Consider the following 69,694-nt stretch of genomic DNA (forward strand, 5'->3'; position numbering starts at 1 on the left):
CCCCTCCACATTACTGCATTTCTAGAATAGTGGAAACTGAAACTCACACCACAGGCGTGTTCACGCACAGGTGCCTATTCTTGTCTATAGAGTAACACACCCCTGCTGGCTACAGTCTCATCTGACAAACCTCCTCTCCATTTCCAGGGCCAGTGAGCTTTAAAAGCCACCCTGGCACACTTACATCTCACAACAAGGCTTCTACCTCAGCAGTACGCTATCCTAATGCTGCAGCAACACTTCGTCACCCTTGAAGCCAGGGTGACGTCTCCTCAAACCCAGTCCTGACTTTGAAGGGGTTTGGAAATTCCCATGGTTGGTGTGAGGACCTGAGAGGTTACAGAGCTCCTAGGTGGGATATCAAGAGCCCAACAAAGACTGCGGTTGCATTCCAAGCACTGCAGGGGTTCAGTACATTGCATAGGTGTTATCTTCTAACAACCCTGGCAGAGGGTCAGTTGGGGATCCGGAGAGAGACCACTTTCAGGTTTGCCTCGTAAGCAGAACTAGAAACAAAACAAAAAAACCCCAAACAAACAAGAAAAGAAAATATAAAAACCGTGCGCCTGCACAAGGCTGCTGTGCAAAGTGGTGCATTAGCACAAGACTGGTACTGTGCCAGAAGCCTGGAGGGAAGGAATGACCATCTTGTTTTGCTACAGCAACCCTCAAACATGCTTGAACTCAGAGGATATCATTTAGATCCCCTCTGAAACAAAAGGCAGGTAGTTGCGAGTCAGTTTGGTGGAGTGAAGCTTGGCAGCACACTTGGGAGAATTCTCAAAGAGAACTGTGGGGGAAAGTTTTCCTCAGCCTACAAATCCACTCTTGACAGGGAAAGAGATGCATCAGAAGACGTCACTGAGCCCGGCTTCAACAAAGGTCTCAACACTTCATTCAACCCTGCTGATGGCACCAAAAAGGGCCCTACATCAGCACGGACACTCTGACAATGCAGCTGCTCTAACGAGGATGTCAACCACTTACTCAGCATATGGAGATACTGTGGCATAATTCGTAACTGTGCAACCAAACACGTCTTTCTGAGAAGGATCAGCACCATGCCGAAGAAGTAGTCGTATGATATTCATATCCCCAACAACAGCAGCAAGCATAAGAATGGTCCTAAAGCATCCAAGAGATGATAGGAAATACATCAGCTTCTGCAGACATTGCACTGCCATTACTTCAACCCCTCTTTGCTTCCCAAACAACTCGTTTCCCCTCTCCTAGAGCTGGAGTGAAAGCACAGCCAAACACACGGAAGCATCAGAGAATTCAGGATGCTGGGACCGCAGGAGGTCTCCAGGCCAATCACCTGCCCAGAGCAGACAGGGGAGGCTGTGCGTGTGCGTCAGTGGCACCACAGCCAACGCTTTCTTGCAGTCCTCAGTGCGGCAATCGTCCCCTGAGGTGAGAGAGCCGCCGGGTGCGGGCCTGCTTTCACAAGTCACGCAGAAGGAGCTCCTTCTGCGCAGCTCCAGGTTCTTTTGCAAAGCTCATTCCGATGCCTCCCATCAGTCCAGCCTGAACAATGCTAAGGAGTCCCGTGCGCACTTTTGACAAAGCCTTCACCTTTCATGCTTATCTTGAGCGTGCACGTCAGCTCCTTTTTGAAGAAGGAACTCAATCATCTCTTGACAGCGCCTCGTGATCGCAACAGCAAGCGGAGTGTACCCGAACTGAAAGGAGATATAATCTCCTTAGAATAACAGAGAAAAGTCAAGCAAGTGTTGAGAAGAGGAGCCTTACGCAAAATCCAAGCTTACATCATCCTTAGCATCGATATGGGCATTGTGCTCAAGTAACAACTCCACTAGCGACTTGCTAGACATGATGGTAGCCAGGTGAAGGGCAGTGTTGCCGCTGGCACCGTGGAGGTCAGGGTTGGCACCGTGCTCCAGCAGAATAGCTGCGCATTCTTTGTGCCGGTGCTCTACTGCCTGGAAACAAGACACAAAGGCAGAATAACTTCCAGCGTCTACGTTTCTCTCTGTCAGAACTCCCGCATCTTCCCAACACTGGGAAGTACGAGCGTCTGCAAAGATCAGGCAACATATGCCCCATCCCCGCTGACTACAACCTGCCTGTTTCGTAGAATCACAGGATACAATTCTATGCAGACCTATGTAAAGAGTCACGCGAGGTACGTATCGCTCAGCGCGTAATCGATAAGCCCAACGTACAACAGCATAACACATTCCACGTACCTTCATCAGGGGCGACTTCTTATAGTTGTCGCGAGGGTTTAGCTTGCACTTCTGTCCTACCAGAAAGCGAACGACATCTGCATGGCCGTTCGCACAAGCAAGGTGCAGAGGCGTCCTAGGAATTAAAGATATTCAGTTAGCTGTCACAGAGAGACAGCTGAAGACATGGTTTCAGGCTGTGGAACTCGCCACATGGGGCCACAAAGCTCAGCTGCCAAAAGGAAGCCGAAAGCAAGCTTTCTTGTTCAGAGCCGGTGGCAGCAGTTGCACACCCAAAGCCTGGGGCTGTCTAGGAGAAGTCCCCAACAGGGGACAGTTGAGTCAGGAGGCATTTCCTCAGCTGTGTCACTGAACCTGCCCGAGCAGGCTCTTGTGCCAAGGCCTCCAGCAGGACTGCCCAGCCACCCAGGCCAGCAAAAGGAGACCGCATCTTGGCAGCCTGCAGTCTACGGAGGCTGCATAAGTCTGCGGAGACTGCGCAAGGCCCTGGGTTTTCCCCGGATCAGTCCCGCGCCAGGCGTGCCCAGAGACGCAGGGGATGGGACCTGTAACAGCAAGGGGAAGCCGTGCCCTGCTCAAACAAGCCACTCAGTCTGGCGACAGGAAAGGAGCCGTCTGTGCCTGGCCGAAGGCCTGCTGAGCCGCACACAGGCACCAGGCGGGCAGGGCAGGGCAGGGCAGGGCAGGGCAGGGCAGGGCAGGGCAGGGCAGGGCGGAGCGGAGCACCCGCCGGCTCCGGTCCCAGCTTGGGCAGGCCTCCGGCAAGGCCAGCGCTGTGGAGCCGGCCCTGCTCCGAGGGCGCTTGCGACCCCGCTGGGCTTTGCCGGCTCTTGCAGCCGGGGTGGGTGGAAGCTTTGCTAGGGGCAGTGCCCGGCCTTTACTGCTTGTTGGCGTCGCGCCCGTTGATGCGGAGTCTCTTCAGCCACCAGCGCCGCTGCAGCTGGGCCAGGTCGCCGTCGGCGGCCGCGCTGTGCAGCCCGCCCCGGCCCCTCTGCCGCTGCTCGGAGGCCCCGGCGGCGCCGGGCGCGGGAGCGCTGCCGGACGGCGGCCGCTGCCGCCCCCTCCTGAAGAGTCCGCGGAGGCTCTGCATGCTGCGGCGGGGACGAGGGCGCGGGCCGGCCCGGCGTGAGCAGCCGCAGCAGGCGGCCGGCGGGCTCTGGCGAGCCCCGGGACGGGAAGGGACGGGGAGAGGGCGGAGAGAGGGCGACAAGAGCCGAGAGGGGAGCCCCGAGCGGCGGCCGCGGCTCGCAGCCCCCGACGCTGCCAGCCCGAGACGCGCTGCCGGTCCCGCCGCGGCGGCGACAGCACTGAGCGGCGGCGGCTGCCGGGGGCGGCTTTCCAGCGGCAGCGGGGGGCGTCACAGAGGGCGCGGCGGGGGCGTCACAGGGTGACAGGCTGGCTGGAGGCTCCGTAAGTGTACGCAGACTGCGGAGTCTACGCTGCCTGCGGCGTCGGGGCGCCCCCGCGGCCGGGGGCTGCGGCAGTCGCCGAAGCGGCCCTCGCCTCGCCCGCTCCGCGTTTGCCCTCAGCGCGTGGCCGCGGAGCCTGGGGCTGCGGGTCCCCAAAAGCGGAGCCGGAGGCGGCCAGCGCCTGGCTCGGGCGGGCGGGGACGTCGGGCGGTCTCTCGCCTGGCTCTCGCCCTCACTCGCAGTGACCCCCCCGTCGAGGCTGGTGTGAACGCGCACCCCGCCGGGACGAGGCGCGCGCGCTGCCGTGGCCACATGTCCTGATACCGGGAATTAACTCTCTGCTAAATATTGCTTGATGTAGGGGAGTAACTGTCTGCATATTGCTTGATTCAGGAGGCTCGCTGTCTGCTGGACAACGCCTAACGATCCTGTTTGCCTTGAAACTCGCTTAAGCTTGTCAGGGACCGGTATTTGTCCAGAAACTGGTATTTGTCGAGGACTGATACGTCCAGCAAAGGACAGGATAACGGGAGCTGCAATGTTGGTCAGAAGTCGTTAAGAAACTGCTGAAATCACCCAGTGAAAGGAGAGCGTGGGTGAATGACTGAAGTTCATCTGGAGGAAGATAAGACCCCAGAAGAAGTGAACGACCACCAGACACAGATCTGAAATGCTTACGCAAGTGTTTTTTAATAACCCCGCCTCGCTCATGCATATGTATGTCTGTATTGTGCAATCCTATGAATATGTATACCTGCACCGTATACATTTTTGGTAAAATGTGCTGTCGGTGTGTGTGCTTTTGGAGGAGCGATCCCCCACGCACCCGGCGCCGAATAAACATGCCTGCTTTATAAGGCTCTCCGAGTTGTAGAGTTTGATCCGCGCGTCAGTCCCCCGGCGTGCTCTCCTGCCAGGCGGCTCAGCTCCTGCGATCCCGAGGAAAACGTGCGTCAGCTCCTCGGCACACAGTGCCAGGTGCGTGTAGCACGTGAGCCCTGCCCAGGCTCATTTGCTTCGTGTTGGCCATGGGCAAAGGCACCTTCTTTACACTGACACCAACACCCGAATTAGCCCGGCTGGGAAATTTCAAGTCGGGACGGTACAAAGCTCTGCAGATGACACCACAGGCGTTCCTGTTCACGGTTTCAGGGAAGGCTCCGACAAGCTTCCTGAGGCAGAGGCTGGCAGCTCTTTCTGAAGGGCTTCAATGGTCTTGGCTTGTTGCCGGACTGTGGCTTCCAGCCTGGCCTTTCCAACTTGGAGCCTGAAAAAGAAGTAGAGGCCTTCTCCCAGAAGTCCACCAGAGCACAAATCTCAGAAGAAGAGTGTGAAAGGACCTCATCTAAGCCAAAAGCATCTTTGAAAATTGTGTAGCATTGTCTCGCTGGGGCGCAAGAAGAGAGTCCTGTTGTTTTCACACAATGGCAGAAAGCGAAGCCTTGCTCCACTGTGTTGGTTCCTTATCGTTGCCTGCGTTCTTCCAGCTCTTGGACACCCGCAGTTCCACAAGGCGAGGTCAGAAGGCCCTGCATGTTCCTGAAAGCAGTTAGCTCCCTCTCCTTATTCTTTGTGGCGTCCTTCAGGGACTCGGCATAACCTGCGCTCCGGATGCGCCCGAGTGCTGAGCTGGAGGCAGCAGTGCCATGTGTGTAGGACAGACAGAACTGGCAGCAGCTGTGGGGGTTGTCAGGATAGCAAGAAAAGAAAATGTTCCCTTGCACTTGATTCCTGTGCTCTGTTCAGCTGTTGCTGCAGAACACAGAGGGTGGCTGGGGCAGTGCTATGCCAAGAAAGTCTCCTGCGTGGAGAAAAGACTCTTGCGCTTCCACCGGCTGCTTCTGGCACTGACACTCGCTCTCTGGGGAGAACCAGTGCCAGACATGCAAACCAAAAATATTGGCGTTTGTTTGGATGTATTGTTCCCTTGTGCCACCTGCTACCAGCTAGAGAAGAGATCCTGAGTCAGACCTTTTGAACTGCTTGTGTGGGAGTTCGGAAGCTACCTAATGCCTAGCAGCTACCTGATGGTGGAGAGGAGGAGGAGCGAGGGCCAGAGCCAGTCTGGTCCTGCCTCATGCTGTCTTGTCACTGGAGCTGTCTCCCCCTGCCCCGCAGCAAAATCAGGGCAAGTGCTGCGCTCAGGAGTCTTTGAGTGGACTGCTGAGCAGCCAGATTTCTTCCGCTTACACATGACCACGGAGCTCGCTGCTGCCTTGGGAATCATAGAATAGTTAGGGTTAGAAGGGACCTGTAAAGGTCCCTTTCTTGGGACTTTGCAGCAGTGTTCCTTGGCAGAGCTCTCCTTCTCAAGTATGCGAAGAATGGGTGCGGTTTACTGTTTGAAGACACCTTTGGTGTCCTCCAAAGGCCGTTTTGGTTTTAGAGCCAGGACATCTGTTAACTCACGAGTGTGAAGGGTGTTTGCCTGGAGAGGAGGTGGAGCATTATGTCAGTCTGGTTTTGCCAAGTGCACTTTGTGTATTTGTGAAAGAGTGTCTTGTCAAAGTTGCAATGCCTAGCTAGCTACCTGCTTGTGTTTGCAGAGGTGGGGTCTGGGCCACGTGGACCTCCATAGCTGTCAGCTTCCACTGCAGCCCAGCCAGACCTGAAGCATGATGGTTCTTCTCCACTTGCAGGTCTCAAACTGCGCTGTGGGAAACAGAAGTCCCAAAAGTATAAAAATGCATCTGAATGTCAGCTTGGCAAGCTCTTAGCGGAAAGCCCAATGAGAGACTAGAACAACTCTGGCGAGTTGACCCTGCAGAGCTATGATACAGCTGGTGTTGCCTGGTGAGCAACCAGTGTCACAGGGGTCCTCTCGCTCTGCCTGAGGCTATGGCATAATTGTTGTCAGTGGTTTACGAAGCTGTCCCTCTTAGTTGCTTGTGGCTTCCCTCATGCTGCCTTCTGCATTGCACTGACAAAAGCATTTCTGCAGCAGCAAAGGGAACTACCTAGGGAAACTGTTTCAGCTGAGGGAGAGAGGGAGACTCATTTCTTTCTGCTGTAGCCCTCATTTCCAGAGTGGTGGCACTGCATGGCTTGGCCCAGCCACCCAGAGGGTGGCACACCAATGCCTCTAGGGCACTTTCTCAGCAGCTTTCCTGAAGGTGTGCAGAAGAGATGAGGACCTGCTGGCTGGGGAGTTCGAGAAGTCCCCAAAGGCTCTTTCCTCATGACCTGGGCTTGGAAATCAAGATTTGCCTGGCTAACTCTATGGCCATTCTTCACTGGCGGCAACACACATCACAAGATGACTTGGTGTCCGAGAAGGCTGTTGCCATCCTTGTGCCTGGAGACGCTGGATACAGTCTGCAGTTGTTTTGTCTGTTGCATGTAGCCCAAGGAAGACTACGGTTACAGCTCAGGTCAGACACGCGCATTAGAGCGGGCAGGACGTCTAGCCCAATAAAACAGTGCCTGCAGCGTGAAACTTCCGTGTCACTGGAGATATTTGGGCCTTGAAAGCACAGCATCCTTGAGGCTGGAAGGGACCTCATCTCATCCATCTAGTCTGTCCACGCCCTGCTCCAAGCAGAGTCAGCCAGGGCAGGTGGTGCAGGGCCACGTCCAGTTTGGAGCATCTCCAGGCATGGAGACTCCACAACCTCTCTGTGGCACAAATAAGCCACCAGCAGGCTGAGCCAGGGTGTCCAGCCCCACCCCAGGCCCCTGGGCCTCCAGCCCATAGGCCCAAGATGCTCACTGAGGCATAGGCAGAAGCCTCCAGGCCCTGCCTGAGCTCTGTCATGGCGTCGCTGGCTCCAGCTCTGTCTCAGCTGTGCCTGTGCCTGGCCGCGGACCACGCTGGTGTGTTGGATATCTGGAGAATCAAGGACACTTAGCGAACAATCCAGACCAAAAGGAGTTGTTATGTTTGTGAGCAGCAGGCTTCAAGGACATCGCGGAGGCCGTCTGTGAGAAAGTGATGAAGCAACCTTGAAAGGAGGAGGAAAGGCTGGTGTACGTGACTGAAAGCAGAACGTGAAGCAGGATGCAGGTGGAGAGGACCGTGCGCATGAACAAAGAGACTTAACGAATCATATTTTAGCTAAGAGCGCGTGCATGATCTAGTTAGCCAATTAGTAAAGAGCTTGTGCATGATAGGGAATTAGAAGGGCTATATTAACCGGGATGTATCAACAATAAAGCGGCATTTCCTTGATCATATTGGTCGTGTGCAGTGTCCGTGACTTCCGCGTCAACACTGGTGCAGGCCCCAGCCCGCAGGCTGTCTTCCCGGCCTGCCCTTGGCCTCCCCGCGGCCTTGCTTGGCCATCACTGGGCTGTGTCTGACCCTGCTTGCCACCCGTGGGTCTGAACCCCAGCCCGGCCTGGCCTGAATTCCTGGCTTGCCCGCAGAGCTGCTGCCTCTGCAGGCACTTGTTTGTCCCTCTGGGCTGTCTGCTGCCCTGGCTGCCCGCCCTGGCCCAACCCTGCTCCCCTCTCTCGGATAGGCCGAGGCTGGGCCCTGCCCTGCTGCCATGGGAGCCCCTTTGGCTCCCCGTCCCCGAGGGAGCAGCACAGCACCCTGCTTCCTGGCACCGCTCTCCCACCACCCTCAGAAAAGAAAAGGTTTTTCCTTAGGTTGAGGAGGGATTCCGCCTGCTCCAGCTTGTGCCCACTCCTTCACACCCTTCCCCTTGGCGAGCTCCAAATCCATCGGATCTCTGTGCGATCTGCAAAGCTTCCCTGGCTACCAGAAGCTCACCCAGCACCTTCTGCCCTGAGCACCAGGAGGATTGCTCTGAAAAGGCAGCAAGAGTCTGGTAACTGATGATTACCAGTAGCTCAGTGCTAGTCCCTGCTCTGAGCACAATCATGGTTCAAGCCTCTGCAGAGGAAAAGGACACAGACGCGTGCTCCCTCTCGGAGACGTCTGCAGGACTGATTTTCATTCAGAGCGAGGGCAGAGAGGGACGTGCCAAGGGCCTGCATGGGAAGAGAGCCTGAACGAGCCTTCAAAAGCAGGACTCTCCTCATCCAAACCCGCTAGGCCTGAAGCGCTGCAATTGGGCAGCAGAACTAAGACACGTACTAGATGACACAGTTCATTAAATACCAAGCTGCAACAGAACACTTGGAATTAGATGCAGGGCAGTGGTTGCACAAGGTGGAAGGCAAAGGTTTCCAGGCTTCATTCATCTTCCCGTGAGCACTCTGTTTTCGGGCACTGGCACTTCCTCTGCTCCAGCAGCTTCTCCTCACCAACTGCATTGGAGGTTCAGCTGCGACTGGGGAAGGGCAGGAAAAGAGAAGGCTGTGTGTTAGCTTTACAGCAGGCTGGGCCAAAGGCAGCACTGGAAAGTGGATCCTGAAAGTACAGCACTAATGCACAGACCCAAATAACGAGAACCAGTCACTCATACATGTCAACAACAAAGTTCCAGCCCATGGGCAACAGACACACCTGGAAGATTGTGTTACACAGAGATACGGATCAGCTTCTTGCGGTTTTTGCCTTATTCCTTGTCCAGCTCTTTCTCCCGTATCTCTTTTAGACAGCTCTATTTGGCTGTGACCCACCATGCTAGTCTCATGCCATTGACCTTAGTAGCCCTGCTGGGACTCCTGGCCCATGTCTTTTATTCATCATGCTAACTACATCTGTGTCCATCAACATCATCATCTACTACTGCTACATCAACAGCAGGAGCATCAGGAGAAGCCAATCAATTGCAACATACAGCCAACAGATAATGAGCAACATGGAGAAAAAGTATAGGGGAAGAATCATACAGGTTCCAGCAGAGAAAAATAATCACCTCAGCTCCACCAAACAACCCAGAGCTCACCTTTCTTCTTAGTTTACCAACTTTGTTGGCCACCTCAGAACAGCTCTTTCTTCACCTCTGCCCTGGAAACTGAGCTGAGGCTCTCTCTTTCTCCCAGCATACTTCATCAGAATTGTCTGATATCTCTCCAGAAGCCTCTTCAGCCTGCATGGCAAATTAGTAAGGAAAGCATGAAGCAAAGCAAGTTGGCCTTTCTCACGTACTCTTATGTAAGCAGCACAGTCACGGCCTGCTTCATCTGTAAGGTGCTCGACAGGCCAGGAATTACTGAGAAGAGCCAGCCCTCCAGCATCACTTGGAGGGCCCAAAGTCTACCTGGATGGAGGAAGAAAAGACTCGCTTCCCTCCCAGGGGAACTGCAGGCAGTCTGCATTTGCAAGGCCTTTTGAAGCTTTTTAAAACCATAGGCTCATGCACAGGAGCACTGTGCAAGATCGAATGCGGGGCTTGAATTTGCTCACAGACCGTTACGTACGTGCTTTTACATCAGAGTTCAGTAAAGCTTGACTTCTACTCAACGTGACATTTCTTTAAAGCACTAAAAAGCCATGCCTGCTATGTTCTTCCTCCAGCACAGTGTTCCTTCTCCGCATTTCGTCCAGAAGTGCTTCTGACTGGCATTTCAACTTGACCGCCTGCTTCACTTTCTTGCTTTCACTCTGACATTTTCAAAATAGAAAAGATACATCACACGAGGAGCACAGGAACAGGATCCTTATGCAGAAGGTGCAGACAGTGTTCTCCACAAAGAAGGTAACACGACTCTCCCAAGTCCAGTCTCCTCTTGGAACTCTCAACCACAGATCTGCAACTGAAGGTACCAAATCCCTGGTACTGCATGACTGTCTGAAGTGCTGCCTGAGGTCTCAACCTCACAACTGGTCTAAAGCAGACAATACTTAAGCCGGTGCATTATTGTCAACCCCCTAACAAAGACGGCATGAAGTAGGATTTGTGATAGCATAATGGGACAACTCTCAAAGCCGGAAAGCTGGGGAATGGGCCAGCAGGACTTTCAGAGCAGCCTCTACTCAGTAGAACAGAGGAACTGACCTCTCCTAGGCTTTTCAGGAAAACCTCATCTTACAAATTCCTCACAGGATTATGGAGCTAGGCTCTGTAGCTCATGAAGAGGGAAGGCTCCGACAAGCTTCCTGAGGCAGAGGCTGGCAGCTCTTTCTGAAGGGCTTCAATGGTCTTGGCTTGTTGCCGGGCTGTGGCTTCCAGCCTGGCCTTTCCAACTTGGAGCCTGAAAAGGAAGTACAGGACTTATGACGGAAGTCCACCAGAGCACAAATCCCAAAAGAGGAATGTGAAAGGACCTCATCTAAGCCAAAAGCATCTTTGAAAATTGTGTAGTATTGTCTCGCTGGGGCGCAAGAAGAGAGTCCTGTTGTTTTCACACAATGGCAGAAAGCGAAGCCTTGCTCCACTGTGTTGGTTCCTTATCGTTGCCTGCGTTCTTCCAGCTCTTGGACACCCGCAGTTCCACAAGGCGAGGTCAGAAGGCCCTGCATGTTCCTGGAAGTGGTTAGCTCCCTCTCCTTATTCTTTGTGGTGTCCTTCAGGGACTCGGCATAACACTCAGTCCAGATACGCCGTTCTTTCAATTCCTGCCGCTGTCAGACCGCAACAAGAATCCTCAGTAGCCAGCTTAGCTTTGATAAAAAGGAGTGGACTGCTTTGACTTTCACGTCAACTGCCAAAAGCCATGTTACTTCTTGACCTTCTACACAGGGGCCCCTGTCCTACATCTACATTGATTTCCTACAGTGCTTCCTAAATGCTGCCCCAACACTCCTTGTCCTCCTCTCTCAAGGGCTCCAAACACTTTGCAGCCCCTTGTTGGCTACTCCAACCCAGTTAGAAGCTCCTTCTGCTCCTGAAGTGACTTTTCAACTCCATAACAATGATGATGTCATGAGGGAATACAAGAAAGCACCGCCACAGCACTCCAGTATGCCTACTCTTTCTCCATCAGCACACACTCTGCTTCGCCAAACCCCAGAGAAGCAAATACATGTGCTCCATGAAACTTGAGAAGCAGCTCTCTGAAAGGAATACACACACCCTTGTCCATTTAAGGACAGAGCCACTTCACGGTTAGTGGCCTTTCTAATCGTAGGCGCCGCGCTTCTAAAACAAGGCGAGTCGCTTACATGTTTCTCAAGCTACTCCTGTTGCAAAGGTGCCCAGGGTACTAAGGCCACCTTAGCGCAGCCCTCCGCTGTTGCTTCCAGCGGTGCAAACAGCCAGGCACCAAAGGCAGCGGTGCTGTTCCCTCCCAGCCCCCTCATCACAGCTAGGCGTGTGCTGAACCAGCCTGGGTTACACCAGACCCCCAGGAATGGATCAGTTCCCCACTCTGGTTTGCTCCCAGAAAGGCCGGGGCCCCTGCCAAGAGCCAAGAGACGGGCTTTGTCCATACCTTAGCTTTAGACCTGTCCAGTTGCTTCTGCAGCTGCAGTTTCTGTTCCTGCAGGTGGCTGCTGTAGCGCTTCTTAGCTTTGAGTGAAGCTTCTGCCAGGGAGTTCTTTCTGAAAGCGTTGGTAAGCTCCTGCTGCAGCTGCCTGACCCACGTCTAAAGAAATGGTATTCCCTGAGCACGGAGAGATCAGTAAGAAGATGACAACGTGAGGGATGCTTTAACTCATGGGATGATGTCACTAGATCGGTCTTCAGGGTGGCCTGGAGGCTGAGGGAGGTGGTTCTCCCCTTCTACTCTGCTGTCATGAGACCCCACCTAGAGTACTGCATCCAGCTCTGGGGTGGCCTGCAGAGCTGCTCTTCAAAAGGCATATTTGCTCCATTTTTAAAATATTCATATCGCTCCTGTGTTGGGCAAGGCTTTGGATTAAAATACAGCAGATGTGTCACCGATGTGTCACCGAAGAGTTTTCTCTCTTTATGCAGCTCTTCTGCTTCACAACGCGAACAAGAGGAGGTCCAAAATACACTTCAGGTCCAGAATCACTAAAGTCCTCCTAGCAGCACTTGAAAATGAACTCAGTACGAAGAAAAGCTCTCTGTACAGAGATCAGCCTTTAACAGTCACCTGTCTGTAGCCTCGACAATCTGCCTGAGTTGAAGCATCCTTCTTTAGCTGAAGCTCTTCTCTGCCCGGTGCAGAAATCTGAGCGAACAAGAACAGAGAAAGACCGAGAGGGAGGAAAGGAATCCCCAGCAACACGACAGCATCACAGCGCATTTCAGCACTGGGGCTACAGAAGCGTTACTTCTGCATTACCTGTGGAAGAGAAAGTAACTCATTCTCAGAAGAGGAGTCAAAATCTTCCTCTTGCAGAGCTTCTGCTTCTGGCAAGACACACAAAGAAGAGGTACGAAGCGTGCCTCTTTCACTCTGCTTTTCCCTATCGGCTTCACTCCAGAGAAGCTTACAGAAGCTTACACTTAGTCCCAATAGGAAATTACCATTGCCACATTCCTCTGCAATGGACTGCATACAGGGCTATCAGGGCCACTGTGTTAGGCGTCTCTATTGAGCAGGGCTTTCAAAATGGGCCAAGGTACACCTGCCCAAGATAGAGAGGTAGAGGAGTAGACAGATGGAGCAAAATGTCTAGGCTGTATGCCCCATGGGCAACTGCTTGACACTGACTGGATGTGGAGAAGAGACCTATGTGCTGGCCAAGGAGGCCAACAGCATCCTGGCTTGTATGAGGAATAGTCTGGGCAGCAGGGCTAGGGAAGTGATTGTCCCTTTGGACTCGGCACTTGGGAGGCCACACCTTGAACACTGGGTTTAGTTTTGGGCCCCTCACTGCAAGAGGTGGTGGCGAGGTGGGCGTCGCTCTCTTTGCCCAAGAGGGATTTGATAGCAGCACAGGAAATGGCCTCAAGTTGGGCCAGGGGAGGTTTAGCTGGGATCTTAGGAAAGCCTTCATTGCTGGAAGGCTTATGGAGCACTGGAACAGGCTGGCCAGGGAAGTGGTTGAGTCACCGTCCCCGGAGGTGTTCAGAAGATGCATAGATGTGGTACTTAGGGACACGGTTTAGGGGTGGGCATGGCAGTGTAACATTTGCGGTTGGACTCAATGATCTTCAGGGACTTTTCCCACCACAATGATTCTGGTTCTAGGATTCTACCTCAGAATCAAAAGAGGAGTCCTCATCTTCCTCTTGTTCTGCTCCCGCCGCTGGCAAGGCACCTACAAAAGAGGAAAGAAGCGCGATGCTGCTCTGAGTGCTTATTTCACTCTGCTTTTCCCTGTCCGCTTCAGTCCAGAGAAGCTTACAAAGGTAACCATTAGTCCACCAGGAAATTACCATTGCTGGGCTCCTCTGCAACTGGCTCCCAGCGGGCTCCATAGTGGACTGCATCAGGAAGCACCATGGTTGTTGGCCCAGTTTTTGGACCTTCAGCATCCGACTGTGTAGATTAAAAGACATGCGTAAAAACTGCCACAGACTCATCCCGAACCCACTTCCACTTGCAAAGCTCTTGCTTCAGCCAACACCCATAACGTTGTATCAGGTGACGGAACGAAGGAGAACGGCAAACAGAAGCAGCGTGTTAGGCATCTCTGTGGAGCAGGGCTTTCAAAAGGAACTGAAGAACACCTGCCCAAGAGACAGAGAGGAAGTAGACAGAGGGAGCAAAGCGTCTAGGCTGTATACCCCATGGGCAACCGCTTGACACGGACTGGATGTGGAGAAGAGACCTATGTGGAGGAAAAACAGCAATCCTCACAGCGCCAGCCTGGTAGGATTTCAGAGGATCATAACTGGTGGGAAGCTTTACTGCTTCAATCCTGTACTACAAGTCCAGCTCAAAGGACAGCTGGTAGGAGAGCCGAGTCATTAGCTTGACCTCCTTCATCCCAGTCCAAACTGAGGAGCTTGCCTGCAGCAGCAGCATGGCAAGGTCCCAGTTTGGAGCATGTGGCGGAGGCAGCAGTAGAGAGAAATGAGACCAAAAGCAAGGGAGGCCAGGGAGACCCCAGGGAGTCCTTCTTAGATAGGGAAGAGTGGCTGCAAAGCTGCCTGGTGGAAAGGGATGTGGGGGTGTTGTTTGACGGGTGCCTGAATATGAGGCGGCAGTGTGGCCAGCTGGCCAAGGAGGCCGACAGCATCCTGGCTTGTATGAGAAACAGTGTGGGCAGCGGGGCTAGCGAAGTGATTGTCCCTTTGGACTCGGCACTTGGGAGGCCACACCTTGAACACTGGCTTTAGTTTTGGGCCCCTCACTCGAAGAAAGACATTGCGGTGCTGTAGTTTGTGTACAGAAGTGCAAGGAAGGTGGTGAAGGGTCTGGAGGACAAGTCCTGTGAGCAGCGCTGCAGGGAAGTAGGGTTGTTTAGTCAGGAGAAAGGGAGGCCGAGGGGAGACCTTCTCGCTCTACAACTACCTGACCGGAAGTGGTAGTGAAGTTGGCATCGCTCTCTTTGCCCAAGAGGGATGTGACAGCAGCATAGGAAATGGCCTCAAGTTGGACCAGGGGAGGTTTAGCTGGGATCTTAGGAAAACTTTATTTGCTGGAAGGCTTATGGAGCACTGGAACAGGCTGGCCAGGGAAGTGGTTGAATCATCATCTCCGGAGGTGTTCAGAAGATGCGTGGATGTGGTGCTTAGGGACACGGTTTAGGGGTGGGCATGGTAGAGTAAGGTTTACGATTGGACTCGATGATCTTCAGGGACTTTTCCCACCACAGTGATTCTGGTTCTATGACTCTTCCTCGAAATCAAAAGAAGAGTCCTCATTTTCCTCTTGTTCTGCTTTCACTGCTGGCAAGGCACCTACAAAGGACGTCAGAAGCTTTTCACTCTGCTTTTCCCTGTCCACTTCAGTCTAGAGAAGGTTCTTCTAGACTTCTAGACTTAGACTTAGACACTTTCTTCGAGACTTCGACACTTCTACACTTCACTACTCTTCACTTCATTCAACAGAATACACATTCGCCGGAACACACATCCACGGAACCGACATCGAGACGGCCAACACCGGCCGGATCGTTCCCCCATCAAGCGAACTGGACTGTCAGGACGCCGCAGCTCTGTGGCGGTAGCTATTACAACTGAAACTCTTTTCCCTCTTTCCTTCCTTTCTCTCCTTTCTCTTCCATTTGCAAACTTCTTATCGGGTTAATAAAGTTACCCGGCACTTGACTCCGTTTTGAGTCTTAATTCTGTTCTCGAGAATACGAACAAAACCACGCTCCGGTGTGTGAGAGGTCGGTCCAGCCGCCCCTAGCCTCCCAGACTCGTCTGAGGTCGGCTAGAACGCAAGGGTGCCTTCCTCTCGTCCGAAATCGGAACGTGACATTATTTAATTGGCGTAGTCGGCAGGATTCTCGGAGAAACAGAAAGTGTCCAGTTGCTTTATTTGAAATTCTAGTGTGTGTGTGTGTGTGTATGACTGAGACCTACGTTGGTACAAAGCGAGTGCAAAGTCCGGATCCGCGGTTCTGTTTGTCTGCGAGGAAAAGAGCCGGAGAAGGACAGTGATAGAATTGGGCAAAAGACAAGCCCCTTTTGTGAAATTTGAAAGGTGTGTCCTCCTGAGAGTGTGGAGGGGGAATTGTGGTAAAAAAAATTGTGGTGCAGCCCTCCCAGGACGAAATAACTCCTCTTTTGTGACATAAGTGCTTTCGTGAGAAATTTGAAAGGTGTGTCCTCCTGAAAGTGTATGTTGGGGGGGAATTGTGGTAAAATTATGGTGTGGCCCCCCCCCTTTTGTGAAATTTGAAAGGTGTGCCCTCCTGGGAGTGTGTGGGGGGGGAATTGTGGTTAAAATTGTGGTGCGGCCCTCTCAGGACGAAATAACCCCTCTTTGGTGAGATGGGTGCTTGCAAATGTGCAAATGTTTGTGATGAGATCCCCGCAGAAGAATTGTGGAGAGAAAATGACTCGTGTGGAGAGGTGGAGTTGAAGTTAGAAGATAAGGGAATCAGGCAAATCTACCCTCAGGGGGACTTGCAAAAAGCAAAAGAAATTGTAGAGAACCCCCCTCACATGTATCCCCTAGTTAAAACTGAATATGTGTATGAGGGAGAAACCGATAACCATCCCCAAGTTGTTACTAAAGAGGTCCCGTTTACAGCAACTGAGTTGGCAAAATTAAGGAAGGATTTTGCAAGGACTTCAAAGGAATCGGACACAGAGGATGTCTGGAGAGTGTCGTTGTTGGGGGGGGTGGAATCTTGTTGTCAGAAAAGGAAGCGGAAGGATATTGGTGTCCAGGTGTATTTTTAACTACCGGCAATTATCGGGCCCCATGGTCTTTGACACAGAGGGCAGCATATTGGGCTGGGGGGCTGAACCCTTTGGAGAGGGGAGACCCCCTAGCCATCATGGGCACAGTGGGTCAACTGGTGGAGAGTGTGCAGAAGGCTGCTTGTTTGCAAATGATGTATGATAGAGAGCTCAAACCTAACCAGGGCTCTCCAATGATGATGCCTGTGGATCCCGAACAGATGACTCCTCTAATCTGAGGACTTCCTGATTCCCTGAAACCCATTGGGATCCAGCTACAGGGGAAGATACAAAGTACCCCTGTGGCAGACAGACTTACCGGTGCTCTGGAGGGAACAGTGACCCCTGATCATAGAAGGACAGGGAGGAAAGTGTGGACATGGGGAGAAGTAGCCCAAGAACTCATAAATTTTGGGAGGACATACGGTCCTGTTGGTGGATTCGGGCAAAAAACTGAAACCAGAGCTGCAAGAGCCACAGAAAAAGGTGAAGGCTGGCCAGCACTGGTCAAGAGAAGTCACGATTTTAAGTCGGTCTGACTTACTGATCCTGGGAGAGGGAGACCCCTCGGCCGTCAGGAATGGCAGCAACCGGGACTCCAGACAGGTATTCCCCGAGATGTAATGGATGGGCTTCCAACACAGAAATTAGAGAAACTTGTACAAACAGGATCGGGGCAAAAAGTCAATTTTGGAACAACCCCTAGTGCCCCACCATGGATAGACCTTGGGGAAGAAACTGATGCAGAAAAGAGGGTGATGGGAAACTAGTTCCTCCGTTCCCCGAAGGTGGGGGGGGAAACGGAGGGTGGATGTTTATAAAACAACTCACCTTAAATGTGAAAGGGGATTTGTTGATTACAGTGGCTGTAGGGCCACAGAAAAAAAACAGTAACCTTTTTAATTGACACAGGAGCACAAATCACCGCACTGATGCAGAGTGAGGTGGAGCAATGTGGAATTTTGACTTTGTCGAAAAAACTTCTTCCTTCTAAACAAGCAGAAACAGCCCCCCCCGCCCCCCGCCTTGTATTATACTGTGCCTAATTCAATTAATCCAAAGCGTGGTGACTCGCATGCAAGCGGCCACTGTGACTTCACCTGATGGGGTTAAACATATCAGGTTTGTACGGCAAACCAAACACGTAACTGTTAGAATCATATAACTTTGAAGGCAAACCTGGAAACCTACCTAAAACTTTTTTTTTAGGAAAATATTGGGACTCACAGGGTGGGAAAAATATTATTGATATTTAAATCTATGGTTTTGATGATTACTATAGTCATGGTTAATCTATTAATCTTTATTTGTGTTATATGTATGATTTTGAATAGGTTATTTGACATCATTGGATCTGTGAACATCATATCCACAAATTGCTATATGTGACCTGGATTAAGGTATGTTACCTTGGGGTGGTCGATATTAAAAATGAAGAAACCCCTCAACGTATCATACAACAATATAAACCCATTTTGTGGCCATACGTATATTATAAGCATAACTAAGTCCCTTCACCCCCCCTTCCCTCTTCTTTTTTTTCCCCCTTCAACCTTGGTGAGCGATGCTGAGCCACAGGGTGGTGATAGAGACTGAAAAGGTTACTTAATGTCTCAACATCGCTAGACGATGGAAAGATATGAGATTTTGTTTGGTTGGGGTTTTTTTTTGTTTGTTTTCTTTTGGTTTGTGGTTTTTTTTTTTCTTTTTGGAACCACCATGGGTCCACGGGGTGATATAAAATTGACAGCAAATTTATAGTGTCATTGTTTATTGACTGTGCTCTGAGTTGGAGGCAGGGAAATCCATTTTCCTGCTGTGTATCCAGACCCCCGTTCCGGTGGGCCAGAATTCCACAGCCACAAGCTCCACGAGGACTTGGTCGCCAGCCTCACCAAAAAGCAAAAACTGAACTGTTTTGCCAAAGAAAAGAAATGGTTGCAGAAGTGAACAAAATGCTTAACATTTTGATGGTGCTTTATCTTGAGGCATTTATGATGTTGTGCATTGCTATAGTTTTGGTGGTTTATCTTTGTTTATCTTATGATTGTCCTTGTAAACAATTACTTGCTTCTTCTGATCCCCCAGAGCCATAAGCCTCAAACTTGGCCTGGGACAAATTTTTAGTTGTAAGATAAATGTTGATATGTTAATGTTCTGGTTTTGTAATTTACTTAGATAAGATATTGTTAATTAAATCGAAGTATCTAGCATTTATATCTCTTTGTACACTAAATGATAAACAATAATGTTCAGAATTGCATATATCTTTTTTTTTTCTTTTATTCTTCTTCTCTTTTTTATTATTTTCTTTCTCCTTTCCTCTATCATTTATGCCACCATGGAACTCCGTCTCTGAGGCAACAATGTTGAGCCACGGGGTGGTGTAAAAGACTGTGTCAAACATTTGTCTCAACATTGTTGAAACAGCAAACCACCACCCGAGCAATGGCTTCCCGTTATTTCGCAAGGCAACTCCTGTTGTCTTGCAAAACGTGAATGGAGAGCTGGTTCCGAGAAATCTAGCCCTATCCCCCCAACCCACCCCCCCCCTCGTAACCCCCCTCCCACCGCCCGCATGTGTATCGCCCGGTAATGCGCATGTGTTGTTTGACGGGTGCCTGAATATAGGCAGCAGTGTGGCCAGCTGGCCAAGGAGGCCAACAGCATCCTGGCTTGTATGAGAAACAGTGTGGGCAGCGGGGCTAGGGAAGTGATTGTCCCTTTGGACTCGGCACTTGGGAGGCCACACCTTGAACACTGCGTTTAGTTTTGGGCCCCTCACTGCAAGAGGTGGTGGTGAGGTGGGCGTCGCTCTCTTTGCCCAAGAGGGATGTGATAGCAGCATAGGAAATGGCCTCAAGATGGGCCAGGGGAGGTTTAGCTGGGTTCTTAGGAAAGCTTTCATTGCTGGAAGGCTTATGGAGCACTGGAACAGGCTGGCCAGGGAAGTGGTTGAGTCACCGTCCCCGGAGGTGTTCAGAAGATGCATAGATGTGGTACTTAGGGACACGGTTTAGGGGTGGGCATGGCAGTGTAACATTTGTGGTTAGACTCAATGATCTTCAGGGACTTTTCCCACCACAATGATTCTGGGTCTAGGATTCTACCTCAGAATCAAAAGAGGAATCCTCATCTTCCTCTTGTTCTGTTCCCGCCGCTGGCAAGTCACCTACGAAAGAGGAAAGAAACGCGATGCTGCTGTGAGTGCTTATTTCACTCTGCTTTTTGCTGTCCACTTCAGTCTAGAGAAGCTTACAAAGGTAACCATTAGTCCATCAGGAAATTACCATTGCCGGGCTCCTCTGCAACTGGCTCCCAGCGGGCTCCGTGGTGGACATCCGCTGTAACCATGACAATGGTTGGCCGAATACTTGGACCTTCATCATCTGACTGTGTAAATTAAGACAGGCGTGAAAACCAGCACAGCATGGCAAGGTCCCGGTTCGGAGCGTGCGGAGGAAGCTGAAGCAGAGGGAAATGAGACCAAAAGCAAGGGAGGCCAGTGGGGCCCCACTGCCTTCCCTTCAGAGAAGGTACCTCATAATCAGAAGGGGAATCAAACTGTTCCTCCTGCTGTGCTCCTGCTGCTGGCAAGACTCCTAGAGAGGGTGTAAGAAGCACGTTGCTGCTGTTAGCTGCTATTTCAATCTGCCTTTCCACATCTCTCCACCCCTGCATTCCAGTCAGCGTTTACGCGTTCTCCTGCAGGCCACAGTGCATTGTCGTCATCACCTCCTTCATGGTGAAGGATCCTACCTGCTGTGGCCAGTGCAGGTGCGCCCAAGGGAAATTCAGCAGGCTTCCCAGAGCAAGAGCTGTCAAGTACTGCTGCGCCTTCTGTGCCTCCCGCAGAACAATCTCCCGTCCTTTTGCAGCGCCCATATTCTTCCAGTTGCTTTGCAGTGCTATATACAGAAGGGAAGGAAATGCATTCTGTAAAAACACACCCCCCCACACACTTTCATCCACGCTCTACTGAAAGAGCAACAGGCATTCGTGAGACATCCTACACATATTCCTAGCCATCTGCAGAGAGTTACACCTCCTCTCCATTTCCAGGGCCAGGAAGCTTAAAAAATCCCCCGGCAGACAGACATCTAAGAACAAGGCTTCTACCTCAGCAGGACGCTATCCTAACGCTGCAGCAACACTTCGTCACCTTTCAAGCCAGGGTGATGTCTCCTCAAACCCAGTCCTGACTTTGAACGGGTTTGGAAATTCCCATGGTTGGTGTGAGGACCTGAGAGGTTACAGACCTCCTAGGTGGGATATCAAGAGCCCAACAAAGACTGCGGTTGCATTCCAGGCACTGCAGGGGTTCAGTACATTGCATAGGTGTTATCTTCTAACAACCCTGGCAGAGGGTCAGTTGGGGATCTGGAGAGAGACCACTTTCAGGTTTGCCTCGTAAGCAGAACTACAAACAAAACAAAAAAACCCCAAACAAACAAGAAAAGAAAATTTAAAAACCGTGCGCCTGACCAAGGCTGCTGTGCAAAGTGGTGCATTAGCACAAGACTGGTACTGTGCCAGAAGCCTGGAGGGAAGGAATGACCATCTTGTTTTGCTACAGCAACCCTCAAACATGCTTGAACTCAGAGGATATCATTTAGATCCCCTCTGAAACAAAAGGCAGGTAGTTGCGAGTCAGTTTGGTGGAGTGAAGCTTGGCAGCACACTTGGGAGAATTCTCAGGGAGAACTGTGGGGGAAAGTTTTCCTCAACCTACAAATCCACTCTTGACAGGGAAAGAGATGCATCAGAAGATGTCACTGAGCCCGGCTTCAACAAAGGTCTCAACACTTCATTCAACCCTGCTGATGGCACCAAAAAGGGCCCTACATCAGCACGGACACTCTGACAATGCAGCTGCTCTAACGAGGATGTCAACCACTTACTCAGCATATGGAGATACTGTGGCATAATTCGTAACTGTGCAACCAAACACGTCTTTCTGAGAAGGATCAGCACCATGCCGAAGAAGTAGTCGTATGATATTCATATCCCCAACAACAGCAGCAAGCATGAGAATGGTCCTAAAGCATCCAAGAGATGATAGGAAATACATCAGCTTCTGCAGACATTGCACTGCCATTACTTCAACCCCTCTTTGCTTCCCAAACAACTCGTTTCCCCTCTCCTAGAGCTGGAGTGAAAGCACAGCCAAACACACGGAAGCATCAGAGAATTCAGGATGCTGGGACCGCAGGAGGTCTCCAGGCCAACCACCTGCCCAGAGCAGACAGGGGAGTCTGTGCATGTGCGTCGGCGGCACCACAGCCAACGCTTTCTTGCAGTCCTCAGTGCGGCAATCGTCCCCTGAGGTGAGAGAGCCGCCGGGTGCGGGCCTGCTTTCACAAGTCACGCAGAAGGAGCTCCTTCTGCGCAGCTCCAGGTTCTTTTGCAAAGCTCATTCCGATGCCTCCCATCAGTCCAGCCTGAACAATGCTAAGGAGTCCCGTGCGCACTTTTGACAAAGCCTTCACCTTTCATGCTTATCTTGAGCGTGCACGTCAGCTCCTTTTTGAAGAAGCAACTCAATCATCTCGTGACAGCGCCTCGTGATCGCAACAGCAAGCGGAGTGTACCCGAACTGAAAGAGATATAATCTCCTTAGAATAACAGAGAAAAGTCAAGCAAGTGTTGAGAAGAGGAGCCTTACGCAAAATCCAAGCTTACATCATCCTTAGCATCGATATGGGCATTGTGCTCAAGTAACAGCTCCACTAGCGACTTGCTAGACATGATGGTAGCCAGGTGAAGGGCAGTGTTGCCGCTGGCACAGTGGAGGTCAGGGTTGGCACCGTGCTCCAGCAGAATAGCTGCGCATTCTTTGTGCCGGTGCTCTACTGCCTGGAAACAAGACACAAAGGCAGAATAACTTCCAACGTCTACGTTTCTCTCTGTCAGAACTCCCGCATCTTCCCAACACTGGGAAGTACGAGCGTCTGCAAAGATCAGGCAACATATGCCCCATCCCCGCTGACTACAACCTGCCTGTTTCGTAGAATCACAGGATACAATTCTATGCAGACCTATGTAAAGAGTCACGCGAGGTATGTATCGCTCAGCGCGTAATCGATAAGCCCAACGTACAACAGCATAACACATTCCACGTACCTTCATCAGGGGCGACTTCTTATAGTTGTCGCGAGGGTTTAGCTTGCACTTCTGTCCTACCAGAAAGCGAACGACATCTGCATGGCCGTTCGCACAAGCAAGGTGCAGAGGCGTCCTAGGAATTAAAGATATTCAGTTAGCTGTCACAGAGAGACAGCTGAAGACATGGTTTCAGGCTGTGGAACTCGCCACATGGGGCCACAAAGCTCAGCTGCCAAAAGGAAGCCGAAAGCAAGCTTTCTTGTTCAGAGCCGGTGGCAGCAGTTGCACACCCAAAGCCTGGGGCTGTCTAGGAGAAGTCCCCAAGAGGGGACAGTTGAGTCAGGAGGCATTTCCTCAGCTGTGTCACTGAACCTGCCCAAGCAGGCTCTTGTGCCAAGGCCTCCAGCAGGACTGCCCAGCCACCCAGGCCAGCAAAAGGAGACCGCGTCTTGGCAGCCTGCAGTCTACGGAGGCTGCGTAAGTCTGCGGAGACTGCGCAAGGCCCTGGGTTTTCCCCGGATCAGTCCCGCGCCAGGCGTGCCCAGAGACGCAGGGGATGGGACTTGTAACAGCAAGGGGAAGCCGTGCCCTGCTCAAACAAGCCACTCCGTCTGGCGACAGGAAAGGAGCCGTCTGTGCCTGGCCGAAGGCCTGCTGAGCCGCACACAAGATTCACTACAGGCACCAGGCGGGCAGGGCAGGGCAGGGCAGGGCAGGGCAGGGCAGGGCAGGGCAGGGCAGGGCGGAGCGGAGCACCCGCCGGCTCCGGTCCCAGCTTGGGCAGGCCTCCGGCAAGGCCAGCGCTGTGGAGCCGGCCCTGCTCCGAGGGCGCTTGCGACCCCGCTGGGCTTTGCCGGCTCTTGCAGCCGGGGTGGGTGGAAGCTTTGCTAGGGGCAGTGCCCGGCCCTTACTGCTTGTTGGCGTCGCGCCCGTTGATGCGGAGTCTCTTCAGCCACCAGCGCCGCTGCAGCTGGGCCAGGTCGCCGTCGGCGGCCGCGCTGTGCAGCCCGCCCCGGCCCCTCTGCCGCTGCTCGGAGGCCCCGGCGGCGCCGGGCGCGGGAGCGCTGCCGGACGGCGGCCGCTGCCGCCCCCTCCTGAAGAGTCCGCGGAGGCTCTGCATGCTGCGGCGGGGACGAGGGCGCGGGCCGGCCCGGCGTGAGCAGCCGCAGCAGGCGGCCGGCGGGCTCTGGCGAGCCCCGGGACGGGAAGGGACGGGGAGAGGGCGGAGAGAGGGCGACAAGAGCCGAGAGGGGAGCCCCGAGCGGCGGCCGCGGCTCGCAGCCCCCGACGCTGCCAGCCCGAGACGCGCTGCCGGTCCCGCCGCGGCGGCGACAGCACTGAGCGGCGGCGGCTGCCGGGGGCGGCTTTCCAGCGGCAGCGGGGGGCGTCACAGAGGGCGCGGCGGGGGCGTCACAGGGTGACAGGCTGGCTGGAGGCTCCGTAAGTGTACGCAGACTGCGGAGTCTACGCTGCCTGCGGCGTCGGGGCGCCCCCGCGGCCGGGGGCTGCGGCAGTCGCCGAAGCGGCCCTCGCCTCGCCCGCTCCGCGTTTGCCCTTAGCGCGTGGCCGCGGAGCCTGGGGCTGCGGGTCCCCAAAAGCGGAGCCGGAGGCGGCCAGCGCCTGGCTCGGGCGGGCGGGGACGTCGGGCGGTCTCTCGCCTGGCTCTCGCCCTCACTCGCAGTGACCCCCCCGTCGGGGCTGGTGTGAACGCGCACCCCGCCGGGACGAGGCGCGCGCGCTGCCGTGGCCACATGTCCTGATACCGGGAATTAACTCTCTGCTAAATATTGCTTGATGTAGGGGAGTAACTGTCTGCATATTGCTTGATTCAGGAGGCTCGCTGTCTGCTGGACAACGCCTAACGATCCTGTTTGCCTTGAAACTCGCTTAAGCTTGTCAGGGACCGGTATTTGTCCAGAAACTGGTATTTGTCGAGGACTGATACGTCCAGCAAAGGACAGGATAACGGGAGCTGCAATGTTGGTCAGAAGTCGTTAAGAAACTGCTGAAATCACCCAGTGAAAGGAGAGCGTGGGTGAATGACTGAAGTTCATCTGGAGGAAGAAGTGAACGACCACCAGACACAGATCTGAAATGCTTACGCAAGTGTTTTTGAATAACCCCGCCTCGCTCATGCATATGTATGTCTGTATTGTGCAATCCTATGAATATGTATACCTGCACCGTATACATTTTTGGTAAAATGTGCTGTCGGTGTGTGTGCTTTTGGAGGAGCGATCCCCCACGCACCCGGCGCCGAATAAACATGCCTGCTTTATAAGGCTCTCCGAGTTGTAGAGTTTGATCCGCGCGTCAGTCCCCCGGCGTGCTCTCCTGCCAGGCGGCTCAGCTCCTGCGATCCCGAGGAAAACGTGCGTCAGCTCCTCGGCACACAGTGCCAGGTGCGTGTAGCACGTGAGCCCTGCCCAGGCTCATTTGCTTCGTGTTGGCCATGGGCAAAGGCACCTTCTTTACACTGACACCAACACCCGAATTAGCCCGGCTGGGAAATTTCAAGTCGGGACGGTACAAAGCTCTGCAGATGACACCACAGGCGTTCCTGTTCACGGTTTCAGGGAAGGCTCCGACAAGCTTCCTGAGGCAGAGGCTGGCAGCTCTTTCTGAAGGGCTTCAATGGTTTTGGCTTGTTGCCGGACTGTGGCTTCCAGCCTGGCCTTTCCAACTTGGAGCCTGAAAAAGAAGTAGAGGCCTTCTCCCAGAAGTCCACCAGAGCACAAATCTCAGAAGAAGAGTGTGAAAGGACCTCATCTAAGCCAAAAGCATCTTTGAAAATTGTGTAGCATTGTCTCGCTGGGGCGCAAGAAGAGAGTCCTGTTGTTTTCACACAATGGCAGAAAGCGAAGCCTTGCTCCACTGTGTTGGTTCCTTATCGTTGCCTGCGTTCTTCCAGCTCTTGGACACCCGCAGTTCCACAAGGCGAGGTCAGAAGGCCCTGCATGTTCCTGGAAGCGGTTAGCTCCCTCTCCTTATTCTTTGTGGCGTCCTTCAGGGACTCGGCATAACCCGCGCTCCGGATGCGCCCGAGTGCTGAGCTGGAGGCAGCAGTGCCATGTGTGTAGGACAGACAGAACTGGCAGCAGCTGTGGGGGTTGTCAGGATAGCAAGAAAAGAAAATGTTCCCTTGCACTTGATTCCTGTGCTCTGTTCAGCTGTTGCTGCAGAACACAGAGGGTGGCTGGGGCAGTGCTATGCCAAGAAAGTCTCCTGCGTGGAGAAAAGACTCTTGCGCTTCCACCGGCTGCTTCTGGCACTGACACTCGCTCTCTGGGGAGAACCAGTGCAAGACATGCAAACCAAAAATATTGGCGTTTGTTTGGATGTATTGTTCCCTTGTGCCACCTGCTACCAGCTAGAGAAGAGATCCTGAGTCAGACCTTTTGAACTGCTTGTGTGGGAGTTCGGAAGCTACCTAATGCCTAGCAGCTACCTGATGGTGGAGAGGAGGAGGAGCGAGGGCCAGAGCCAGTCTGGTCCTGCCTCATGCTGTCTTGTCACTGGAGCTGTCTCCCCCTGCCCCGCAGCAAAATCAGGGCAAGTGCTGCGCTCAGGAGTCTTTGAGTGGACTGCTGAGCAGCCAGATTTCTTCCGCTTACACATCACCACGGAGCTCGCTGCTGCCTTGGGAATCATAGAATAGTTAGGGTTAGAAGGGACCTGTAAAGGTCCCTTTCTTGGGACTTTGCAGCAGTGTTCCTTGGCAGAGCTCTCCTTCTCAAGTATGCGAAGAATGGGTGCGGTTTACTGTTTGAAGACACCTTTGGTGTCCTCCAAAGGCCGTTTTGGTTTTAGAGCCAGGACATCTGTTAACTCACGAGTGTGAAGGGTGTTTGCCTGGAGAGGAGGTGGAGCATTATGTCAGTCTGGTTTTGCCAAGTGCACTTTGTGTATTTGTGAAAGAGTGTCTTGTCAAAGTTGCAATGCCTAGCTAGCTACCTGCTTGTGTTTGCAGAGGTGGGGTCTGGGCCACGTGGACCTCCATAGCTGTCAGCTTCCACTGCAGCCCAGCCAGACCTGAAGCATGATGGTTCTTCTCCACTTGCAGGTCTCGAACTGCGCTGTGGGAAACAGAAGTCCCAAAAGTATAAAAATGCATCTGAATGTCAGCTTGGCAAGCTCTTAGCGGAAAGCCCAATGAGAGACTAGAACAACTCTGGCGAGTTGACCCTGCAGAGCTATGATACAGCTGGTGTTGCCTGGTGAGCAACCAGTGTCACAGGGGTCCTCTCGCTCTGCCTGAGGCTATGGCATAATTGTTGTCAGTGGTTTACGAAGCTGTCCCTCTTAGTTGCTTGTGGCTTCCCTCATGCTGCCTTCTGCATTGCACTGACAAAAGCATTTCTGCAGCAGCAAAGGGAACTACCTAGGGAAACTGTTTCAGCTGAGGGAGAGAGGGAGACTCATTTCTTTCTGCTGTAGCCCTCATTTCCAGAGTGGTGGCACTGCATGGCTTGGCCCAGCCACCCAGAGGGTGGCACACCAATGCCTCTAGGGCACTTTCTCAGCAGCTTTCCTGAAGGTGTGCAGAAGAGATGAGGACCTGCTGGCTGGGGAGTTCGAGAAGTCCCCAAAGGCTCTTTCCTCATGACCTGGGCTTGGAAATCAAGATTTGCCTGGCTAACTCTATGGCCATTCTTCACTGGCGGCAACACACATCACAAGATGACTTGGTGTCCGAGAAGGCTGTTGCCATCCTTGTGCCTGGAGACGCTGGATACAGTCTGCAGTTGTTTTGTCTGTTGCATGTAGCCCAAGGAAGACTACGGTTACAGCTCCGGTCAGACACGCGCATTAGAGCGGGCAGGACGTCTAGCCCAATAAAACAGTGCCTGCAGCGTGAAACTTCCGGGTCACTGGAGATATTTGGGCCTTGAAAGCACAGCATCCTTGAGGCTGGAAGGGACCTCATCTCATCCATCTAGTCTGTCCACGCCCTGCTCCAAGCAGAGTCAGCCAGGGCAGGTGGTGCAGGGCCACGTCCAGTTTGGAGCATCTCCAGGCATGGAGACTCCACAACCTCTCTGTGGCACAAATAAGCCACCAGCAGGCTGAGCCAGGGTGTCCAGCCCCACCCCAGGCCCCTGGGCCTCCAGCCCATAGGCCCAAGATGCTCACTGAGGCATAGGCAGAAGCCTCCAGGCCCTGCCTGAGCTCTGTCATGGCGTCGCTGGCTCCAGCTCTGTCTCAGCTGTGCCTGTGCCTGGCCGCGGACCACGCTGGTGTGTTGGATATCTGGAGAATCAAGGACACTTAGCGAACAATCCAGACCAAAAGGAGTTGTTATGTTTGTGAGCAGCAGGCTTCAAGGACATCGCGGAGGCCGTCTGTGAGAAAGTGATGAAGCAACCTTGAAAGGAGGAGGAAAGGCTGGTGTACGTGACTGAAAGCAGAACGTGAAGCAGGATGCAGGTGGAGAGGACCGTGCGCATGAACAAAGAGACTTAACGAATCATATTTTAGCTAAGAGCGCGTGCATGATCTAGTTAGCCAATTAGTAAAGAGCTTGTGCATGATAGGGAATTAGAAGGGCTATATTAACCGGGATGTATCAACAATAAAGCGGCATTTCCTTGATCATATTGGTCGCGTGCAGTGTCCGTGACTTCCGCGTCAACACTGGTGCAGGCCCCAGCCCACAGGCTGTCTTCCCGGCCTGCCCTTGGCCTCCCCGCGGCCTTGCTTGGCCATCACTGGGCTGTGTCTGACCCTGCTTGCCACCCGTGGGTCTGAACCCCAGCCTGGCCTGGCCTGAATTCCTGGCTTGCCCGCAGAGCTGCTGCCTCTGCAGGCACTTGTTTGTCCTCTGGGCTGTCTGCTGCCCTGGCTGCCCGCCCTGGCCCAACCCTGCTCCCCTCTCTCGGATAGGCCGAGGCTGGGCCCTGCCCTGCTGCCATGGGAGCCCCTTTGGCTCCCCGTCCCCGAGGGAGCAGCACAGCACCCTGCTTCCTGGCACCGCTCTCCCACCACCCTCAGAAAAGAAAAGGTTTTTCCTTAGGTTGAGGAGGGATTCCGCCTGCTCCAGCTTGTGCCCACTCCTTCACACCCTTCCCCTTGGCGAGCTCCAAATCCATCGGATCTCTGTGCGATCTGCAAAGCTTCCCTGGCTACCAGAAGCTCACCCAGCACCTTCTGCCCTGAGCACCAGGAGGATTGCTCTGAAAAGGCAGCAAGAGTCTGGTAACTGATGATTACCAGTAGCTCAGTGCTAGTCCCTGCTCTGAGCACAATCATGGTTCAAGCCTCTGCAGAGGAAAAGGACACAGACGCGTGCTCCCTCTCGGAGACGTCTGCAGGACTGATTTTCATTCAGAGCGAGGGCAGAGAGAGACGTGCCAAGGGCCTGCATGGGAAGAGAGCCTGAACGAGCCTTCAAAAGCAGGACTCTCCTCATCCAAACCCGCTAGGCCTGAAGCGCTGCAATTGGGCAGCAGAACTAAGACACGTACTAGATGACACAGTTCATTAAATACCAAGCTGCAACAGAACACTTGGAATTAGATGCAGGGCAGTGGTTGCACAAGGTGGAAGGCAAAGGTTTCCAGGCTTCATTCATCTTCCCGTGAGCACTCTGTTTTCGGGCACTGGCACTTCCTCTGCTCCAGCAGCTTCTCCTCACCAACTGCATTGGAGGTTCAGCTGCGACTGGGGAAGGGCAGGAAAAGAGAAGGCTGTGTGTTAGCTTTACAGCAGGCTGGGCCAAAGGCAGCACTGGAAAGTGGATCCTGAAAGTACAGCACTAATGCACAGACCCAAATAACGAGAACCAGTCACTCATACATGTCAACAACAAAGTTCCAGCCCATGGGCAACAGACACACCTGGAAGATTGTGTTACACAGAGATACGGATCAGCTTCTTGCGGTTTTTGCCTTATTCCTTGTCCAGCTCTTTCTCCCGTATCTCTTTTAGACAGCTCTATTTGGCTGTGACCCACCATGCTAGTCTCATGCCATTGACCTTAGTAGCCCTGCTGGGACTCCTGGCCCATGTCTTTTATTCATCATGCTAACTACATCTGTGTCCATCAACATCATCATCTACTACTGCTACATCAACAGCAGGAGCATCAGGAGAAGCCAATCAATTGCAACATACAGCCAACAGATAATGAGCAACATGGAGAAAAAGTATAGGGGAAGAATCATACAGGTTCCAGCAGAGAAAAATAATCACCTCAGCTCCACCAAACAACCCAGAGCTCACCTTTCTTCTTAGTTTACCAACTTTGTTGGCCACCTCAGAACAGCTCTTTCTTCACCTCTGCCCTGGAAACTGAGCTGAGGCTCTCTCTTTCTCCCAGCATACTTCATCAGAATTGTCTGATATCTCTCCAGAAGCCTCTTCAGCCTGCATGGCAAATTAGTAAGGAAAGCATGAAGCAAAGCAAGTTGGCCTTTCTCACGTACTCTTATGTAAGCAGCACAGTCACGGCCTGCTTCATCTGTAAGGTGCTCGACAGGCCAGGAATTACTGAGAAGAGCCAGCCCTCCAGCATCACTTGGAGGGCCCAAAGTCTACCTGGATGGAGGAAGAAAAGACTCGCTTCCCTCCCAGGGGAACTGCAGGCAGTCTGCATTTGCAAGGCCTTTTGAAGCTTTTTAAAACCATAGGCTCATGCACAGGAGCACTGTGCAGGATCGAATGCGGGGCTTGAATTTGCTCACAGACCGTTACGTACGTGCTTTTACATCAGAGTTCAGTAAAGCTTGACTTCTACTCAACGTGACATTTCTTTAAAGCACTAAAAAGCCATGCCTGCTATGTTCTTCCTCCAGCACAGTGTTCCTTCTCCGCATTTCGTCCAGAAGTGCTTCTGACTGGCATTTCAACTTGACCGCCTGCTTCACTTTCTTGCTTTCACTCTGACATTTTCAAAATAGAAAAGATACATCACACGAGGAGCACAGGAACAGGATCCTTATGCAGAAGGTGCAGACAGTGTTCTCCACAAAGAAGGTAACACGACTCTCCCAAGTCCAGTCTCCTCTTGGAACTCTCAACCACAGATCTGCAACTGAAGGTACCAAATCCCTGGTACTGCATGACTGTCTGAAGTGCTGCCTGAGGTCTCAACCTCACAACTGGTCTAAAGCAGACAATACTTAAGCCGGTGCATTATTGTCAACCCCCTAACAAAGACGGCATGAAGTAGGATTTGTGATAGCATAATGGGACAACTCTCAAAGCCGGAAAGCTGGGGAATGGGCCAGCAGGACTTTCAGAGCAGCCTCTACTCAGTAGAACAGAGGAACTGACCTCTCCTAGGCTTTTCAGGAAAACCTCATCTTACAAATTCCTCACAGGATTATGGAGCTAGGCTCTGTAGCTCATGAAGAGGGAAGGCTCCGACAAGCTTCCTGAGGCAGAGGCTGGCAGCTCTTTCTGAAGGGCTTCAATGGTCTTGGCTTGTTGCCGGACTGTGGCTTCCAGCCTGGCCTTTCCAACTTGGAGCCTGAAAAGGAAGTACAGGACTTATGACGGAAGTCCACCAGAGCACAAATCCCAAAAGAGGAATGTGAAAGGACCTCATCTAAGCCAAAAGCATCTTTGAAAATTGTGTAGTATTGTCTCGCTGGGGCGCAAGAAGAGAGTCCTGTTGTTTTCACACAATGGCAGAAAGCGAAGCCTTGCTCCACTGTGTTGGTTCCTTATCGTTGCCTGCGTTCTTCCAGCTCTTGGACACCCGCAGTTCCACAAGGCGAGGTCAGAAGGCCCTGCATGTTCCTGGAAGTGGTTAGCTCCCTCTCCTTATTCTTTGTGGCGTCCTTCAGGGACTCGGCATAACACTCAGTCCAGATACGCCGTTCTTTCAATTCCTGCCGCTGTCAGACCGCAACAAGAATCCTCAGTAGCCAGCTTAGCTTTGATAAAAAGGAGTGGACTGCTTTGACTTTCACGTCAACTGCCAAAAGCCATGTTACTTCTTGACCTTCTACACAGGGGCCCCTGTCCTACATCTACATTGATTTCCTACAGTGCTTCCTAAATGCTGCCCCAACACTCCTTGTCCTCCTCTCTCAAGGGCTCCAAACACTTTGCAGCCCCTTGTTGGCTACTCCAACCCAGTTAGAAGCTCCTTCTGCTCCTGAAGTGACTTTTCAACTCCATAACAATGATGATGTCATGAGGGAATACAAGAAAGCACCGCCACAGCACTCCAGTATGCCTACTCTTTCTCCATCAGCACACACTCTGCTTCGCCAAACCCCAGAGAAGCAAATACATGTGCTCCATGAAACTTGAGAAGCAGCTCTCTGAAAGGAATACACACACCCTTGTCCATTTAAGGACAGAGCCACTTCACGGTTAGTGGCCTTTCTAATCGTAGGCGCCGCGCTTCTAAAACAAGGCGAGTCGCTTACATGTTTCTCAAGCTACTCCTGTTGCAAAGGTGCCCAGGGTACTAAGGCCACCTTAGCGCAGCCCTCCGCTGTTGCTTCCAGCGGTGCAAACAGCCAGGCACCAAAGGCAGCGGTGCTGTTCCCTCCCAGCCCCCTCATCACAGCTAGGCGTGTGCTGAACCAGCCTGGGTTACACCAGACCCCCAGGAATGGATCAGTTCCCCACTCTGGTTTGCTCCCAGAAAGGCCGGGGCCCCTGCCAAGAGCCAAGAGACGGGCTTTGTCCATACCTTAGCTTTAGACCTGTCCAGTTGCTTCTGCAGCTGCAGTTTTCAGGTGGCTGCTGTAGCGCTTCTTAGCTTTGAGTGAAGCTTCTGCCAGGGAGTTCTTTCTGAAAGCGTTGGTAAGCTCCTGCTGCAGCTGCCTGACCCACATCTAAAGAAATGGTATTCCCTGAGCACGGAGAGATCAGTAAGAAGATGACAACGTGAGGGATGCTTTAACTCATGGGATGATGTCACTAGATCGGTCTTCAGGGTGGCCTGGAGGCTGAGGGAGGTGGTTCTCCCCTTCTACTCTGCTGTCATGAGACCCCACCTAGAGTACTGCATCCAGCTCTGGGGTGGCCTGCAGAGCTGCTCTTCAAAAGGCATATTTGCTCCATTTTTAAAATATTCATATCGCTCCTGTGTTGGGCAAGGCTTTGGATTAAAATACAGCAGATGTGTCACCGATGTGTCACCAAAGAGTTTTCTCTCTTTATGCAGCTCTTCTGCTTCACAACGCAAACAAGAGGAGGTCCAAAATACACTTCAGGTCCAGAATCACTAAAGTCCTCCTAGCAGCACTTGAAAATGAACTCAGTACGAAGAAAAGCTCTCTGTACAGAGATCAGCCTTTAACAGTCACCTGTCTGTAGCCTCGACAATCTGCCTGAGTTGAAGCATCCTTCTTTAGCTGAAGCTCTTCTCTGCCCGGTGCAGAAATCTGAGCGAACAAGAACAGAGAAAGACCGAGAGGGAGGAAAGGAATCCCCAGCAACACGACAGCATCACAGCGCATTTCAGCACTGGGGCTACAGAAGCGTTACTTCTGCATTACCTGTGGAAGAGAAAGTAACTCATTCTCAGAAGAGGAGTCAAAATCTTCCTCTTGCAGAGCTTCTGCTTCTGGCAAGACACACAAAGAAGAGGTACGAAGCGTGCCTCTTTCACTCTGCTTTTCCCTATCGGCTTCACTCCAGAGAAGCTTACAGAAGCTTACACTTAGTCCCAATAGGAAATTACCATTGCCACATTCCTCTGCAATGGACTGCATACAGGGCTATCAGGGCCACTGTGTTAGGCGTCTCTATTGAGCAGGGCTTTCAAAATGGGCCAAGGTACACCTGCCCAAGATAGAGAGGTAGAGGAGTAGACAGATGGAGCAAAATGTCTAGGCTGTATGCCCCATGGGCAACCGCTTGACACTGACTGGATGTGGAGAAGAGACCTATGTGCTGGCCAAGGAGGCCAACAGCATCCTGGCTTGTATGAGGAATAGTCTGGGCAGCAGGGCTAGGGAAGTGATTGTCCCTTTGGACTCGGCACTTGGGAGGCCACACCTTGAACACTGGGTTTAGTTTTGGGCCCCTCACTGCAAGAGGTGGTGGCGAGGTGGGCGTCGCTCTTTTTGCCCAAGAGGGATTTGATAGCAGCACAGGAAATGGCCTCAAGTTGGGCCAGGGGAGGTTTAGCTGGGATCTTAGGAAAGCCTTCATTGCTGGAAGGCTTATGGAGCACTGGAACAGGCTGGCCAGGGAAGTGGTTGAGTCACCGTCCCCGGAGGTGTTCAGAAGATGCATAGATGTGGTGCTTAGGGACACGGTTTAGGGGTGGGCATGGCAGTGTAACATTTGCGGTTGGACTCAATGATCTTCAGGGACTTTTCCCACCACAATGATTCTGGTTCTAGGATTCTACCTCAGAATCAAAAGAGGAGTCCTCATCTTCCTCTTGTTCTGCTCCCGCCGCTGGCAAGGCACCTACGAAAGAGGAAAGAAGCGCGATGCTGCTGTGAGTGCTTATTTCACTCTGCTTTTCCCTGTCCGCTTCAGTCCAGAGAAGCTTACAAAGGTAACCATTAGTCCACCAGGAAATTACCATTGCTGGGCTCCTCTGCAACTGTCTCCCAGCGGGCTCCATAGTGGACTGCATCAGGAAGCACCATGGTTGTTGGCCCAGTTTTTGGACCTTCAGCATCCGACTGTGTAGATTAAAAGACATGCGTAAAAACTGCCACAGACTCATCCCGAACCCACTTCCACTTGCAAAGCTCTTGCTTCAGCCAACACCCATAACGTTGTATCAGGTGACGGAACGAAGGAGAACGGCAAACAGAAGCAGCGTGTTAGGCATCTCTGTGGAGCAGGGCTTTCAAAAGGAACTGAAGAACACCTGCCCAAGAGACAGAGAGGAAGTAGACAGAGGGAGCAAAGCGTCTAGGCTGTATACCCCATGGGCAACCGCTTGACACGGACTGGATGTGGAGAAGAGACCTATGTGGAGGAAAAACAGCAATCCTCACAGCGCCAGCCTGGTAGGATTTCAGAGGATCATAACTGGTGGGAAGCTTTACTGCTTCAATCCTGTACTACAAGTCCAGCTCAAAGGACAGCTGGTAGGAGAGCCGAGTCATTAGCTTGACCTCCTTCATCCCAGTCCAAACTGAGGAGCTTGCCTGCAGCAGCGGCATGGCAAGGTCCCAGTTTGGAGCATGTGGCGGAGGCAGCAGTAGAGAGAAATGAGACCAAAAGCAAGGGAGGCCAGGGAGACCCCAGGGAGTCCTTCTTAGATAGGGAAGAGTGGCTGCAAAGCTGCCTGGTGGAAAGGGATGTGGGGGTGTTGTTTGACGGGTGCCTGAATATGAGGCGGCAGTGTGGCCAGCTGGCCAAGGAGGCCGACAGCATCCTGGCTTGTATGAGAAACAGTGTGGGCAGCGGGGCTAGCGAAGTGATTGTCCCTTTGGACTCGGCACTTGGGAGGCCACACCTTGAACACTGGGTTTAGTTTTGGGCCCCTCACTCGAAGAAAGACATTGCGGTGCTGTAGTTTGTGTACAGAAGAGCAAGGAAGGTGGTGAAGGGTCTGGAGGACAAGTCCTGTGAGCAGCGCTGCAGGGAAGTGGGGTTGTTTAGTCAGGAGAAAGGGAGGCCGAGGGGAGACCTTCTCGCTCTACAACTACCTGACCGGAAGTGGTAGTGAAGTTGGCATCGCTCTCTTTGCCCAAGAGGGATGTGACAGCAGCATAGGAAATGGCCTCAAGTTGGACCAGGGGAGGTTTAGCTGGGATCTTAGGAAAACTTTATTTGCTGGAAGGCTTATGGAGCACTGGAACAGGCTGGCCAGGGAAGTGGTTGAATCATCATCTCCGGAGGTGTTCAGAAGATGCGTGGATGTGGTGCTTAGGGACACGGTTTAGGGGTGGGCATGGTAGAGTAAGGTTTACGATTGGACTCGATGATCTTCAGGGACTTTTCCCACCACAGTGATTCTGGTTCTATGACTCTTCCTCGAAATCAAAAGAAGAGTCCTCATTTTCCTCTTGTTCTGCTTTCACTGCTGGCAAGGCACCTACAAAGGACGTCAGAAGCTTTTCACTCTGCTTTTCCCTGTCCGCTTCAGTCTAGAGAAGGTTCTTCTAGACTTCTAGACTTAGACTTAGACACTTTCTTCGAGACTTCGACACTTCTACACTTCACTACTCTTCACTTCGTTCAACAGAATACACATTCGCCGGAACACACATCCACGGAACCGACATCGAGACGGCCAACACCGGCCGGATCGTTCCCCCATCGAGCGAACTGGACTGTCAGGACGCCGCAGCTCTGTGGCGGTAGCTATTACAACTGAAACTCTTTTCCCTCTTTCCTTCCTTTCTCTCCTTTCTCTTCCATTTACAAACTTCTTATCGGGTTAATAAAGTTACCCGGCACTTGACTCCGTTTTGAGTCTTAATTCTGTTCTCGAGAATACGAACAAAACCACGCTCCGGTGTGTGAGAGGTCGGTCCAGCCGCCCCTAGCCTCCCAGACTCGTCTGAGGTCGGCTAGAACGCAAGGGTGCCTTCCTCTCGTCCGAAATCGGAACGTGACATTATTTAATTGGCGTAGTCGGCAGGATTCTCGGAGAAACAGAAAGTGTCCAGTTGCTTTATTAGAAATTCTAGTGTGTGTGTGTGTATGACTGAGACCTACGTTGGTACAAAGCGAGTGCAAAGTCCGGATCCGCGGTTCTGTTTGTCTGCGAGGAAAAGAGCCGGAGAAGGACAGTGATGGAATTGGGCAAAAGACAAGCCCCTTTTGTGAAATTTGAAAGGTGTGTCCTCCTGAGAGTGTGGAGGGGGAATTGTGGTAAAAAAAATTGTGGTGCAGCCCTCCCAGGACGAAATAACTCCTCTTTTGTGACATAAGTGCTTTCGTGAGAAATTTGAAAGGTGTGTCCTCCTGAGAGCGTATGTTGGGGGGGAATTGTGGTAAAATTATGGTGTGGCCCCCCCCCTTTTGTGAAATTTGAAAGGTGTGCCCTCCTGGGAGTGTGTGGGGGGGGAATTGTGGTTAAAATTGTGGTGCGGCCCTCTCAGGACGAAATAACCCCTCTTTGGTGAGATGGGTGCTTGCAAATGTGCAAATGTTTGTGATGAGATCCCCGCAGAAGAATTGTGGAGAGAAAATGACTCGTGTGGAGAGGTGGAGTTGAAGTTAGAAGATAAGGGAATCAGGCAAATCTACCCTCAGGGGGACTTGCAAAAAGCAAAAGAAATTGTAGAGAACCCCCCTCACATGTATCCCCTAGTTAAAACTGAATATGTGTATGAGGGAGAAACCGATAACCATCCCCAAGTTGTTACTAAAGAGGTCCCGTTTACAGCAACTGAGTTGGCAAAATTAAGGAAGGATTTTGCAAGGACTTCAAAGGAATCGGACACAGAGGATGTCTGGAGAGTGTCGTTGTTGGGGGGGGGTGGAATCTTGTTGTCAGAAAAGGAAGCGGTAGGATATTGGTGTCCAGGTGTATTTTTAACTACCGGCAATTATCGGGCCCCATGGTCTTTGACACAGAGGGCAGCATATTGGGCTGGGGGGCTGAACCCTTTGGAGAGGGGAGACCCCCTAGCCATCATGGGCACAGTGGGTCAACTGGTGGAGAGTGTGCAGAAGGCTGCTTGTTTGCAAATGATGTATGATAGAGAGCTCAAACCTAACCAGGGCTCTCCAATGATGATGCCTGTGGATCCCGAACAGATGACTCCTCTAATCTGAGGACTTCCTGATTCCCTGAAACCCATTGGGATCCAGCTACAGGGGAAGATACAAAGTACCCCTGTGGCAGACAGACTTACCGGTGCTCTGGAGGGAACAGTGACCCCTGATCATAGAAGGACAGGGAGGAAAGTGTGGACATGGGGAGAAGTAGCCCAAGAACTCATAAATTTTGGGAGGACATACGGTCCTGTTGGTGGATTCGGGCAAAAAACTGAAACCAGAGCTGTAAGAGCCACAGAAAAAGGTGAAGGCTGGCCAGCACTGGTCAAGAGAAGTCACGATTTTAAGTCGGTCTGACTTACTGATCCTGGGAGAGGGAGACCCCTCGGCCGTCAGGAATGGCAGCAACCGGGACTCCAGACAGGTATTCCCCGAGATGTAATGGATGGGCTTCCAACACAGAAATTAGAGAAACTTGTACAAACAGGATCGGGGCAAAAAGTCCATTTTGGAACAACCCCTAGTGCCCCACCATGGATAGACCTTGGGGAAGAAACTGATGCAGAAAAGAGGGTGATGGGAAACTAGTTCCTCCGTTCCCCGAAGGTGGGGGGGGAAACGGAGGGTGGATGTTTATAAAACAACTCACCTTAAATGTGAAAGGGGATTTGTTGATTACAGTGGCTGTAGGGCCACAGAAAAAAAACAGTAACCTTTTTAATTGACACAGGAGCACAAATCACCGCACTGATGCAGAGTGAGGCGGAGCAATGTGGAATTTTGACTTTGTCGAAAAAACTTCTTCCTTCTAAACAAGCAGAAACAGCCCCCACCGCCCCCCGCCTTGTATTATACTGTGCCTAATTCAATTAATCCAAAGCGTGGTGACTCGCATGCAAGCGGCCACTGTGACTTCACCTGATGGGGTTAAACATATCAGGTTTGTACGGCAAACCAAACACGTAACTGTTAGAATCATATAACTTTGAAGGCAAACCTGGAAACCTACCTAAAACTTTTTTTTTAGGAAAATATTGGGACTCACGGGGTGGGAAAAATATTATTGATATTTAAATCTATGGTTTTGATGATTACTATAGTCATGGTTAATCTATTAATCTTTATTTGTGTTATATGTATGATTTTGAATAGGTTATTTGACATCATTGGATCTGTGAACATCATATCCACAAATTGCTATATGTGACCTGGATTAAGGTATGTTACCTTGGGGTGGTCGATATTAAAAATGAAGAAACCCCTCAACGTATCATACAACAATATAAACCCATTTTGTGGCCATACGTATATTATAAGCATAACTAAGTCCCTTCACCCCCCCTTCCCTCTTCTTTTTTTTCCCCCTTCAACCTTGGTGAGCGATGCTGAGCCACAGGGTGGTGATAGAGACTGAAAAGGTTACTTAATGTCTCAACATCGCTAGACGATGGAAAGATATGAGATTTTGTTTGGTTGGGGTTTTTTTTTGTTTGTTTTCTTTTGGTTTGTGGTTTTTTTTTTTCTTTTTGGAACCACCATGGGTCCACGGGGTGATATAAAATTGACAGCAAATTTATAGTGTCATTGTTTATTGACTGTGCTCTGAGTTGGAGGCAGGGAAATCCATTTTCCTGCTGTGTATCCAGACCCCCGTTCCGGTGGGCCAGAATTCCACAGCCACAAGCTCCACGAGGACTTGGTCGCCAGCCTCACCAAAAAGCAAAAACTGAACTGTTTTGCCAAAGAAAAGAAATGGTTGCCGAAGTGAACAAAATGCTTAACATTTTGATGGTGCTTTATCTTGAGGCGTTTATGATGTTGTGCATTGCTATAGTTTTGGTGGTTTATCTTTGTTTATCTTATGATTGTCCTTGTAAACAATTACTTGCTTCTTCTGATCCCCCAGAGCCATAAGCCTCAAACTTGGCCTGGGACAAATTTTTAGTTGTAAGATAAATGTTGATATGTTAATGTTCTGGTTTTGTAATTTACTTAGATAAGATATTGTTAATTAAATCGAAGTATCTAGCATTTATATCTCTTTGTACACTAAATGATAAACAATAATGTTCAGAATTGCATATATCTTTTTTTTTTCTTTTATTCTTCTTCTCTTTTTTATTATTTTCTTTCTCCTTTCCTCTATCATTTATGCCACCATGGAACTCCGTCTCTGAGGCAACAATGTTGAGCCACGGGGTGGTGTAAAAGACTGTGTCAAACATTTGTCTCAACATTGTTGAAACAGCAAACCACCACCCGAGCAATGGCTTCCCGTTATTTCGCAAGGCAACTCCTGTTGTCTTGCAAAACGTGAATGGAGAGCTGGTTCCGAGAAATCTAGCCCTATCCCCCCAACCCACCCCCCCCCCGTAACCCCCTCCCACCGCCCGCATGTGTATCGCCTGGTAATGCGCATGTGTTGTTTGACGGGTGCCTGAATATAGGCAGCAGTGTGGCCAGCTGGCCAAGGAGGCCAACAGCATCCTGGCTTGTATGAGAAACAGTGTGGGCAGCGGGGCTAGGGAAGTGATTGTCCCTTTGGACTCGGCACTTGGGAGGCCACACCTTGAACACTGGGTTTAGTTTTGGGCCCCTCACTGCAAGAGGTGGTGGTGAGGTGGGCGTCGCTCTCTTTGCCCAAGAGGGATTTGATAGCAGCATAGGAAATGGCCTCAAGATGGGCCAGGGGAGGTTTAGCTGGGTTCTTAGGAAAGCTTTCATTGCTGGAAGGCTTATGGAGCACTGGAACAGGCTGGCCAGGGAAGTGGTTGAGTCACCGTCCCCGGAGGTGTTCAGAAGATGCATAGATGTGGTACTTAGGGACACGGTTTAGGGGTGGGCATGGCAGTGTAACATTTGTGGTTAGACTCAATGATCTTCAGGGACTTTTCCCACCACAATGATTCTGGGTCTAGGATTCTACCTCAGAATCAAAAGAGGAATCCTCATCTTCCTCTTGTTCTGTTCCCGCCGCTGGCAAGTCACCTACGAAAGAGGAAAGAAACGCGATGCTGCTGTGAGTGCTTATTTCACTCTGCTTTTCCCTGTCCGCTTCAGTCCAGAGAAGCTTACAAAGGTAACCATTAGTCCATCAGGAAATTACCATTGCCGGGCTCCTCTGCAACTGGCTCCCAGCGGGCTCCGTGGTGGACATCCGCTGTAACCATGACAATGGTTGGCCGAATACTTGGACCTTCATCATCTGACTGTGTAAATTAAGACAGGCGTGAAAACCAGCACAGCATGGCAAGGTCCCGGTTCGGAGCGTGCGGAGGAAGCTGAAGCAGAGGGAAATGAGACCAAAAGCAAGGGAGGCCAGTGGGGCCCCACTGCCTTCCCTTCAGAGAAGGTACCTCATAATCAGAAGGGGAATCAAACTGTTCCTCCTGCTGTGCTCCTGCTGCTGGCAAGACTCCTAGAGAGGGTGTAAGAAGCACGTTGCTGCTGTTAGCTGCTATTTCAATCTGCCTTTCCACATCTCTCCACCCCTGCATTCCAGTCAGCGTTTACGCGTTCTCCTGCAGGCCACAGTGCATTGTCGTCATCACCTCCTTCATGGTGAAGGATCCTACCTGCTGTGGCCAGTGCAGGTGCGCCCAAGGGAAATTCAGCAGGCTTCCCAGAGCAAGAGCTGTCAAGTACTGCTGCGCCTTCTGTGCCTCCCGCAGAACAATCTCCCGTCCTTTTGCAGCGCCCATATTCTTCCAGTTGCTTTGCAGTGCTATATACAGAAGGGAAGGAAATGCATTCTGTAAAAACACACCCCCCCACACACTTTCATCCACGCTCTACTGAAAGAGCAACAGGCATTCGTGAGACATCCTACACATATTCCTAGCCATCTGCAGAGAGTTACACCTCCTCTCCATTTCCAGGGCCAGGAAGCTTAAAAAGTCCCCCGGCAGACAGACATCTAAGAACAAGGCTTCTACCTCAGCAGGACGCTATCCTAACGCTGCAGCAACACTTCGTCACCTTTCAAGCCAGGGTGATGTCTCCTCAAACCCAGTCCTGACTTTGAACGGGTTTGGAAATTCCCATGGTTGGTGTGAGGACCTGAGAGGTTACAGACCTCCTAGGTGGGATATCAAGAGCCCAACAAAGACTGCGGTTGCATTCCAGGCACTGCAGGGGTTCAGTACATTGCATAGGTGTTATCTTCTAACAACCCTGGCAGAGGGTCAGTTGGGGATCTGGAGAGAGACCACTTTCAGGTTTGCCTCGTAAGCAGAACTAGAAACAAAACAAAAAAACCCCAAACAAACAAGAAAAGAAAATTTAAAAACCGTGCGCCTGACCAAGGCTGCTGTGCAAAGTGGTGCATTAGCACAAGACTGGTACTGTGCCAGAAGCCTGGAGGGAAGGAATGACCATCTTGTTTTGCTACAGCAACCCTCAAACATGCTTGAACTCAGAGGATATCATTTAGATCCCCTCTGAAACAAAAGGCAGGTAGTTGCGAGTCAGTTTGGTGGAGTGAAGCTTGGCAGCACACTTGGGAGAATTCTCAGGGAGAACTGTGGGGGAAAGTTTTCCTCAACCTACAAATCCACTCTTGACAGGGAAAGAGATGCATCAGAAGATGTCACTGAGCCCGGCTTCAACAAAGGTCTCAACACTTCATTCAACCCTGCTGATGGCACCAAAAAGGGCCCTACATCAGCACGGACACTCTGTCAGTGCAGCTGCTCTAACGAGGATGTCAACCACTTACTCAGCATATGGAGATACTGTGGCATAATTCGTAACTGTGCAACCAAACACGTCTTTCTGAGAAGGATCAGCACCATGCCGAAGAAGTAGTCGTATGATATTCATATCCCCAACAACAGCAGCAAGCATAAGAATGGTCCTAAAGCATCCAAGAGATGATAGGAAATACATCAGCTTCTGCAGACATTGCACTGCCATTACTTCAACCCCTCTTTGCTTCCCAAACAACTCGTTTCCCCTCTCCTAGAGCTGGAGTGAAAGCACAGCCAAACACACGGAAGCATCAGAGAATTCAGGATGCTGGGACCGCAGGAGGTCTCCAGGCCAACCACCTGCCCAGAGCAGACAGGGGAGTCTGTGCATGTGCGTCGGCGGCACCACAGCCAACGCTTTCTTGCAGTCCTCAGTGCGGCAATCGTCCCCTGAGGTGAGAGAGCCGCCGGGTGCAGGCCTGCTTTCACAAGTCACGCAGAAGGAGCTCCTTCTGCGCAGCTCCAGGTTCTTTTGCAAAGCTCATTCCGATGCCTCCCATCAGTCCAGCCTGAACAATGCTAAGGAGTCCCGTGCGCACTTTTGACAAAGCCTTCACCTTTCATGCTTATCTTGAGCGTGCACGTCAGCTCCTTTTTGAAGAAGCAACTCAATCATCTCGTGACAGCGCCTCGTGATCGCAACAGCAAGCGGAGTGTACCCGAACTGAAAGAGATATAATCTCCTTAGAATAACAGAGAAAAGTCAAGCAAGTGTTGAGAAGAGGAGCCTTACGCAAAATCCAAGCTTACATCATCCTTAGCATCGATAAGCTAATAAGCACAATAAGCATTGTGCTCAAGTAACAGCTCCACTAGCGACTTGCTAGACATGATGGTAGCCAGGTGAAGGGCAGTGTTGCCGCTGGCACAGTGGAGGTCAGGGTTGGCACCGTGCTCCAGCAGAATAGCTGCGCATTCTTTGTGCCGGTGCTCTACTGCCTGGAAACAAGACACAAAGGCAGAATAACTTCCAACGTCTACGTTTCTCTCTGTCAGAACTCCCGCATCTTCCCAACACTGGGAAGTACGAGCGTCTGCAAAGATCAGGCAACATATGCCCCATCCCCGCTGACTACAACCTGCCTGTTTCGTAGAATCACAGGATACATATGCAGACCTATGTAAAGAGTCACGCGAGGTATGTATCGCTCAGCGCGTAATCGATAAGCCCAACGTACAACAGCATAACACATTCCACGTACCTTCATCAGGGGCGACTTCTTATAGTTGTCGCGAGGGTTTAGCTTGCACTTCTGTCCTACCAGAAAGCGAACGACATCTGCATGGCCGTTCGCACAAGCAAGGTGCAGAGGCGTCCTAGGAATTAAAGATATTCAGTTAGCTGTCACAGAGAGACAGCTGAAGACATGGTTTCAGGCTGTGGAACTCGCCACATGGGGCCACAAAGCTCAGCTGCCAAAAGGAAGCCGAAAGCACGCTTTCTTGTTCAGAGCCGGTGGCAGCAGTTGCACACCCAAAGCCTGGGGCTGTCTAGGAGAAGTCCCCAAGAGGGGACAGTTGAGTCAGGAGGCATTTCCTCAGCTGTGTCACTGAACCTGCCCAAGCAGGCTCTTGTGCCAAGGCCTCCAGCAGGACTGCCCAGCCACCCAGGCCAGCAAAAGGAGACCGCGTCTTGGCAGCCTGCAGTCTACGGAGGCTGCGTAAGTCTGCGGAGACTGCGCAAGGCCCTGGGTTTTGCCCGGATCAGTCCCGCGCCAGGCGTGCCCAGAGACGCAGGGGATGGGACCTGTAACAGCAAGGGGAAGCCGTGCCCTGCTCAAACAAGCCACTCAGTCTGGCGACAGGAAAGGAGCCGTCTGTGCCTGGCCGAAGGCCTGCTGAGCCGCACACAAGATTCACTACAGGCACCAGGCGGGCAGGGCAGGGCAGGGCAGGGCAGGGCAGGGCAGGGCAGGGCAGGGCAGGGCAGGGCAGGGCAGGGCGGAGCGGAGCACCCGCCGGCTCCGGTCCCAGCTTGGGCAGGCCTCCGGCAAGGCCAGCGCTGTGGAGCCGGCCCTGCTCCGAGGGCGCTTGCGACCCCGCTGGGCTTTGCCGGCTCTTGCAGCCGGGCTGGGTGGAAGCTTTGCTAGGGGCAGTGCCCGGCCCTTACTGCTTGTTGGCGTCGCGCCCGTTGATGCGGAGTCTCTTCAGCCACCAGCGCCGCTGCAGCTGGGCCAGGTCGCCGTCGGCGGCCGCGCTGTGCAGCCCGCCCCGGCCCCTCTGCCGCTGCTCGGAGGCCCCGGCGGCGCCGGGCGCGGGAGCGCTGCCGGACGGCGGCCGCTGCCGCCCCCTCCTGAAGAGTCCGCGGAGGCTCTGCATGCTGCGGCGGGGACGAGGGCGCGGGCCGGCCCGGCGTGAGCAGCCGCAGCAGGCGGCCGGCGGGCTCTGGCGAGCCCCGGGACGGGAAGGGACGGGGAGAGGGCGGAGAGAGGGCGACAAGAGCCGAGAGGGGAGCCCCGAGCGGCGGCCGCGGCTCGCAGCCCCCGACGCTGCCGGCCCGAGACGCGCTGCCGGTCCCGCCGCGGCGGCGACAGCACTGAGCGGCGGCGGCTGCCGGGGGCGGCTTTCCAGCGGCAGCGGGGGGCGTCACAGAGGGCGCGGCGGGGGCGTCACAGGGTGACAGGCTGGCTGGAGGCTCCGTAAGTGTACGCAGACTGCGGAGTCTACGCTGCCTGCGGCGTCGGGGCGCCCCCGCGGCCGGGGGCTGCGGCAGTCGCCGAAGCGGCCCTCGCCTCGCCCGCTCCGCGTTTGCCCTCAGCGCGTGGCCGCGGAGCCTGGGGCTGCGGGTCCCCAAAAGCGGAGCCGGAGGCGGCCAGCGCCTGGCTCGGGCGGGCGGGGACGTCGGGCGGTCTCTCGCCTGGCTCTCGCCCTCACTCGCAGTGACCCCCCCGTCGGGGCTGGTGTGAACGCGCACCCCGCCGGGACGAGGCGCGCGCGCTGCCGTGGCCACATGTCCTGATACCGGGAATTAACTCTCTGCTAAATATTGCTTGATGTAGGGGAGTAACTGTCTGCATATTGCTTGATTCAGGAGGCTCGCTGTCTGCTGGACAACGCCTAACGATCCTGTTTGCCTTGAAACTCGCTTAAGCTTGTCAGGGACCGGTATTTGTCCAGAAACTGGTATTTGTCGAGGACTGATACGTCCAGCAAAGGACAGGATAACGGGAGCTGCAATGTTGGTCAGAAGTCGTTAAGAAACTGCTGAAATCACCCAGTGAAAGGAGAGCATGGGTGAATGACTGAAGTTCATCTGGAGGAAGAAGTGAACGACCACCAGACACAGATCTGAAATGCTTACGCAAGTGTTTTTTAATAACCCCGCCTCGCTCATGCATATGTATGTCTGTATTGTGCAATCCTATGAATATGTATACCTGCACCGTATACATTTTTGGTAAAATGTGCTGTCGGTGTGTGTGCTTTTGGAGGAGCGATCCCCCACGCACCCGGCGCCGAATAAACATGCCTGCTTTATAAGGCTCTCCGAGTTGTAGAGTTTGATCCGCGCGTCAGTCCCCCGGCGTGCTCTCCTGCCAGGCGGCTCAGCTCCTGCGATCCCGAGGAAAACGTGCGTCAGCTCCTCGGCACACAGTGCCAGGTGCGTGTAGCACGTGAGCCCTGCCCAGGCTCATTTGCTTCGTGTTGGCCATGGGCAAAGGCACCTTCTTTACACTGACACCAACACCCGAATTAGCCCGGCTGGGAAATTTCAAGTCGGGACGGTACAAAGCTCTGCAGATGACACCACAGGCGTTCCTGTTCACGGTTTCAGGGAAGGCTCCGACAAGCTTCCTGAGGCAGAGGCTGGCAGCTCTTTCTGAAGGGCTTCAATGGTCTTGGCTTGTTGCCGGACTGTGGCTTCCAGCCTGGCCTTTCCAACTTGGAGCCTGAAAAAGAAGTAGAGGCCTTCTCCCAGAAGTCCACCAGAGCACAAATCTCAGAAGAAGAGTGTGAAAGGACCTCATCTAAGCCAAAAGCATCTTTGAAAATTGTGTAGCATTGTCTCGCTGGGGCGCAAGAAGAGAGTCCTGTTGTTTTCACACAATGGCAGAAAGCGAAGCCTTGCTCCACTGTGTTGGTTCCTTATCGTTGCCTGCGTTCTTCCAGCTCTTGGACACCCGCAGTTCCACAAGGCGAGGTCAGAAGGCCCTGCATGTTCCTGAAAGCAGTTAGCTCCCTCTCCTTATTCTTTGTGGCGTCCTTCAGGGACTCGGCATAACCTGCGCTCCGGATGCGCCCGAGTGCTGAGCTGGAGGCAGCAGTGCCATGTGTGTAGGACAGACAGAACTGGCAGCAGCTGTGGGGGTTGTCAGGATAGCAAGAAAAGAAAATGTTCCCTTGCACTTGATTCCTGTGCTCTGTTCAGCTGTTGCTGCAGAACACAGAGGGTGGCTGGGGCAGTGCTATGCCAAGAAAGTCTCCTGCGTGGAGAAAAGACTCTTGCGCTTCCACCGGCTGCTTCTGGCACTGACACTCGCTCTCTGGGGAGAACCAGTGCAAGACATGCAAACCAAAAATATTGGCGTTTGTTTGGATGTATTGTTCCCTTGTGCCACCTGCTACCAGCTAGAGAAGAGATCCTGAGTCAGACCTTTTGAACTGCTTGTGTGGGAGTTCGGAAGCTACCTAATGCCTAGCAGCTACCTGATGGTGGAGAGGAGGAGGAGCGAGGGCCAGAGCCAGTCTGGTCCTGCCTCATGCTGTCTTGTCACTGGAGCTGTCTCCCCCTGCCCCGCAGCAAAATCAGGGCAAGTGCTGCGCTCAGGAGTCTTTGAGTGGACTGCTGAGCAGCCAGATTTCTTCCGCTTACACATGACCACGGAGCTCGCTGCTGCCTTGGGAATCATAGAATAGTTAGGGTTAGAAGGGACCTGTAAAGGTCCCTTTCTTGGGACTTTGCAGCAGTGTTCCTTGGCAGAGCTCTCCTTCTCAAGTATGCGAAGAATGGGTGCGGTTTACTGTTTGAAGACACCTTTGGTGTCCTCCAAAGGCCGTTTTGGTTTTAGAGCCAGGACATCTGTTAACTCACGAGTGTGAAGGGTGTTTGCCTGGAGAGGAGGTGGAGCATTATGTCAGTCTGGTTTTGCCAAGTGCACTTTGTGTATTTGTGAAAGAGTGTCTTGTCAAAGTTGCAATGCCTAGCTAGCTACCTGCTTGTGTTTGCAGAGGTGGGGTCTGGGCCACGTGGACCTCCATAGCTGTCAGCTTCCACTGCAGCCCAGCCAGACCTGAAGCATGATGGTTCTTCTCCACTTGCAGGTCTCAAACTGCGCTGTGGGAAACAGAAGTCCCAAAAGTATAAAAATGCATCTGAATGTCAGCTTGGCAAGCTCTTAGCGGAAAGCCCAATGAGAGACTAGAACAACTCTGGCGAGTTGACCCTGCAGAGCTATGATACAGCTGGTGTTGCCTGGTGAGCAACCAGTGTCACAGGGGTCCTCTCGCTCTGCCTGAGGCTATGGCATAATTGTTGTCAGTGGTTTACGAAGCTGTCCCTCTTAGTTGCTTGTGGCTTCCCTCATGCTGCCTTCTGCATTGCACTGACAAAAGCATTTCTGCAGCAGCAAAGGGAACTACCTAGGGAAACTGTTTCAGCTGAGGGAGAGAGGGAGACTCATTTCTTTCTGCTGTAGCCCTCATTTCCAGAGTGGTGGCACTGCATGGCTTGGCCCAGCCACCCAGAGGGTAGCACACCAATGCCTCTAGGGCACTTTCTCAGCAGCTTTCCTGAAGGTGTGCAGAAGAGATGAGGACCTGCTGGCTGGGGAGTTCGAGAAGTCCCCAAAGGCTCTTTCCTCATGACCTGGGCTTGGAAATCAAGATTTGCCTGGCTAACTCTATGGCCATTCTTCACTGGCGGCAACACACATCACAAGATGACTTGGTGTCCGAGAAGGCTGTTGCCATCCTTGTGCCTGGAGACGCTGGATACAGTCTGCAGTTGTTTTGTCTGTTGCATGTAGCCCAAGGAAGACTACGGTTACAGCTCAGGTCAGACACGCGCATTAGAGCGGGCAAGACGTCTAGCCCAATAAAACAGTGCCTGCAGCGTGAAACTTCCGTGTCACTGGAGATATTTGGGCCTTGAAAGCACAGCATCCTTGAGGCTGGAAGGGACCTCATCTCATCCATCTAGTCTGTCCACGCCCTGCTCCAAGCAGAGTCAGCCAGGGCAGGTGGTGCAGGGCCACGTCCAGTTTGGAGCATCTCCAGGCATGGAGACTCCACAACCTCTCTGTGGCACAAATAAGCCACCAGCAGGCTGAGCCAGGGTGTCCAGCCCCACCCCAGGCCCCTGGGCCTCCAGCCCATAGGCCCAAGATGCTCACTGAGGCATAGGCAGAAGCCTCCAGGCCCTGCCTGAGCTCTGTCATGGCGTCGCTGGCTCCAGCTCTGTCTCAGCTGTGCCTGTGCCTGGCCGCGGACCACGCTGGTGTGTTGGATATCTGGAGAATCAAGGACACTTAGCGAACAATCCAGACCAAAAGGAGTTGTTATGTTTGTGAGCAGCAGGCTTCAAGGACATCGCGGAGGCCGTCTGTGAGAAAGTGATGAAGCAACCTTGAAAGGAGGAGGAAAGGCTGGTGTACGTGACTGAAAGCAGAACGTGAAGCAGGATGCAGGTGGAGAGGACCGTGCGCATGAACAAAGAGACTTAACGAATCATATTTTAGCTAAGAGCGCGTGCATGATCTAGTTAGCCAATTAGTAAAGAGCTTGTGCATGATAGGGAATTAGAAGGGCTATATTAACCGGGATGTATCAACAATAAAGCGGCATTTCCTTGATCATATTGGTCGTGTGCAGTGTCCGTGACTTCCGCGTCAACACTGGTGCAGGCCCCAGCCCACAGGCTGTCTTCCCGGCCTGCCCTTGGCCTCCCCGCGGCCTTGCTTGGCCATCACTGGGCTGTGTCTGACCCTGCTTGCCACCCGTGGGTCTGAACCCCAGCCCGGCCTGGCCTGAATTCCTGGCTTGCCCGCAGAGCTGCTGCCTCTGCAGGCACTTGTTTGTCCCTCTGGGCTGTCTGCTGCCCTGGCTGCCCGCCCTGGCCCAACCCTGCTCCCCTCTCTCGGATAGGCCGAGGCTGGGCCCTGCCCTGCTGCCATGGGAGCCCCTTTGGCTCCCCGTCCCCGAGGGAGCAGCACAGCACCCTGCTTCCTGGCACCGCTCTCCCACCACCCTCAGAAAAGAAAAGGTTTTTCCTTAGGTTGAGGAGGGATTCCGCCTGCTCCAGCTTGTGCCCACTCCTTCACACCCTTCCCCTTGGCGAGCTCCAAATCCATCGGATCTCTGTGCGATCTGCAAAGCTTCCCTGGCTACCAGAAGCTCACCCAGCACCTTCTGCCCTGAGCACCAGGAGGATTGCTCTGAAAAGGCAGCAAGAGTCTGGTAACTGATGATTACCAGTAGCTCAGTGCTAGTCCCTGCTCTGAGCACAATCATGGTTCAAGCCTCTGCAGAGGAAAAGGACACAGACGCGTGCTCCCTCTCGGAGACGTCTGCAGGACTGATTTTCATTCAGAGCGAGGGCAGAGAGAGACGTGCCAAGGGCCTGCATGGGAAGAGAGCCTGAATGAGCCTTCAAAAGCAGGACTCTCCTCATCCAAACCCGCTAGGCCTGAAGCGCTGCAATTGGGCAGCAGAACTAAGACACGTACTAGATGACACAGTTCATTAAATACCAAGCTGCAACAGAACACTTGGAATTAGATGCAGGGCAGTGGTTGCACAAGGTGGAAGGCAAAGGTTTCCAGGCTTCATTCATCTTCCCGTGAGCACTCTGTTTTCGGGCACTGGCACTTCCTCTGCTCCAGCAGCTTCTCCTCACCAACTGCATTGGAGGTTCAGCTGCGACTGGGGAAGGGCAGGAAAAGAGAAGGCTGTGTGTTAGCTTTACAGCAGGCTGGGCCAAAGGCAGCACTGGAAAGTGGATCCTGAAAGTACAGCACTAATGCACAGACCCAAATAACGAGAACCAGTCACTCATACATGTCAACAACAAAGTTCCAGCCCATGGGCAACAGACACACCTGGAAGATTGTGTTACACAGAGATACGGATCAGCTTCTTGCGGTTTTTGCCTTATTCCTTGTCCAGCTCTTTCTCCCGTATCTCTTTTAGACAGCTCTATTTGGCTGTGACCCACCATGCTAGTCTCATGCCATTGACCTTAGTAGCCCTGCTGGGACTCCTGGCCCATGTCTTTTATTCATCATGCTAACTACATCTGTGTCCATCAACATCATCATCTACTACTGCTACATCAACAGCAGGAGCATCAGGAGAAGCCAATCAATTGCAACATACAGCCAACAGATAATGAGCAACATGGAGAAAAAGTATAGGGGAAGAATCATACAGGTTCCAGCAGAGAAAAATAATCACCTCAGCTCCACCAAACAACCCAGAGCTCACCTTTCTTCTTAGTTTACCAACTTTGTTGGCCACCTCAGAACAGCTCTTTCTTCACCTCTGCCCTGGAAACTGAGCTGAGGCTCTCTCTTTCTCCCAGCATACTTCATCAGAATTGTCTGATATCTCTCCAGAAGCCTCTTCAGCCTGCATGGCAAATTAGTAAGGAAAGCATGAAGCAAAGCAAGTTGGCCTTTCTCACGTACTCTTATGTAAGCAGCACAGTCACGGCCTGCTTCATCTGTAAGGTGCTCGACAGGCCAGGAATTACTGAGAAGAGCCAGCCCTCCAGCATCACTTGGAGGGCCCAAAGTCTACCTGGATGGAGGAAGAAAAGACTCGCTTCCCTCCCAGAGGAACTGCAGGCAGTCTGCATTTGCAAGGCCTTTTGAAGCTTTTTAAAACCATAGGCTCATGCACAGGAGCACTGTGCAAGATCGAATGCGGGGCTTGAATTTGCTCACAGACCGTTACGTACGTGCTTTTACATCAGAGTTCAGTAAAGCTTGACTTCTACTCAACGTGACATTTCTTTAAAGCACTAAAAAGCCATGCCTGCTATGTTCTTCCTCCAGCACAGTGTTCCTTCTCCGCATTTCGTCCAGAAGTGCTTCTGACTGGCATTTCAACTTGACCGCCTGCTTCACTTTCTTGCTTTCACTCTGACATTTTCAAAATAGAAAAGATACATCACACGAGGAGCACAGGAACAGGATCCTTATGCAGAAGGTGCAGACAGTGTTCTCCACAAAGAAGGTAACACGACTCTCCCAAGTCCAGTCTCCTCTTGGAACTCTCAACCACAGATCTGCAACTGAAGGTACCAAATCCCTGGTACTGCATGACTGTCTGAAGTGCTGCCTGAGGTCTCAACCTCACAACTGGTCTAAAGCAGACAATACTTAAGCCGGTGCATTATTGTCAACCCCCTAACAAAGACGGCATGAAGTAGGATTTGTGATAGCATAATGGGACAACTCTCAAAGCCGGAAAGCTGGGGAATGGGCCAGCAGGACTTTCAGAGCAGCCTCTACTCAGTAGAACAGAGGAACTGACCTCTCCTAGGCTTTTCAGGAAAACCTCATCTTACAAATTCCTCACAGGATTATGGAGCTAGGCTCTGTAGCTCATGAAGAGGGAAGGCTCCGACAAGCTTCCTGAGGCAGAGGCTGGCAGCTCTTTCTGAAGGGCTTCAATGGTCTTGGCTTGTTGCCGGACTGTGGCTTCCAGCCTGGCCTTTCCAACTTGGAGCCTGAAAAGGAAGTACAGGACTTATGACGGAAGTCCACCAGAGCACAAATCCCAAAAGAGGAATGTGAAAGGACCTCATCTAAGCCAAAAGCATCTTTGAAAATTGTGTAGTATTGTCTCGCTGCGGCGCAAGAAGAGAGTCCTGTTGTTTTCACACAATGGCAGAAAGCGAAGCCTTGCTCCACTGTGTTGGTTCCTTATCGTTGCCTGCGTTCTTCCAGCTCTTGGACACCCGCAGTTCCACAAGGCGAGGTCAGAAGGCCCTGCATGTTCCTGGAAGTGGTTAGCTCCCTCTCCTTATTCTTTGTGGCGTCCTTCAGGGACTCGGCATAACACTCAGTCCAGATACGCCGTTCTTTCAATTCCTGCCGCTGTCAGACCGCAACAAGAATCCTCAGTAGCCAGCTTAGCTTTGATAAAAAGGAGTGGACTGCTTTGACTCTCACGTCAACTGCCAAAAGCCATGTTACTTCTTGACCTTCTACACAGGGGCCCCTGTCCTACATCTACATTGATTTCCTACAGTGCTTCCTAAATGCTGCCCCAACACTCCTTGTCCTCCTCTCTCAAGGGCTCCAAACACTTTGCAGCCCCTTGTTGGCTACTCCAACCCAGTTAGAAGCTCCTTCTGCTCCTGAAGTGACTTTTCAACTCCATAACAATGATGATGTCATGAGGGAATACAAGAAAGCACCGCCACAGCACTCCAGTATGCCTACTCTTTCTCCATCAGCACACACTCTGCTTCGCCAAACCCCAGAGAAGCAAATACATGTGCTCCATGAAACTTGAGAAGCAGCTCTCTGAAAGGAATACACACACCCTTGTCCATTTAAGGACAGAGCCACTTCACGGTTAGTGGCCTTTCTAATCGTAGGCGCCGCGCTTCTAAAACAAGGCGAGTCGCTTACATGTTTCTCAAGCTACTCCTGTTGCAAAGGTGCCCAGGGTACTAAGGCCACCTTAGCGCAGCCCTCCGCTGTTGCTTCCAGCGGTGCAAACAGCCAGGCACCAAAGGCAGCGGTGCTGTTCCCTCCCAGCCCCCTCATCACAGCTAGGCGTGTGCTGAACCAGCCTGGGTTACACCAGACCCCCAGGAATGGATCAGTTCCCCACTCTGGTTTGCTCCCAGAAAGGCCGGGGCCCCTGCCAAGAGCCAAGAGACGGGCTTTGTCCATACCTTAGCTTTAGACCTGTCCAGTTGCTTCTGCAGCTGCAGTTTCTGTTCCTGCAGGTGGCTGCTGTAGCGCTTCTTAGCTTTGAGTGAAGCTTCTGCCAGGGAGTTCTTTCTGAAAGCATTGGTAAGCTCCTGCTGCAGCTGCCTGACCCACGTCTAAAGAAATGGTATTCCCTGAGCACGGAGAGATCAGTAAGAAGATGACAACGTGAGGGATGCTTTAACTCATGGGATGATGTCACTAGATCGGTCTTCAGGGTGGCCTGGAGGCTGAGGGAGGTGGTTCTCCCCTTCTACTCTGCTGTCATGAGACCCCACCTGGAGTACTGCATCCAGCTCTGGGGTGGCCTGCAGAGCTGCTCTTCAAAAGGCATATTTGCTCCATTTTTAAAATATTCATATCGCTCCTGTGTTGGGCAAGGCTTTGGATTAAAATACAGCAGATGTGTCACCGATGTGTCACCGAAGAGTTTTCTCTCTTTATGCAGCTCTTCTGCTTCACAACGCGAACAAGAGGAGGTCCAAAATACACTTCAGGTCCAGAATCACTAAAGTCCTCCTAGCAGCACTTGAAAATGAACTCAGTACGAAGAAAAGCTCTCTGTACAGAGATCGGCCTTTAACAGTCACCTGTCTGTAGCCTCGACAATCTGCCTGAGTTGAAGCATCCTTCTTTAGCTGAAGCTCTTCTCTGCCCGGTGCAGAAATCTGAGCGAACAAGAACAGAGAAAGACCGAGAGGGAGGAAAGGAATCCCCAGCAACACGACAGCATCACAGCGCATTTCAGCACTGGGGCTACAGAAGCGTTACTTCTGCATTACCTGTGGAAGAGAAAGTAACTCATTCTCAGAAGAGGAGTCAAAATCTTCCTCTTGCAGAGCTTCTGCTTCTGGCAAGACACACAAAGAAGAGGTACGAAGCGTGCCTCTTTCACTCTGCTTTTCCCTATCGGCTTCACTCCAGAGAAGCTTACAGAAGCTTACACTTAGTCCCAATAGGAAATTACCATTGCCACATTCCTCTGCAATGGACTGCATACAGGGCTATCAGGGCCACTGTGTTAGGCGTCTCTATTGAGCAGGGCTTTCAAAATGGGCCAAGGTACACCTGCCCAAGATAGAGAGGTAGAGGAGTAGACAGATGGAGCAAAATGTCTAGGCTGTATGCCCCATGGGCAACCGCTTGACACTGACTGGATGTGGAGAAGAGACCTATGTGCTGGCCAAGGAGGCCAACAGCATCCTGGCTTGTATGAGGAATAGTCTGGGCAGCAGGGCTAGGGAAGTGATTGTCCCTTTGGACTCGGCACTTGGGAGGCCACACCTTGAACACTGGGTTTAGTTTTGGGCCCCTCACTGCAAGAGGTGGTGGCGAGGTGGGCGTCGCTCTTTTTGCCCAAGAGGGATTTGATAGCAGCACAGGAAATGGCCTCAAGTTGGGCCAGGGGAGGTTTAGCTGGGATCTTAGGAAAGCCTTCATTGCTGGAAGGCTTATGGAGCACTGGAACAGGCTGGCCAGGGAAGTGGTTGAGTCACCGTCCCCGGAGGTGTTCAGAAGATGCATAGATGTGGTGCTTAGGGACACGGTTTAGGGGTGGGCATGGCAGTGTAACATTTGCGGTTGGACTCAATGATCTTCAGGGACTTTTCCCACCACAATGATTCTGGTTCTAGGATTCTACCTCAGAATCAAAAGAGGAGTCCTCATCTTCCTCTTGTTCTGCTCCCGCCGCTGGCAAGGCACCTACGAAAGAGGAAAGAAACGCGATGCTGCTGTGAGTGCTTATTTCACTCTGCTTTTCCCTGTCCGCTTCAGTCCAGAGAAGCTTACAAAGGTAACCATTAGTCCACCAGGAAATTACCATTGCTGGGCTCCTCTGCAACTGGCTCCCAGCGGGCTCCATAGTGGACTGCATCAGGAAGCACCATGGTTGTTGGCCCAGTTTTTGGACCTTCAGCATCCGACTGTGTAGATTAAAAGACATGCGTAAAAACTGCCACAGACTCATCCCGAACCCACTTCCACTTGAAAAGCTCTTGCTTCAGCCAACACCCATAACGTTGTATCAGGTGACGGAACGAAGGAGAACGGCAAACAGAAGCAGCGTGTTAGGCATCTCTGTGGAGCAGGGCTTTCAAAAGGAACTGAAGAACACCTGCCCAAGAGACAGAGAGGAAGTAGACAGAGGGAGCAAAGCGTCTAGGCTGTATACCCCATGGGCAACCGCTTGACACGGACTGGATGTGGAGAAGAGACCTATGTGGAGGAAAAACAGCAATCGTCACAGCGCCAGCCTGGTAGGATTTCAGAGGATCATAACTGGTGGGAAGCTTTACTGCTTCAATCCTGTACTACAAGTCCAGCTCAAAGGACAGCTGGTAGGAGAGCCGAGTCATTAGCTTGACCTCCTTCATCCCAGTCCAAACTGAGGAGCTTGCCTGCAGCAGCGGCATGGCAAGGTCCCAGTTTGGAGCATGTGGCGGAGGCAGCAGTAGAGAGAAATGAGACCAAAAGCAAGGGAGGCCAGGGAGACCCCAGGGAGTCCTTCTTAGATAGGGAAGAGTGGCTGCAAAGCTGCCTGGTGGAAAGGGATGTGGGGGTGTTGTTTGACGGGTGCCTGAATATGAGGCGGCAGTGTGGCCAGCTGGCCAAGGAGGCCGACAGCATCCTGGCTTGTATGAGAAACAGTGTGGGCAGCGGGGCTAGCGAAGTGATTGTCCCTTTGGACTCGGCACTTGGGAGGCCACACCTTGAACACTGGGTTTAGTTTTGGGCCCCTCACTCGAAGAAAGACATTGCGGTGCTGTAGTTTGTGTACAGAAGAGCAAGGAAGGTGGTGAAGGGTCTGGAGGACAAGTCCTGTGAGCAGCGCTGCAGGGAAGTGGGGTTGTTTAGTCAGGAGAAAGGGAGGCCGAGGGGAGACCTTCTCGCTCTACAACTACCTGACCGGAAGTGGTAGTGAAGTTGGCATCGCTCTCTTTGCCCAAGAGGGATGTGACAGCAGCATAGGAAATGGCCTCAAGTTGGACCAGGGGAGGTTTAGCTGGGATCTTAGGAAAACTTTATTTGCTGGAAGGCTTATGGAGCACTGGAACAGGCTGGCCAGGGAAGTGGTTGAATCATCATCTCCGGAGGTGTTCAGAAGATGCGTGGATGTGGTGCTTAGGGACACGGTTTAGGGGTGGGCATGGTAGAGTAAGGTTTACGATTGGACTCGATGATCTTCAGGGACTTTTCCCACCACAGTGATTCTGGTTCTATGACTCTTCCTCGAAATCAAAAGAAGAGTCCTCATTTTCCTCTTGTTCTGCTTTCACTGCTGGCAAGGCACCTACAAAGGACGTCAGAAGCTTTTCACTCTGCTTTTCCCTGTCCACTTCAGTCTAGAGAAGGTTCTTCTAGACTTCTAGACTTAGACTTAGACACTTTCTTCGAGACTTCGACACTTCTACACTTCACTACTCTTCACTTCATTCAACAGAATACACATTCGCCGGAACACACATCCACGGAACCGACATCGAGACGGCCAACACCGGCCGGATCGTTCCCCCATCAAGCGAACTGGACTGTCAGGACGCCGCAGCTCTGTGGCGGTAGCTATTACAACTGAAACTCTTTTCCCTCTTTCCTTCCTTTCTCTCCTTTCTCTTCCATTTACAAACTTCTTATCGGGTTAATAAAGTTACCCGGCACTTGACTCCGTTTTGAGTCTTAATTCTGTTCTCGAGAATATGAACAAAACCACGCTCCGGTGTGTGAGAGGTCGGTCCAGCCGCCCCTAGCCTCCCAGACTCGTCTGAGGTCGGCTAGAACGCAAGGGTGCCTTCCTCTCGTCCGAAATCGGAACGTGACATTATTTAATTGGCGTAGTCGGCAGGATTCTCGGAGAAACAGAAAGTGTCCAGTTGCTTTATTAGAAATTCTAGTGTGTGTGTGTGTATGACTGAGACCTACGTTGGTACAAAGCGAGTGCAAAGTCCGGATCCGCGGTTCTGTTTGTCTGCGAGGAAAAGAGCCGGAGAAGGACAGTGATAGAATTGGGCAAAAGACAAGCCCCTTTTGTGAAATTTGAAAGGTGTGTCCTCCTGAGAGTGTGGAGGGGGAATTGTGGTAAAAAAAATTGTGGTGCAGCCCTCCCAGGACGAAATAACTCCTCTTTTGTGACATAAGTGCTTTCGTGAGAAATTTGAAAGGTGTGTCCTCCTGAGAGCGTATGTTGGGGGGGAATTGTGGTAAAATTATGGTGTGGCCCCCCCCCTTTTGTGAAATTTGAAAGGTGTGCCCTCCTGGGAGTGTGTGGGGGGGGAATTGTGGTTAAAATTGTGGTGCGGCCCTCTCAGGACGAAATAACCCCTCTTTGGTGAGATGGGTGCTTGCAAATGTGCAAATGTTTGTGATGAGATCCCCGCAGAAGAATTGTGGAGAGAAAATGACTCGTGTGGAGAGGTGGAGTTGAAGTTAGAAGATAAGGGAATCAGGCAAATCTACCCTCAGGGGGACTTGCAAAAAGCAAAAGAAATTGTAGAGAACCCCCCTCACATGTATCCCCTAGTTAAAACTGAATATGTGTATGAGGGAGAAACCGATAACCATCCCCAAGTTGTTACTAAAGAGGTCCCGTTTACAGCAACTGAGTTGGCAAAATTAAGGAAGGATTTTGCAAGGACTTCAAAGGAATCGGACACAGAGGATGTCTGGAGAGTGTCGTTGTTGGGGGGGGTGGAATCTTGTTGTCAGAAAAGGAAGCGGTAGGATATTGGTGTCCAGGTGTATTTTTAACTACCGGCAATTATCGGGCCCCATGGTCTTTGACACAGAGGGCAGCATATTGGGCTGGGGGGCTGAACCCTTTGGAGAGGGGAGACCCCCTAGCCATCATGGGCACAGTGGGTCAACTGGTGGAGAGTGTGCAGAAGGCTGCTTGTTTGCAAATGATGTATGATAGAGAGCTCAAACCTAACCAGGGCTCTCCAATGATGATGCCTGTGGATCCCGAACAGATGACTCCTCTAATCTGAGGACTTCCTGATTCCCTGAAACCCATTGGGATCCAGCTACAGGGGAAGATACAAAGTACCCCTGTGGCAGACAGACTTACCGGTGCTCTGGAGGGAACAGTGACCCCTGATCATAGAAGGACAGGGAGGAAAGTGTGGACATGGGGAGAAGTAGCCCAAGAACTCATAAATTTTGGGAGGACATACGGTCCTGTTGGTGGATTCGGGCAAAAAACTGAAACCAGAGCTGTAAGAGCCACAGAAAAAGGTGAAGGCTGGCCAGCACTGGTCAAGAGAAGTCACGATTTTAAGTCGGTCTGACTTACTGATCCTGGGAGAGGGAGACCCCTCGGCCGTCAGGAATGGCAGCAACCGGGACTCCAGACAGGTATTCCCCGAGATGTAATGGATGGGCTTCCAACACAGAAATTAGAGAAACTTGTACAAACAGGATCGGGGCAAAAAGTCCATTTTGGAACAACCCCTAGTGCCCCACCATGGATAGACCTTGGGGAAGAAACTGATGCAGAAAAGAGGGTGATGGGAAACTAGTTCCTCCGTTCCCCGAAGGTGGGGGGGGAAACGGAGGGTGGATGTTTATAAAACAACTCACCTTAAATGTGAAAGGGGATTTGTTGATTACAGTGGCTGTAGGGCCACAGAAAAAAAACAGTAACCTTTTTAATTGACACAGGAGCACAAATCACCGCACTGATGCAGAGTGAGGCGGAGCAATGTGGAATTTTGACTTTGTCGAAAAAACTTCTTCCTTCTAAACAAGCAGAAACAGCCCCCCCCGCCCCCCGCCTTGTATTATACTGTGCCTAATTCAATTAATCCAAAGCGTGGTGACTCGCATGCAAGCGGCCACTGTGACTTCACCTGATGGGGTTAAACATATCAGGTTTGTACGGCAAACCAAACACGTAACTGTTAGAATCATATAACTTTGAAGGCAAACCTGGAAACCTACCTAAAACTTTTTTTTTAGGAAAATATTGGGACTCACGGGGTGGGAAAAATATTATTGATATTTAAATCTATGGTTTTGATGATTACTATAGTCATGGTTAATCTATTAATCTTTATTTGTGTTATATGTATGATTTTGAATAGGTTATTTGACATCATTGGATCTGTGAACATCATATCCACAAATTGCTATATGTGACCTGGATTAAGGTATGTTACCTTGGGGTGGTCGATATTAAAAATGAAGAAACCCCTCAACGTATCATACAACAATATAAACCCATTTTGTGGCCATACGTATATTATAAGCATAACTAAGTCCCTTCACCCCCCTTCCCTCTTCTTTTTTTTCCCCCTTCAACCTTGGTGAGCGATGCTGAGCCACAGGGTGGTGATAGAGACTGAAAAGGTTAATTAATGTCTCAACATCGCTAGACGATGGAAAGATATGAGATTTTGTTTGGTTGGGGTTTTTTTTTGTTTGTTTTCTTTTGGTTTGTGGTTTTTTTTTTTCTTTTTGGAACCACCATGGGTCCACGGGGTGATATAAAATTGACAGCAAATTTATAGTGTCATTGTTTATTGACTGCTCTGAGTTGGAGGCAGGGAAATCCATTTTCCTGCTGTGTATCCAGACCCCCGTTCCGGTGGGCCAGAATTCCACAGCCACAAGCTCCACGAGGACTTGGTCGCCAGCCTCACCAAAAAGCAAAAACTGAACTGTTTTGCCAAAGAAAAGAAATGGTTGCAGAAGTGAACAAAATGCTTAACATTTTGATGGTGCTTTATCTTGAGGCGTTTATGATGTTGTGCATTGCTATAGTTTTGGTGGTTTATCTTTGTTTATCTTATGATTGTCCTTGTAAACAATTACTTGCTTCTTCTGATCCCCCAGAGCCATAAGCCTCAAACTTGGCCTGGGACAAATTTTTAGTTGTAAGATAAATGTTGATATGTTAATGTTCTGGTTTTGTAATTTACTTAGATAAGATATTGTTAATTAAATCGAAGTATCTAGCATTTATATCTCTTTGTACACTAAATGATAAACAATAATGTTCAGAATTGCATATATCTTTTTTTTTTCTTTTATTCTTCTTCTCTTTTTTATTATTTTCTTTCTCCTTTCCTCTATCATTTATGCCACCATGGAACTCCGTCTCTGAGGCAACAATGTTGAGCCACGGGGTGGTGTAAAAGACTGTGTCAAACATTTGTCTCAACATTGTTGAAACAGCAAACCACCACCCGAGCAATGGCTTCCCGTTATTTCGCAAGGCAACTCCTGTTGTCTTGCAAAACGTGAATGGAGAGCTGGTTCCGAGAAATCTAGCCCTATCCCCCCAACCCACCCCCCCCCTCGTAACCCCCCTCCCACTGCCCGCATGTGTATCGCCCGGTAATGCGCATGTGTTGTTTGACGGGTGCCTGAATATAGGCAGCAGTGTGGCCAGCTGGCCAAGGAGGCCAACAGCATCCTGGCTTGTATGAGAAACAGTGTGGGCAGCGGGGCTAGGGAAGTGATTGTCCCTTTGGACTCGGCACTTGGGAGGCCACACCTTGAACACTGGGTTTAGTTTTGGGCCCCTCACTGCAAGAGGTGGTGGTGAGGTGGGCGTCGCTCTCTTTGCCCAAGAGGGATTTGATAGCAGCATAGGAAATGGCCTCAAGATGGGCCAGGGGAGGTTTAGCTGGGTTCTTAGGAAAGCCTTCATTGCTGGAAGGCTTATGGAGCACTGGAACAGGCTGGCCAGGGAAGTGGTTGAGTCACCGTCCCCGGAGGTGTTCAGAAGATGCATAGATGTGGTACTTAGGGACACGGTTTAGGGGTGGGCATGGCAGTGTAACATTTGTGGTTAGACTCAATGATCTTCAGGGACTTTTCCCACCACAATGATTCTGGGTCTAGGATTCTACCTCAGAATCAAAAGAGGAATCCTCATCTTCCTCTTGTTCTGTTCCCGCCGCTGGCAAGTCACCTACGAAAGAGGAAAGAAACGCGATGCTGCTGTGAGTGCTTATTTCACTCTGCTTTTCGCTGTCCGCTTCAGTCCAGAGAAGCTTACAAAGGTAACCATTAGTCCATCAGGAAATTACCATTGCCGGGCTCCTCTGCAACTGGCTCCCAGCGGGCTCCGTGGTGGACATCCGCTGTAACCATGACAATGGTTGGCCGAATACTTGGACCTTCATCATCTGACTGTGTAAATTAAGACAGGCGTGAAAACCAGCACAGCATGGCAAGGTCCCGGTTCGGAGCGTGCGGAGGAAGCTGAAGCAGAGGGAAATGAGACCAAAAGCAAGGGAGGCCAGTGGGGCCCCACTGCCTTCCCTTCAGAGAAGGTACCTCATAATCAGAAGGGGAATCAAACTGTTCCTCCTGCTGTGCTCCTGCTGCTGGCAAGACTCCTAGAGAGGGTGTAAGAAGCACGTTGCTGCTGTTAGCTGCTATTTCAATCTGCCTTTCCACATCTCTCCACCCCTGCATTCCAGTCAGCGTTTACGCGTTCTCCTGCAGGCCACAGTGCATTGTCGTCATCACCTCCTTCATGGTGAAGGATCCTACCTGCTGTGGCCAGTGCAGGTGCGCCCAAGGGAAATTCAGCAGGCTTCCCAGAGCAAGAGCTGTCAAGTACTGCTGCGCCTTCTGTGCCTCCCGCAGAACAATCTCCCGTCCTTTTGCAGCGCCCATATTCTTCCAGTTGCTTTGCAGTGCTATATACAGAAGGGAAGGAAATGCATTCTGTAAAAACACACCCCCCCACACACTTTCATCCACGCTCTACTGAAAGAGCAACAGGCATTCGTGAGCCATCCTACACATATTCCTAGCCATCTGCAGAGAGTTACACCTCCTCTCCATTTCCAGGGCCAGGAAGCTTAAAAAGTCCCCCGGCAGACAGACATCTAAGAACAAGGCTTCTACCTCAGCAGGACGCTATCCTAACGCTGCAGCAACACTTCGTCACCTTTCAAGCCAGGGTGATGTCTCCTCAAACCCAGTCCTGACTTTGAACGGGTTTGGAAATTCCCATGGTTGGTGTGAGGACCTGAGAGGTTACAGACCTCCTAGGTGGGATATCAAGAGCCCAACAAAGACTGCGGTTGCATTCCAGGCACTGCAGGGGTTCAGTACATTGCACAGGTGTTATCTTCTAACAACCCTGGCAGAGGGTCAGTTGGGGATCTGGAGAGAGACCACTTTCAGGTTTGCCTCGTAAGCAGAACTACAAACAAAACAAAAAAACCCCAAACAAACAAGAAAAGAAAATTTAAAAACCGTGTGCCTGACCAAGGCTGCTGTGCAAAGTGGTGCATTAGCACAAGACTGGTACTGTGCCAGAAGCCTGGAGGGAAGGAATGACCATCTTGTTTTGCTACAGCAACCCTCAAACATGCTTGAACTCAGAGGATATCATTTAGATCCCCTCTGAAACAAAAGGCAGGTAGTTGCGAGTCAGTTTGGTGGAGTGAAGCTTGGCAGCACACTTGGGAGAATTCTCAGGGAGAACTGTGGGGGAAAGTTTTCCTCAACCTACAAATCCACTCTTGACAGGGAAAGAGATGCATCAGAAGATGTCACTGAGCCCGGCTTCAACAAAGGTCTCAACACTTCATTCAACCCTGCTGATGGCACCAAAAAGGGCCCTACATCAGCACGGACACTCTGTCAGTGCAGCTGCTCTAACGAGGATGTCAACCACTTACTCAGCATATGGAGATACTGTGGCATAATTCGTAACTGTGCAACCAAACACGTCTTTCTGAGAAGGATCAGCACCATGCCGAAGAAGTAGTCGTATGATATTCATATCCCCAACAACAGCAGCAAGCATAAGAATGGTCCTAAAGCATCCAAGAGATGATAGGAAATACATCAGCTTCTGCAGACATTGCACTGCCATTACTTCAACCCCTCTTTGCTTCCCAAACAACTCGTTTCCCCTCTCCTAGAGCTGGAGTGAAAGCACAGCCAAACACACGGAAGCATCAGAGAATTCAGGATGCTGGGACCGCAGGAGGTCTCCAGGCCAACCACCTGCCCAGAGCAGACAGGGGAGTCTGTGCATGTGCGTCGGCGGCACCACAGCCAACGCTTTCTTGCAGTCCTCAGTGCGGCAATCGTCCCCTGAGGTGAGAGAGCCGCCGGGTGCAGGCCTGCTTTCACAAGTCACGCAGAAGGAGCTCCTTCTGCGCAGCTCCAGGTTCTTTTGCAAAGCTCATTCCGATGCCTCCCATCAGTCCAGCCTGAACAATGCTAAGGAGTCCCGTGCGCACTTTTGACAAAGCCTTCACCTTTCATGCTTATCTTGAGCGTGCACGTCAGCTCCTTTTTGAAGAAGCAACTCAATCATCTCGTGACAGCGCCTCGTGATCGCAACAGCAAGCGGAGTGTACCCGAACTGAAAGAGATATAATCTCCTTAGAATAACAGAGAAAAGTCAAGCAAGTGTTGAGAAGAGGAGCCTTACGCAAAATCCAAGCTTACATCATCCTTAGCATCGATATGGGCATTGTGCTCAAGTAACAGCTCCACTAGCGACTTGCTAGACATGATGGTAGCCAGGTGAAGGGCAGTGTTGCCGCTGGCACAGTGGAGGTCAGGGTTGGCACCGTGCTCCAGCAGAATAGCTGCGCATTCTTTGTGCCGGTGCTCTACTGCCTGGAAACAAGACACAAAGGCAGAATAACTTCCAACGTCTACGTTTCTCTCTGTCAGAACTCCCGCATCTTCCCAACACTGGGAAGTACGAGCGTCTGCAAAGATCAGGCAACATATGCCCCATCCCCGCTGACTACAACCTGCCTGTTTCGTAGAATCACAGGATACAATTCTATGCAGACCTATGTAAAGAGTCACGCGAGGTATGTATCGCTCAGCGCGTAATCGATAAGCCCAACGTACAACAGCATAACACATTCCACGTACCTTCATCAGGGGCGACTTCTTATAGTTGTCGCGAGGGTTTAGCTTGCACTTCTGTCCTACCAGAAAGCGAACGACATCTGCATGGCCGTTCGCACAAGCAAGGTGCAGAGGCGTCCTAGGAATTAAAGATATTCAGTTAGCTGTCACAGAGAGACAGCTGAAGACATGGTTTCAGGCTGTGGAACTCGCCACATGGGGCCACAAAGCTCAGCTGCCAAAAGGAAGCCGAAAGCACGCTTTCTTGTTCAGAGCCGGTGGCAGCAGTTGCACACCCAAAGCCTGGGGCTGTCTAGGAGAAGTCCCCAAGAGGGGACAGTTGAGTCAGGAGGCATTTCCTCAGCTGTGTCACTGAACCTGCCCAAGCAGGCTCTTGTGCCCAGGCCTCCAGCAGGACTGCCCAGCCACCCAGGCCAGCAAAAGGAGACCGCGTCTTGGCAGCCTGCAGTCTACGGAGGCTGCATAAGTCTGCGGAGACTGCGCAAGGCCCTGGGTTTTCCCCGGATCAGTCCCGCGCCAGGCGTGCCCAGAGACGCAGGGGATGGGACTTGTAACAGCAAGGGGAAGCCGTGCCCTGCTCAAACAAGCCACTCAGTCTGGCGACAGGAAAGGAGCCGTCTCTGCCTGGCCGAAGGCCTGCTGAGCCGCACACAAGATTCACTACAGGCACCAGGCGGGCAGGGCAGGGCAGGGCAGGGCAGGGCAGGGCAGGGCAGGGCAGGGCAGGGCGGAGCGGAGCACCCGCCGGCTCCGGTCCCAGCTTGGGCAGGCCTCCGGCAAGGCCAGCGCTGTGGAGCCGGCCCTGCTCCGAGGGCGCTTGCGACCCCGCTGGGCTTTGCCGGCTCTTGCAGCCGGGCTGGGTGGAAGCTTTGCTAGGGGCAGTGCCCGGCCCTTACTGCTTGTTGGCGTCGCGCCCGTTGATGCGGAGTCTCTTCAGCCACCAGCGCCGCTGCAGCTGGGCCAGGTCGCCGTCGGCGGCCGCGCTGTGCAGCCCGCCCCGGCCCCTCTGCCGCTGCTCGGAGGCCCCGGCGGCGCCGGGCGCGGGAGCGCTGCCGGACGGCGGCCGCTGCCGCCCCCTCCTGAAGAGTCCGCGGAGGCTCTGCATGCTGCGGCGGGGACGAGGGCGCGGGCCGGCCCGGCGTGAGCAGCCGCAGCAGGCGGCCGGCGGGCTCTGGCGAGCCCCGGGACGGGAAGGGACGGGGAGAGGGCGGAGAGAGGGCGACAAGAGCCGAGAGGGGAGCCCCGAGCGGCGGCCGCGGCTCGCAGCCCCCGACGCTGCCGGCCCGAGACGCGCTGCCGGTCCCGCCGCGGCGGCGACAGCACTGAGCGGCGGCGGCTGCCGGGGGCGGCTTTCCAGCGGCAGCGGGGGGCGTCACAGAGGGCGCGGCGGGGGCGTCACAGGGTGACAGGCTGGCTGGAGGCTCCGTAAGTGTACGCAGACTGCGGAGTCTACGCTGCCTGCGGCGTCGGGGCGCCCCCGCGGCCGGGGGCTGCGGCAGTCGCCGAAGCGGCCCTCGCCTCGCCCGCTCCGCGTTTGCCCTCAGCGCGTGGCCGCGGAGCCTGGGGCTGCGGGTCCCCAAAAGCGGAGCCGGAGGCGGCCAGCGCCTGGCTCGGGCGGGCGGGGACGTCGGGCGGGCTCTCGCCTGGCTCTCGCCCTCACTCGCAGTGACCCCCACGTCGGGGCTGGTGTGAACGCGCACCCCGCCGGGACGAGGCGCGCGCGCTGCCGTGGCCACATGTCCTGATACCGGGAATTAACTCTCTGCTAAATATTGCTTGATGTAGGGGAGTAACTGTCTGCATATTGCTTGATTCAGGAGGCTCGCTGTCTGCTGGACAACGCCTAACGATCCTGTTTGCATTGAAACTCGCTTAAGCTTGTCAGGGACCGGTATTTGTCCAGAAACTGGTATTTGTCGAGGACTGATACGTCCAGCAAAGGACAGGATAACGGGAGCTGCAATGTTGGTCAGAAGTCGTTAAGAAACTGCTGAAATCACCCAGTGAAAGGAGAGCGTGGGTGAATGACTGAAGTTCATCTGGAGGAAGATAAGACCCCAGAAGAAGTGAACGACCACCAGACACAGATCTGAAATGCTTACGCAAGTGTTTTTTAATAACCCCGCCTCGCTCATGCATATGTATGTCTCCATGTGCAATCCTATGAATATGTATACCTGCACCGTATACATTTTTGGTAAAATGTGCTGTCGGTGTGTGTGCTTTTGGAGGAGCGATCCCCCACGCACCCGGCGCCGAATAAACATGCCTGCTTTATAAGGCTCTCCGAGTTGTAGAGTTTGATCCGCGCGTCAGTCCCCCGGCGTGCTCTCCTGCCAGGCGGCTCAGCTCCTGCGATCCCGAGGAAAACGTGCGTCAGCTCCTCGGCACACAGTGCCAGGTGCGTGTAGCACGTGAGCCCTGCCCAGGCTCATTTGCTTCGTGTTGGCCATGGGCAAAGGCACCTTCTTTACACTGACACCAACACCCGAATTAGCCCGGCTGGGAAATTTCAAGTCGGGACGGTACAAAGCTCTGCAGATGACACCACAGGCGTTCCTGTTCACGGTTTCAGGGAAGGCTCCGACAAGCTTCCTGAGGCAGAGGCTGGCAGCTCTTTCTGAAGGGCTTCAATGGTCTTGGCTTGTTGCCGGACTGTGGCTTCCAGCCTGGCCTTTCCAACTTGGAGCCTGAAAAAGAAGTAGAGGCCTTCTCCCAGAAGTCCACCAGAGCACAAATCTCAGAAGAAGAGTGTGAAAGGACCTCATCTAAGCCAAAAGCATCTTTGAAAATTGTGTAGCATTGTCTCGCTGGGGCGCAAGAAGAGAGTCCTGTTGTTTTCACACAATGGCAGAAAGCGAAGCCTTGCTCCACTGTGTTGGTTCCTTATCGTTGCCTGCGTTCTTCCAGCTCTTGGACACCCGCAGTTCCACAAGGCGAGGTCAGAAGGCCCTGCATGTTCCTGAAAGCAGTTAGCTCCCTCTCCTTATTCTTTGTGGCGTCCTTCAGGGACTCGGCATAACCTGCGCTCCGGATGCGCCCGAGTGCTGAGCTGGAGGCAGCAGTGCCATGTGTGTAGGACAGACAGAACTGGCAGCAGCTGTGGGGGTTGTCAGGATAGCAAGAAAAGAAAATGTTCCCTTGCACTTGATTCCTGTGCTCTGTTCAGCTGTTGCTGCAGAACACAGAGGGTGGCTGGGGCAGTGCTATGCCAAGAAAGTCTCCTGCGTGGAGAAAAGACTCTTGCGCTTCCACCGGCTGCTTCTGGCACTGACACTCGCTCTCTGGGGAGAACCAGTGCAAGACATGCAAACCAAAAATATTGGCGTTTGTTTGGATGTATTGTTCCCTTGTGCCACCTGCTACCAGCTAGAGAAGAGATCCTGAGTCAGACCTTTTGAACTGCTTGTGTGGGAGTTCGGAAGCTACCTAATGCCTAGCAGCTACCTGATGGTGGAGAGGAGGAGGAGCGAGGGCCAGAGCCAGTCTGGTCCTGCCTCATGCTGTCTTGTCACTGGAGCTGTCTCCCCCTGCCCCGCAGCAAAATCAGGGCAAGTGCTGCGCTCAGGAGTCTTTGAGTGGACTGCTGAGCAGCCAGATTTCTTCCGCTTACACATCACCACGGAGCTCGCTGCTGCCTTGGGAATCATAGAATAGTTAGGGTTAGAAGGGACCTGTAAAGGTCCCTTTCTTGGGACTTTGCAGCAGTGTTCCTTGGCAGAGCTCTCCTTCTCAAGTATGCGAAGAATGGGTGCGGTTTACTGTTTGAAGACACCTTTGGTGTCCTCCAAAGGCCGTTTTGGTTTTAGAGCCAGGACATCTGTTAACTCACGAGTGTGAAGGGTGTTTGCCTGGAGAGGAGGTGGAGCATTATGTCAGTCTGGTTTTGCCAAGTGCACTTTGTGTATTTGTGAAAGAGTGTCTTGTCAAAGTTGCAATGCCTAGCTAGCTACCTGCTTGTGTTTGCAGAGGTGGGGTCTGGGCCACGTGGACCTCCATAGCTGTCAGCTTCCACTGCAGCCCAGCCAGACCTGAAGCATGATGGTTCTTCTCCACTTGCAGGTGGTCTCAAACTGCGCTGTGGGAAACAGAAGTCCCAAAAGTATAAAAATGCATCTGAATGTCAGCTTGGCAAGCTCTTAGCGGAAAGCCCAATGAGAGACTAGAACAACTCTGGCGAGTTGACCCTGCAGAGCTATGATACAGCTGGTGTTGCCTGGTGAGCAACCAGTGTCACAGGGGTCCTCTCGCTCTGCCTGAGGCTATGGCATAATTGTTGTCAGTGGTTTACGAAGCTGTCCCTCTTAGTTGCTTGTGGCTTCCCTCATGCTGCCTTCTGCATTGCACTGACAAAAGCATTTCTGCAGCAGCAAAGGGAACTACCTAGGGAAACTGTTTCAGCTGAGGGAGAGAGGGAGACTCATTTCTTTCTGCTGTAGCCCTCATTTCCAGAGTGGTGGCACTGCATGGCTTGGCCCAGCCACCCAGAGGGTAGCACACCAATGCCTCTAGGGCACTTTCTCAGCAGCTTTCCTGAAGGTGTGCAGAAGAGATGAGGACCTGCTGGCTGGGGAGTTCGAGAAGTCCCCAAAGGCTCTTTCCTCATGACCTGGGCTTGGAAATCAAGATTTGCCTGGCTAACTCTATGGCCATTCTTCACTGGCGGCAACACACATCACAAGATGACTTGGTGTCCGAGAAGGCTGTTGCCATCCTTGTGCCTGGAGACGCTGGATACAGTCTGCAGTTGTTTTGTCTGTTGCATGTAGCCCAAGGAAGACTACGGTTACAGCTCAGGTCAGACACGCGCATTAGAGCGGGCAGGACGTCTAGCCCAATAAAACAGTGCCTGCAGCGTGAAACTTCCGTGTCACTGGAGATATTTGGGCCTTGAAAGCACAGCATCCTTGAGGCTGGAAGGGACCTCATCTCATCCATCTAGTCTGTCCACGCCCTGCTCCAAGCAGAGTCAGCCAGGGCAGGTGGTGCAGGGCCACGTCCAGTTTGGAGCATCTCCAGGCATGGAGACTCCACAACCTCTCTGTGGCACAAATAAGCCACCAGCAGGCTGAGCCAGGGTGTCCAGCCCCACCCCAGGCCCCTGGGCCTCCAGCCCATAGGCCCAAGATGCTCACTGAGGCATAGGCAGAAGCCTCCAGGCCCTGCCTGAGCTCTGTCATGGCGTCGCTGGCTCCAGCTCTGTCTCAGCTGTGCCTGTGCCTGGCCGCGGACCACGCTGGTGTGTTGGATATCTGGAGAATCAAGGACACTTAGCGAACAATCCAGACCAAAAGGAGTTGTTATGTTTGTGAGCAGCAGGCTTCAAGGACATCGCGGAGGCCGTCTGTGAGAAAGTGATGAAGCAACCTTGAAAGGAGGAGGAAAGGCTGGTGTACGTGACTGAAAGCAGAACGTGAAGCAGGATGCAGGTGGAGAGGACCGTGCGCATGAACAAAGAGACTTAACGAATCATATTTTAGCTAAGAGCGCGTGCATGATCTAGTTAGCCAATTAGTAAAGAGCTTGTGCATGATAGGGAATTAGAAGGGCTATATTAACCGGGATGTATCAACAATAAAGCGGCATTTCCTTGATCATATTGGTCGTGTGCAGTGTCCGTGACTTCCGCGTCAACACTGGTGCAGGCCCCAGCCCACAGGCTGTCTTCCCGGCCTGCCCTTGGCCTCCCCGCGGCCTTGCTTGGCCATCACTGGGCTGTGTCTGACCCTGCTTGCCACCCGTGGGTCTGAACCCCAGCCCGGCCTGGCCTGAATTCCTGGCTTGCCCGCAGAGCTGCTGCCTCTGCAGGCACTTGTTTGTCCCTCTGGGCTGTCTGCTGCCCTGGCTGCCCGCCCTGGCCCA

The 69,694-nt window shown here is 52.4% G+C and overlaps 2 protein-coding genes across 2 annotated transcripts; both read right to left on the minus strand.

The window, feature by feature from the left end:
* Window positions 1-4,759: 4,759 nt before the first annotated feature.
* LOC147602057 (uncharacterized) lies at window positions 4,760-23,854 on the minus strand. The gene is made up of 10 exons (XM_086744749.1): window positions 23,646-23,854; window positions 22,753-22,867; window positions 22,312-22,485; window positions 22,119-22,225; window positions 21,531-21,668; window positions 12,665-12,800; window positions 12,473-12,550; window positions 11,846-11,998; window positions 10,869-11,036; window positions 4,760-4,888 (listed from the first exon to the last, which is right to left on the minus strand). Exons 1-10 carry the CDS (start codon window positions 23,852-23,854, stop codon window positions 4,760-4,762), a joined length of 1,407 nt encoding a protein of 468 aa, XP_086600875.1.
* Window positions 23,855-51,617: 27,763 nt separating this feature from the next.
* LOC147602058 (uncharacterized) lies at window positions 51,618-69,012 on the minus strand. Its single transcript, XM_086744871.1, has 11 exons — window positions 68,968-69,012; window positions 64,729-65,003; window positions 63,836-63,950; window positions 63,395-63,568; window positions 63,202-63,308; window positions 62,614-62,751; window positions 53,755-53,890; window positions 53,563-53,640; window positions 52,936-53,088; window positions 51,959-52,126; window positions 51,618-51,758 (listed from the first exon to the last, which is right to left on the minus strand). Exons 1-11 carry the CDS (start codon window positions 69,010-69,012, stop codon window positions 51,618-51,620), a joined length of 1,530 nt encoding a protein of 509 aa, XP_086600997.1.
* Between the last annotated feature and the right edge of the window lie 682 nt (window positions 69,013-69,694).

Source organism: Chlamydotis macqueenii, chromosome 1, assembly GCF_036417535.1.
Source record: "Chlamydotis macqueenii isolate bChlMac1 chromosome 1, bChlMac1.mat, whole genome shotgun sequence".
NCBI lineage: Eukaryota > Metazoa > Chordata > Aves > Otidiformes > Otididae > Chlamydotis > Chlamydotis macqueenii.

Coding starts and splice junctions, on each gene's coding strand:
- LOC147602057 (XM_086744749.1), bottom strand. CDS start 23,854: ATGCAGAGCCTCCGCGGACTCTTCAGGAGGGGGCGGCAGCGGCCGCCG. Junction 11,999..12,472: donor ATTGTCGAGGCTACAGACAG/GTGACTGTTAAA, acceptor CCATTTCTTTAG/ACGTGGGTCAGGCAGCTGCA. Junction 4,889..10,868: donor AGCTGGAAGAACGCAGGCAA/CGATAAGGAACC, acceptor TACTTCTTTTTC/AGGCTCCAAGTTGGAAAGGC.
- LOC147602058 (XM_086744871.1), bottom strand. CDS start 69,012: ATGACAGAGCTCAGGCAGGGCCTGGAGGCTTCTGCCTATGCCTCA. Junction 63,951..64,728: donor GGGCGCGACGCCAACAAGCA/GTAAGGGCCGGG, acceptor TTTAATTCCTAG/GACGCCTCTGCACCTTGCTT. Junction 63,309..63,394: donor ATATCGATGCTAAGGATGAT/GTAAGCTTGGAT, acceptor TATCTCTTTCAG/TTCGGGTACACTCCGCTTGC.